The sequence below is a fragment of the Euprymna scolopes genome, chromosome 21 (genome assembly GCF_053919585.1).
Source record: "Euprymna scolopes isolate OS-2025 chromosome 21, ASM5391958v1, whole genome shotgun sequence".
NCBI lineage: Eukaryota > Metazoa > Mollusca > Cephalopoda > Sepiida > Sepiolidae > Euprymna > Euprymna scolopes.
This window is the reverse complement of record NC_136502.1, coordinates 93,708,941-93,781,029: the sequence shown is the minus strand read 5'-3', so window position 1 is coordinate 93,781,029 and position 72,089 is coordinate 93,708,941. Positions and strand designations below refer to the sequence as shown.

The following is a 72,089-nucleotide window of genomic DNA, read 5'->3' as shown; positions in this document are numbered from 1 at the left end:
TCCTGAACCTTGGCCTCTTATAGGGTTAACACATATTTTTTTTCATTTTCTTTTTCTAAGGCCGTTCTTTCAGTTCATTGTCCGGCACAAAACACACATGCAATTCATTTATCTAAGGGCGAGTATCCGCCTTTTCTTTCTTTTTATTATCTTTTTTACATTTTAATTAATTACCATCGGTTTGTGGTTAATCTCTTGAGTCAAAGTTCACACAGAACAGTCCCGCGCTTATAAAATAAATCATAAAAAATATCAAAGTCAATGTTATTGCTTCATTGATTCTTGGTAATCAGGGCGCTTTTTGCACCTGCGTGGCATCAGTGTTTGCATCCGCTCTGGCTGGGGTCATATCGGTTTCAGGTGAATTTTAACGAGAGTCACCCTCACCGTCGGAACAGGTAACCTTGAAGCGTTTCTTATTCTCAAACCTTCTGCTTTCTCACACATTGCTCCACTGCCGCCCACATCGCAATCAAACCCGTTATCATGCTTCTTCAATTACCGCCAATACCATCATATGAAAGCTGACCTATGACCCATTAATATCTTTACTTTCTAAGTAAAAAGTCTGCAGTTTTTCTCCCCGGACTCACAGGCAGTGTTAAACGGCCAGGCGTTATTAGCCGCATCGTCTCTAGTATCTCATGCAATTGCTTGAATCCTATAACACTTGGGACGTAAATGTCTCAATTACAGAGCGTTTTTAACCACACCCTTATGTGTTCACCACACAATTAGGACTGCTCAATCGGCGTTAGCCGGATCAACACATATAACTCACGAGATGTATTTCTGACACAATTCTTCTTCCTTGGATGCCTCCGTCTCTACCTTATCGGAGACTTTTATACATCTTCATCAGGATTTTTAATGGACCAATTATAGTATCAACACTCTCTCGGCTTTTCATAATCTCAAGCCTTGCACTTCCCAGCAACATGATCCCCTACGCTTGAATCAGTTAATATATATATATATATATATATATATATATATATATATATATATATATATATATATATATACTAGCAAAAGTACCCGTCGTTGACTGGGTTCAAAAACAGCCTACAGAAAATGTACTCTGATTTATAAAAGTATGATAGGTTATGAAAAGGAAGGGTTGTAAAGAGATAGCTTCGAATTTCGGGGGTATCAAAACCAAAGCAAAATATGATGAAAGTAAAAATAAAAGACATAAACCCCATAATTTATTATACCATACCTGTTCACACTTAAACACTTATCACAATATTCTGTGGATCTATATTAAAAAACCTTGTTAAACTTTGTGACATATTTCCATTCTATGGAGGTCAGGCGCGAACGAACACCCCATAATTTTATTATATCATATTTCTTCAAACTGAAACATAACTATCAAAGTATACTTACGCTGATAGATATGAAAAGTTTTTATTAAAGTTTGTGCCTATTTCCATTCTATGGAGGCCAGGCACGAACGCAGACCTCACACTCCTCATTAATATGTACATCTATATCAAAAACACTTGTAAACGTTTTTTTTTTTTTTTTCATTTTTAAATTTTTTTATTTCCATACTTTGTTAACCAGGCGCGTACGCAGACCCCACAGTTTTAATGAATCATCATTATGCCAGATCAAACATGCCCATTCCTGTGTCTCGATACATCTTCTATCATTATATGTGATCAGTTTTCTATAATAGTCAACTATATAGGAGCCTATCCGTGATCAGACACACACACAGACGTTCAGCTTTAAAGTATATATATATATATATATATATATATATATATATATATATATATATATATATATATATATATATATTTATTTATATTAGCATTCTATTTTTATTTACTATCCTCTTCCTTGTCTGGGTGGGGGGCAGTTGTCGACCCTCAAATTATAGTTAAGAACCGGAACAACAACGACACGCAAACGACTTCATTTTTTTTCAAAATCAGAATAATTTATTCACAGACCTCACGGTGAGGTAAAAAAATAAAATATGCGATCAGAAATATTCATTTTAACTGCTTACAATCTTGAAATCGGAAATAATTATTTTAAACGCGAACAAATCATCGAACACAATTTCAAAATCAGAAATAATCAATTTAAATGATTACTAGCTATTTTCGAGCACAATTCAAAATAAAAAAAATAATCACTTTAAATGTTTCGAACAAAATTTCAAATAAGAAATAATCAATTTAGAGGCTTACGAATTATTATCGAACACAATCTCAAAATCAAAATAATTAGCCTAAATGCTTAATATATATTGTCAAGCAGAAATTCAAAATCATAAATATTCTCGTTAAGTGACAAGAAGTTATTATCAAACATTATTTACAGCGTTGGCGATTTTCCTGATTCTCATCCCCTGCTCCTTCAATCTCTCGTCCTCCAGCATCAATATCCTCTTCCTTGGACGGGTGCGATCTCGGTTCTTCGAGCCTTGCTATGAGAGATCATGGGGCAGCATGTCATCCCATTTCCTAATTTCCAGTCGGCGACCTGCTGCGTCAGTGTACCACTGTACCACTCAAATTCAATGCAAAACTGACCACATTTCAGACGGATCGCTCTCAGGCTACCAGGCTTTTCTCACAGTTTCCTTCTGGTTCCAACAGAGAGCGTAGTGGGACCCTTTTTTACATAGGCATCACCACATTATCAAGGCCAAGAAGCCACTCAAGGATAAGGGTTAAAGAGTTTACAGTAGAAATTGGACAATATAGTAATCATTAGTAATGAAAATTTGGTAAATTTGGTAACTTATATGGAACGGCTTATCAAGAACTTATTTACGTTAGATTTGAAGACAACCATATTGTAGTCAGCCGGAAAGCAGGAAAACGGAAGACAATTCCACAGGCGTGCAGTTCTAAGAAAGAAGCTTTGTTCATGGAATCTACGGTTAGGTTTAGGCACAGATAAAGAGTGGGGGGAATTATTGATAGTGTTTACAGCTAGACGAGTGTTTCTTGTGAAAGTTTGGCGAGGGGGGACCATAGATTGAAGCTCAGTCGAACACTTTTCATGAAAATAACGATACATCAGAGACAAACTCGCAACATCTTTTCTGTGAGATAGAGGTTGCAAGGAAGAGAAAAGGACATCTCCTACGAGGCTACGAAGTCTATTTTGAACTCTATCAAGGCAGGACAAGTCCTTTCTAGCAGCTTCTGCCCATATGTGGCAACAGTATTCCATCCTTGGACGTACCTGGCTCTTATATAGATAGAAAATAGCATCAGCAGTGAAATATCTACCGGATCGATAGAAAGATCCGACCATTTTTCCAGCGGCCTTGGCAACAGATTTGATGTACGTGTTCCATTTAAGATCAGGAGTAATGGTCAAGCCTAGAAGCTTGTCAAAACTTGATGCCTCCTGAAGACGCGAGCCATTCATTTCAATTGATGCCAGATGTGAATCAGAATGTTGATGATGTAAAGAGAGAAGCTTGGTTTTAGATGCATTAAAAGTAACCAGCCACTCCTTACCCCATTGTACTACGTGCTCAAGATCAGAGGAGGGAGAATTGGAGAGAACTTGGTCATTTACTGTCTTGGATGTGCTACCATAAATGGTAGTGTCGTCAGCATAAATGTCTACAAATGATGTAAGGATGTGATTTGGAAGATCATTAATGTAGATCAGGAAAAGAGTTGGGCCCAGGATGGACCCCTGAGGGACACCGGCATTAATACTGTGAGTTTCTGATTTTTGCCCATCAACTACTACTCTTATGAACCTATCAGAAAGAAATGATTAAATAATTGAGAAGACATTTCCAGCAATACCATAGCTGGAGATCTTATGAAGTAAACCTTTATGCCATACCTTATCAAAGGCCTTAGATATGTCAAGAGCAATTGCCCTAGAAATGTTGCCTCCGTCGAGAGATTTGCTAATCCTATGAGATATAACTGTAAGCACATCTGCTGTAGATCTAGCAGAACGGAAACCATATTGAGTGTCACTAAGATGGTTATTTTTGTTGAGATGGTTGATTACTTCTGTATTTAACACATATTCCAGCAACTTACTCATGACGCACAGGAGACTTATTGGCCTGTACTGAGAGGAGGATGAGCGATCACCTGAATTCTTCAATACAGGGCATACTGATGAAATTTTCCAAGGAGATGGGAAACTATTTTCCTTAAGACAACGTTTAAACAGTTTTGTAAGTATGGCCGCTAGTTCAGGTTGAAGTTTTTTTGAGTGCTATAATTGGAATACCGCCAGGGCCAGTTGCTTTACTGGAATCAAGGTTTTTAATTAGCTTGGCAACATCACGTACAGATATACGTATATCACATAGCGTGTTTTCTGACACAGGAGAAAATATTGGGGGTTGGCGGCCTTGATCGCAAAGGGTAGAATTAGCTGCAAAGTTCTTGACAAAGAGTTTGGCTTTGTCTGATGCTGACGAGATTACCTCAGGTCCATTGATAATAGTTGGGATGGAGCACACGCTTCTGTTCAGGATTCTGTTTGCAATTTGCCAAAACTGTTGGGAACCAAGCCGCTGCTCAGCTACTTTGGACTTAACAGATTGAGCATACAACCATCTTGCATTCTTTATTACTTTCTTACATTTGTTGCTGGCAGTCCTGAAAGCGGCTTTAGTTTCCATACATCTATTACGTTTGAAGCAGTGAAAAAAGTGATTTCTGTGCGCAATGGCCGCAGCACATTCTGGAGAGAACCATGGCTGGCTGTTAGGTTTTTGCTGAAACTTTTTCGAGGGTATGAAACGGTCAATACCTACAATTAACCATTCCGTCAGGTCTAATACTATAGAGGACACATCCTTTTTAAACATGGAATGCAGAGGTAGATCATATATAAATGTACGGAAGCTATCCCAGTCAGCCTTAGTGTATCGATATACTGTACGATGGAGAGGTACGTCTGGGGACTTATTACATTTCATTTTTATCTTAATTGATACAACAGAGTGGTCAGAAGATCCAAGAGGCGACAGAACAGAAACTGAACATAGTTCAGGGCAAGTTGTGAAAAAAAGGTCTAGTAGGCTCGCATACTGGCCGTCATTGTCGGGCACACGGGTGGGTTCCGGAACAATCTGAGTGAGGTCATAGGCAATGGATAAATCATGACAGAACCTCCCCTCATCATCGGTCTTGTTTGAGTGGGTCAACTATTCGACGTTGTGAACATTGAAGTCTCCACATACGTGAATGTTAGCTGAAGGATAAGCAGATAGGACTTGGTCAATTTTCTCAGATATGCTTTGAAAGATAGTAACTCCGCTGTTATGGGGGCGATAGAGAGTAAATATAAATGCCGTAGTGTGAGCTAAAGCAACCCGGAAGCACATATAGGGTAAGTTAGGATCTTCCCTGGAGATGTCCCTACCACATGGAAAGCTATCTTTAATATAGGCACACATTCCATGCCCATGGCGATCTTGGGGGTCAGATTTAGAAGTTAAGTTAGAGTATCCTTTAATTGCGAACTCTTCTAGGGAAATAGCCTGTCCAATGCCAGTTTCACTTAAAAATAAAAGGTCATGTTTAGTCTCCTGTAATTGGGTTTCAACCTCTGGAAGGTTAGAACGTAGACCCCTTATGTTGGAGAAGGAGACATGGTAGTAGGGGTCTACGTTGGAAGTTGGAGAACCGGGTTTAATCGTGTATTTTTTCTTGAAACTTGTCATGATGAAATTTTGGAATTTGTGGACTAGGTCGTCAGACTTACTTAGAGCAGGACAGAGAGGGGAAACTAAGAGAGAAAAAGAAACGAAGATATTTTTTTTTATTTGTAGCTAATGATAAGGTAAAGCCGTAACAATTACCCACTAGTATGGCATCGAGAGGCCCCACCAGAAGCTACTGCATGGTCCAGAATCCATTCACCAAATGGCAATACAGCAGCCCCAGTACTTTGCACCTGCTGATAGGACAGCCTCCTTAGTGGTTAATCCAAGGTTCGGGTCCCTGACTATCAGGCGGATAACGTCAGCCCAGACAAAACGTTTACCTCCAGCACCCTTACTAGTGACATGGCTACAAGGATAGACATAGAAACAGAAAATTTCCGCCATCACTGCCAACTGTTCGCTCAAAATACTGCCAACCTAGAAAACAGCTTTTTCTTTTCCCTTTATCAGAAAAATCACTCATTAAAAAATGAGGACTGAGGGACAAATAAGAAGAAGCGAGAATAACAGGAGCTGCCGATAACGCATCCACAATGCGTTTTCTACTCTCCATTAAAAAAAATATTAGGTATTCTACTTAATAAAAGTCCGACAGACGTGTTTAAGGGAAAGTATAGTGATAGATTCCCCTCTCGCGAACTAAGAATGAGTACAATTTCGTAATCTATTTTTGCAATCAACTTCGTAGATAAATAAACATTTATGGACGAGAAAAAAGCTAGCATTTAATAAAACAGAAATACATAAATTAAATACTGAAATAAAATGGAGTTATTAATATTTGAATCTAAAAATAAAAAGTATGATTAAAATTTAAATCACTTATCTCAACAAAAACACGTCCGTCTCCAAAATGTAAACTGAAGTGAGGAATTTAAGTTAACAGCGTTCAAAAGATTTTTTTTTAAATTAACCGTTAAAAGGAAAGCGTGATTTTATTCTGAACTTTTGCTAGTCACGTTTTAAGAAACTTACGATATAAAAGAAAAGCGGATGTGGGGGGGGGTTCTTCCGAAAGTTACTGACCATCCTCGGTCAGGATTTTTTTTTACACGTTGGCGATCTTTCACAATATTTTCTGGAGCCAAGTCAAACTTCTGAGCCTCCTGCAGTTTCAGCCTTTTAGCGACCTTTGCTCTAATTTTTCCGTTCACCGGTGCCTTTCTAACGTCAGAAGAGGCCGTCACTGCTAAAATCGAAATTCTAGCTGCGAGTTCGGCCATCTTCTCTCCAACCCGCTGCCTAAGTCTGCATACCCCCTCACGGTGTCCAAATTGGTCCTTTCACTAGGAAATACTTTTATTAGTGACAAACACAGTTGCTCTCAGAACAACCGAGGATTCTCTTTAGGTTCCCACTTTATAAACCCTCACCCTAACACTAACCCTAACACTAATCCGTCCACCATCGAGTGTGCAGCCAAAGGAATCCGTCCTTCACTGAACTCTTGCAACTTTACATCCGATTTTCTCGGACTGCTGTTCACGAACGCCGTTCCTGCTTCAGCACTCATTCCTAAATCATTCAATTACCATTTAACAAATGTTACACTCCCTAAATTACACCCCCTTAAACTCTTATTTCTCTGCTTATCTCTCCATACTTAATTCCAACAAAACACAACAGCGAAAAGAGTAAAAAAAATCACTTATGACTTCAAATGATCTGAAATAACACTAAAATCCATTATATTATTTAAAATTTCTTTATATTATTCTTTTTCATATTATTAGCAGATACATATTAATCATAAATATTTCTTATATGTTATATCTCCCGTCTTTCGTTTTCATACATAAAGTTACTTTCACAATGTATAAAGATTATTTAATAGTGGAAATATTCATAATCGTACCCCAATTCTGAAGAGGGAAGATATTTTAACTTACCAGCAATATGTTAAGCAAACTACTTTCCCCTTATATTATGCCCCCCACACACATGTATATATATGTATATATATATATATATATATATATATATATATATATTGTCATTAAAATTTTCATTTTAAATATAATCTATATAATTATAAAACTTAAATGATCTTTTAACGGGTGTTGTAACCCAACATCCGGTTTACAACTTCGGATTGCGCATGCGTACATAAACAAATAATTAACGCGACAATAAAACGTATTGTTTTAGTGAATAGGTTTTCAGCGTCCCAATTGTTTTTTTTTTCGCGTTTAAATTATCCAAATAAATGATTGTTAATACTTTCTGCATTTTTTTTTTTACATTTCTGTATTACGTTTAAGTTATTTTAACGCAATTTTCTTACAAATAAATCTACTTTAACCTGTTGATAAATATAAAAGCATTTTACAACGACGATTTATTCACCGCTTCATTTTTTTTAATTTACTCTCTATTTCTTAATACACCTTTCTTAAAAAACATTCATACATTTTCTTCTACACTACCAACATAAATAAATAATCCCGAAAATACGTTTTTTTTTAATTTGCCTTACAAATAAATAATCAACGCGACAGTAAAACGTATTGCTTTACTGTGTACGTTTTCAGTGTCCCAACTGTTTTTTTTTCGTGTTTAAATAAAAAGATATATCAAAATTTTAATTAAATTTTAAGTATTATGGTATCTGTTCAGTGCACATTTACCTATAAGTATGGCAAACCACTTATAATTCGATGACTGTAAATTTTTTTCAAAAATAATCAATTATAATAAACAGAACGACTCATAGAAATCTATCTATATTCTTTTCCATTTTAATATACTTTCATAGAAATGTTTCGATTATGTCACAAAAACTATTTTCTTTACGTCACAAGTGTCAGGCTTATACATTAATTCCATAGCTAATATAACATACTGACCCAACGGGTCACGGGTAGTCTAGTAATATATATATATATATATATATATATTGTGTTAAAAGAATTTCCACTTGAAATATATATATATATATATATGCACACATATATATACATATATACACACACATATATATATACATATATACATATATACACACACACATATATATACATATATACACACACACATATATATACATATATATGCATGTACACCCCCCACACACACACACATATATATATATATATATATATATATATATATATATATATATATATATATTTCACTCCGTGTATATAGAGGGTGTCCCAAAAAGAAGCTGATGGTTAAAAAAATTCATAACTGTCTTAATTTGTTATATTTTTCTTTTAACTTTTTCAGACCATCAAAAGTAATCCTTCCAAGGTCATCATGACTCGTTACACTACCGAGGAGCGGATATTTATCGTAGAGTCGTATTTTCGGTTGAATGAGTCAATATTAGAAACTCAAAGAGAATTTCGACGAAACTTCAACACAAGAAATTCCCCTACTCCCAATGCTATAAAAGCAATGGTGGCTCGATTCTATGAGCAAGGGTCTGTATGTGACCTCCCTAAATCTGGTAGACCCCGTACGGCAAGAAGTGATGAGAATCATCAGAGATTAGCAGAGGGTGTGGCCGATTATCCATCCACATCAATAAGAAGGAGATCAAGACAAATTGAGGTCTGTCGATCATCTCTTCACAGAATGCTTCATGAAGAGGGCAAATTTCCATATAAAATTCAATTGGTGCAAGAGCTTCAGCCAATGACAATGGACTATGCTCTGCAGAGAGCACAAGAGTGTGAAAATGAAAATGGTGGACATTTGAGTAGCATCATTTTTCATAACTAAGACCATTTGAAAATATACCCTAGATTAAGTTGTGTAAATAAAATTAGAATAAGTAGACTATGATATCGTACTATATCTTAAAAATCACAGAGAGGCTCATTTATCTACATATGAAAATTGGTAAGCATAACTTAAATATTGAGGAAGTTAATCAAATTTAAAATCCGCCAGCTTCTTTTGGGACACCCTGTACATCCATACATCCATACAAGTAAAAGCATCTGTGTGTGTGTACATTTCCTTACCAAACTACTCTGTCAATTTTTAGTCAACAGACTCAACACAAGGAGTATTGAAATTTGAGAAAATTTTTGTAATCGGTTTTCGGCCAAAAATTTGGATTTCAAAGGGTCAAAATTCAACGATTTGACCTTTGAAAACTCTACCAAACTCCTCCGCCAATTTTAGGTCTAAACACTTGAAATTAAAGATGTAGGTTAATTGAACACGGATCAAACATTTAATTAATTTGAGCTCAAAACAATAAATATTAAGGGGTCGAAATTGGGGTCAAAGTTTAAAAAATTGCGGTGTCTACTAAATTACTCAGCTAATTATTGGTCTACACATTTGAGTATATATTGAGTAAGGGTACTCAGATATAATGCAAATTTTTTAATCGGTTTTTGGCCGAAAACTTGGCTGCCAAGAGGTTAAAATTCAAAAGATTTGGCCATTGCTGACTACAGAAAACCATTCAGCCAATTTTGGCTCTAACCATTCGAACGTTAAAATAAATCGTATTCAGACCTGCAGCAAGTTTTAATCAGTTTTTGGGCGATAATTCCGCTGCCAAGAGATCAAAGTTGACCTTTGCAGATTCTACCAATACCATGATAGGATAATTCTGTCCACAGAGATATTTTATTTCATACTATACTATAGTATACTTCATATTTTCATACTATATATAGCATTCTTCAAACCACAGTTACATTGGTTGATGTACGGTCATTAGCATATCACATTAAATTAAATCTATTTAAATAATTAGCTCGATGATATTACTTATTCGACATAATAGTTTTGTGTTAACTGTACTAATTAATTTTTTTAATTATTTAGTTTATTTAAATTTCAATTTATATTTGATTTAATTAATTTTATCTGATATCTGAAATAATTTAATTTTCAAACAAGAAAACAAAAGGGGAAGTAACTGTGATTGTTTAATTGAAAAATTGTTTTAAACGGAGCACGTTATTAAATATTTTCTGTAATAGACTTGTTTTCATTTCCAAATATTCGTCTAAGCTGAATTATTATTTTTATTTTTAATTCGGAGGAACTTTTTTTTCGCTTATTCTTAATTTTTAATTAACCTTTTTTTATATGTTAGAGAAAAAGGTAAATATGAAGAATCTCTCCACCCTTGAAAATTCCTTTAAAATTATCACTTTTATAGGTGTTCGGGGGCGCTAAAAACGAAAATAACGTTTAAAATTACGGCAAACGAGTAGTTTCCAACGTATGAAAAAAAAATGGTATTTTAAAAAAGTGAGGGGTCACTTTTCTATAATAATTTTACGTAAAATGAGCACCCACTTTGTAGCCACCATTTTTTTTTGGGGGGGGGGTTCTTTCCACCCTCGGAAAATCTTTTAAAATTAACACTCACGTTAAAAATTCCAGGAGACAAGTAGTTTATAGGATATGAAGAAATGCACCCACTTTATGGCCACCGTCTGTGAAAGAAAGAATCAATTTTAATATATAACTATTTTTCAGATTGTTTATATGCAATAGTCAAAACGATGGCGAATCGAATTTTTCTTTTCTCAACAAAAAGTTATAATTGCGATTGGCGAACAATGAAAACAGAAGAAAAAATACAATAATTTCATGATAATACAGTATTTACATGTACCGTTTTACACGTAACTGTTAAAAATTAAATAAAAAAACATTATCCATAAGCACTCATAATTATAAAAAATGAATATAAAACGATTTATTTAGGAATTTACGGTGCAGGATGATTTTCACAAATAAATTTTACGTAAAATAAGCGTATTTTTCCGAAACATTCAAGTGTGTTAGGGCAGTTAACAATTTTTTTTTCATTGGAGATAAATTATGTGCGTTTATATGGGGAATGTCTACTTTTGAAAGCGATTACGCATGGTTTTACGACATTGTCAATCGAACTTACGTTAGTGTTAAACTATTCAGTTAACATCCATAAAGAATTAAAATGGCCCAGAAATGATTATTTTACGCCAAATTTATATTCTAAACTGAGCTCCCACTCTAAATACTAAAATGATTGCTTTCTTTCCGCCAAGTTTTTTAAGGGTTTCACACGTAAACATCTATAGAAATCACATTTCATTTTTGAATAGGGATTCAGCTGAGAGTGTTAATCTGCAATTTATTATTATTGGCTCACAAGGAGCTTTCATACAGGTCATTAAAATCTTTCCATGAAAACAGCCTGTGGTGTTCCCTGGAAGCTGAGTCACAACAAGTCTCCTCAGATTTCCAGTACTCTCCACCTCTTTCGATTACATTTGCAAATAAATTTGCATTATCGCAACAGCTGCTTGCCATTGATTTCTCGTTGGCAGTGAACATTGGTCTTCACTGGAATTTGAGTAGCAATAAGCCTCCCCAAAGTCCCAGTTCTCTTCGCACTTATCCAGTGGAGGTCTGGTCAGTGCTCACTCCTCGGTTTTTCCTTCCTCCTTGACTCCTTGACTATTCGGTCTCACTTTTTTGAGGGGGGGCAGTTATGGGGAGATGCGGTGGGTTAGAGACAATATAGATATGCAGCTTCAATGTTTTGGTTCCATGTAGCGCTTCATATTTTGCCTCTGCAGCAGTTTGTCTGGCCTGCGTTTAAGGTTCATGAGTGTTAGTCTCCACATTCAAGGGTTTTCCTTAATATTTCAGCTGTTTTCATTATTGTTGTTCGTTGTATTTTTTAAGTAATTCTTCTGATTCCAATTTATTTATTAATTTATTATTATTATTATTATTATTATTATTATTATTATGATTATTATTATTATTTTATTATTATTATTATTATTATTATTATTATTATTATTATTATTATTTTTCATCTCGATTTTTTTTTTTACAGCAAAGCAAATTAATTTAATAACCCACCATTTTTTTTTATAATTAAAATAAAATTTTAACTTCATTCATAGAGAGAAGGCACTGAATAATTAACAAACCCACACCCTCTCAATGTTAAAAATGTTTTTTTTAAATAATAACATCATTATTTAGAAATTCGTTCGCAAAAATGGAAGGGGACGTTGTTAAATATTTTGTTCTAACATCGTTTTCTAAGTTTGCCTTCCAATCGTCGACTATTTTCAACTGTTTATGAAAACTTTCAAGTAGCATGAAGCATGTTGTACACTAACGACGAATTGATACAATCAATCTGGCTTTGTTTTAAATCAAAAGAACTCGTTTATTGCCTTACAATTGTCAATCAATTGCAAGGAAAACATTTAAATATATATATATATATATATATATATATATATATATATATATATAAAATACTCGAATTTTTAATCGCTTTATATTTTAACTTATCGCCGTTTATTGTATATTTTAGTTTTCTCTTTTCTCATTTTCGCCCCTTTAGACTTTTACTACCACACCTGATGATGATTTGTGGATGAATCGAAAGCGTTCGTGACAACAACACCTATGGAACTTTTATTCATATTTTTGATTTTTATACAAAAAATATTATACAGAAAATTGAAAAATTAAAAAGAAAAAAGAATCATAAAGCAAAGTGTCTCCGTTGCATTTAATGCTTGAATGAAAAAATGCTGCCTAAATATATCAATTTCCCATATATATTTTTATATTTCTTTCTTTCATCCTTATATAAATGAATTCTCTTTTGTCATTATTAACTTTTTAGAAGTCGGATTATGTAGGTGCTAAGTCTGCGATAGGTTTAAGTTAATATTTTTTTCCTTCTGGGAATTCAAACTGCATTCTTTATTTTCATTTTTGCATTTTTCATTCAAATCTTCTTTAGACTAATATGTTGGGTTTTAGATATGTATGGCTAGGTTTCCTTCCTCTTTTCTATTTGCCTTTCTGGTACCAAAGGTACTTAAGCTTTTATGTATTTTTATTCTCATAGCATTTATATGCTAGTTAACATGTCACAGAATGGATCTTGTAATCCTTAACTTACTTATTAATAGTTTTTCTTTTTCGATTTTATTTATCTATTTTCTTTTCATATATTAGTGAAAATAGTAACCGTATTATTTTACATTTTTTTTATTGGGGAAGTGGTATTATCCACTGGAGAGCCATGTATTTAACAGCTGTACTGTTTTTAAATATCCGAAACAGCTACATGGTAAGCAGCTGATGATCCCCTTTTTCTATTTAAAAAAAATAGTTATGGTTTTCTCTTTTCATCCTCATGTAGTTAAATTCTGTTTTAAAATTGAAGACTTTTGCGAAATCGGCTTAAGCAAGTGCTAAGTCTATTCCTATTTAACAATTTTAGTTAAGGCTTTTTCTTTTCTTTGTTTCATCCTTATATAAATTATTTCTCGTTTGTCATTATAAACTTTTTAGAAGTCGGATTATGTATCTAAGTCTTCGGTAGGTTAAAGTTAATATTTTTTCCTTCCGAGAATTTAAATTGCATTCTTTGGTTTTATTTTTTTTTATTCAAAGCGTCTTTAGACTATATATATATATATATATATATATATATATATATATATATATATATATATATATATATATATGTGTGTGTGTGTATAAATATATATATATGTATGTGTGTGTATAAATATGTATATATATGTATGTGTATATATGTTTGTATACATGTATGTATACATGTGTACGTGTGTATATGCATATGCACGTACATGCGTATATGTGTGCCTCTATGTATGTATGTTTGCGTGCATATAAATGTATGCATGTATGTATGTATGCTTGCATGTGTTTTTTTTGCATGCGTATGTGGGGTGCAGATGGCTTCTGTAAGCAGTGGTGAAGACAACCCCTCTAGGAGAAGCAAATCTCTGATTTAAAAAACCATAAGGCGGAAGACCAGTACCCGCATTAAGCTGGTCTGCAGTTTGACTTGTTGCTGGCTATCTTGCTCTTGCTTGTTGCTGGATCTCAACATTTGGAACCATGAGAGACTTAGTTGTGGTTTAAGGATAAAACTTTGTAATTACATAGGTGGGTTATTAAATTGATTTGCTTTGCTGTAAAAAAAAAATGAAATTGAGATGAAAAACAAATAAAATAAAAAAAAACGCCGCCGACGATGATGACGACAACAACAACAACAACAACAACAACAATAATAATAATAATAATAATAATAATAATAATAATAATAATAATGATAATAATAATAATAATAATAATAATAATAATAATAATAATAATAAGAAGAAGAAGAAGAAGAAGAAGAATCGTAGATTAACACTCTCGGCGAAATCTCCTTTCCAAAATGAAATGTTAATTTTATAGGTGATCACGTATGAAACCCTTAAAAAAAACTTGACGGAAAGAAAAGTAATCCTTGGAATATTTAGAATGGAAACTCGGTTTAGAAATTTAACGTAAAATAATCATTATTTCTGGGCCATTCTAATTCTCTATGGATATTAACCAAATTCTTTAACACTAACTTAAATTCGATTGACAATGTCGTAAAACCATGCGTAAACGCTTAAAAACGTAGACATCCCCTCAAATAAACCCACATAATTTATCCGATGCCCGGAAAACTCGTCCCCTGAAAATTCGCTCCCGGAAAACTCGTCCATTTTTGCTAGGGAGGAAAATTCGTCCATTATTGAATAAATATCGATTGAAAACACATTTTATGACCGTTCCTGAAGGAGATATTGTTTTTAAAGGCGAGTACACACCCCATAATATTTTGAAAAATTACTTTTACTTGTTTACTCTTGTTAAAAAACTAAAAATAAACTTGACCCTGGAGTCACAGAGTCAAGACACGAAAAACGAAAGTATATATTTATTTAAAAAATGCGTTAGTTTTAACACTTTTGGTATTATTACAGAAAAAAAGACAGAAAATATTTATTTATTATCAAAGAAAGCAAATATTTTATTCAGAAGAATTAATTTAGTTTAAACAATTCTTGTGTTATTACGAAACAAAAAAAGAAAACACGGTACTTATGTATTTTTGGTACCGCGCTGAAAAAATAATGCTATTATTTCGAAAGCCATTCTTGACGTTGTAAGGGGAGGGTGTTTTATAACTATTCTGTGCTTCCACCTTACAATTTAATAAAAAAGATATCGTGAGACTTGAATTTAACCTGAAAAAAAACTATTTAAATATAGTGCGGTACCAAAAATACATAAGCACCGAAAACACTTCTTATTTTTAATATCATTTGATAATATAAGATTTTTTTTGTTGTTTAAAAGTCATTTGGGAACACTTCTGCAGTATACAGTCGGCGGCTATTGTTAAGGGGTGGTAACTCCAATTTCTTCTTGGTCAAATAACGCGGCAAGTAAGTAACAAACAATATTTTTTTCGGAACAGAAAAATATTTGAAAACCAAAACATTCATTGTATCAAAATGTATCAATTGTAAAAATATTTATTTAAAAGTTTTCGTAAGAAAATATAATTTTAATAAAACAATTTCGTAATGAAAACAACATTTGATTTTTGAAAGTAAAGTAGCTTTTTTTGTTCGAACAAATAAATAATTTAAATGAAACATTTTTTTTAAATTAAAATAATTTGGAAGGGTCAGCAAATTAATAATTTAAATGGGTTTTGATCGAAAAGCAAAAAAAAAAAAAATAGCCGCCGTCCGCATACTGCACAAGTGCCTTTTGCTGTTTCGTGAACGCAAAATGTGTTAAAAAACTAAATTAATTTTTGTTTAAATAATATGTTTGTTTTATTATTTAATAATCCAAGAAGTGTTTTCCATTTTTTTTTTGTTTCGTAATAGCACAAGAAGTGGTAAAAACTAAAGTATTTTTTTTTTTAATATATGGTTTCGTTTTTTTGTGTCTTCCGTTCGGTTTCGTTACATAATCAACCGTATCCACTTTCAGTAGCTTGATTTTTTTCCTAGCAGTGATCTGGGACATTACTTAAAAATATTCAAATTTACTTTCTTTTGGAGGGTGGAGGGGGGGCCGTTGTAAAACTATATCTACCACGGTATTTTCTTTAATTTTCTATTTTTGAGCGATTATCGAAACTCCTAGGAGGTGATTTTCTCATGTCGGAATTCTTTTGTTCAAAAGTAACACGACATTACTTTTTCTTTAACTAAATAAACTCTTTAAAATAAGTTGAACCACTAAAAACTTACAAAGCTAGGTAGAAAACGAACACTTAGAAAAATCTATATTGTTTTTGTTTTTTTTTAATATTATGGGCTGTGTATTCTCTTTTAAAAACAATATCTCCTTCAATAACGGTCATAAAATGTGCTTTCAATCGATATGTATTCAATAATGAAGTAGTTTTCCTACCTAGCAAAAATGAACTAGTTTTCCGGGTATGAGTTTTCCGTGTACGAGTTTTCCTAAATTATATTTATCTTTAATAGGAAAAAAAGTTGTTCTTAGTTACGCTTATTTTACGTTAAATTTATGTGTGAGACTGATCATGCACCTAAAATTCCTAAATAAATCGTTTTATATTCATTTTTTGTTTATAATTATGAGCGTTTATGGATAATGTTTTATTTTTTATTTAATTTTTAACAGTTACGTGTAAAACGATACATGTAAATACTGTATCCTAATGAAATTATGGTTGTTTTTTCTTCCGTTTTCATTGTTAGCCAATCGCAATTATAACTTTTTGTTGCGAATGCAAACAATCTGAAAAATAGTTTCGCATATAAATTGAATGTAAAATGATCACCTCTTTCGAGCCAGACAGCGTTTTAAGACCAGATAACGGATTTTGTTTGTTTTTAATTTTGGCCATGTTCATGCTCCTGATCAAACTGTAGTATAAAATATTTCATTGTCAAAAGTCATAAAAGACACGACCTCTTCCTACTACTAACCCTAAGTCAGGGTGATAATACGAAAAATAAAGCGATTACTTGTGGTTTTATGATTTTGCCGATTAGGCTTTGGGTCTGTGATAAAAAATTTAGTTAACTTCTTTAAAACAATTAGAAAAGCCAGGAAACGAGTGATCATTTTACGTTAAATTTATGAATTAAGGAAAATTGGGCTACGGAAAATATGCAATACGGCCATCTAACTAGATTGTAACCAAGGGCAATTATTGAATAAATATCGATTAAAAATAAATTTTAGAACAGTTCTTGCGGTAAATATTGTTTTAAGAAGAAACCACTCTCCCTTTACTCCAATTAAAAAATATTAATATACTAATTGTTCTGTTTTGTCTTCTAAAATTCTATTGAACTCTAGAATATGCACAGAATTTCAGTCGGGGGCTACATTGCTACACTTCACCTATTCTCTCCTCGTCCAACGAAGTAGAAATCCTTCTAGTCTGAGGCAATTTTTATTTGTCGAAAATTTATCCTTTTTCAGGTCAATTCGACGCAAAAGTAACTAGCCTGAAAAAAAAAGATAACATCATGAAATAAAAAAGGGGGTTAAAGAATAATATAAGGTTCTTGTTTCAAAACGGAGAAGAGATTTTATTTACAATAAAGTTAGTTGCAAATTTTCCCCTTTGCGGGCATTAAATTAAAAAACAAAGAACGCCAAGGTAACAATATATAATGAAAAAAATAACGCTGGTTCTTATAATGAAGATGTCGTATCCATGAACGAATACAATATAATTCAAAAAGTAGTTCCTAATCTCTCTCTCATAAGCAATAAATTTCAGGAACGTACTCACAAATTGATGACCGTCAGGCTTGTGCCTTTTTCTCTTTTTAAAGTCCTTTAAAGATTTCTCTCCTTCCATTTACGCGCAAACCGTAGCCACGTAAAATAAAGTCTTTTTAAAAAATTACACTCCTTCCAAATACGTGCGAACCGTGGCCACGTAAAATAAAGTCTTCAAAAGTTCGCTTTCAGCGCGTCCGGGCATTCTTGCCGGGTTAATACTTCTTTGGAGGAGGCTCGTCAAATTTTCTTGTCTGCGCCGGGCAATGAATCCACGTCCAATATCCTCGTCGCCGGAATTTCAAAAGAGGCCGAATTTCGCGCTGGGCTCGTGACGTCATCAAGGAGCTAGCATTTCCCTTTTCTTCAAATTAAAGCGAGTTTCGTACATACCCAAAATATACGAAACTAAGAATCATAAAAGGATACGAAACACAGAAAATCAAATATAAGAACCAGAATATAAATAATAAATGCAAACAGGGGGGGGGCACTATTATTGGTACAAAAAAATTCAACATTCTTCCCCAATAGGAAATGGCAGTCAACCTACAGTTGGATGACACCTGTAAAATTTACAATACATATTTTTGTTCCGACCCAGAGTGCCTTTTTGTTTTGAAGCTGGATATTCCCCACATTAAAAAAAAACGACCTTGTCTAATTTTACCCTTAAGGGGAGGCAAGTAAATATGAATGCTCAACATTGAAACAGTAGTATGAAGCGTGTTCATAACTTATAAAAAATCGATTTCATTTAGTTTTAAAGAACCCTGAACATTTTAAGATATTTTTTAAAATATAATTTTTCTGGAAGGGTAGCCGCATTTTTAAAAAGACTCTTGGGCAACGAGTTATTTTCAATGGATATTCATTCAATAATTGCCCGAAATTTATATGCGCTACTAACTGTCCATCTTAAATTCTGAAATAATTTTCTTTTTAGTCAGTTCACAAATATCCCCCCCAAGTAGATTATCATTGGGGGTACATTCAAATGTAGATATAATTTATTTTTTAATTTAATTTTTGTTTTCCCTTTGTTTTTTGCTTCTTTTTATAAATTTATTGTGAGATATGCATGTATATTTTTTAATTTTTTTAGAGAAAGATACACTAAAACATTAACAATTTGGCAAGACAAAGTGACTCCAAGAAAATAAAACTTGCCCATTCGTTTGAACTGTCAATTCTGAGCAGTATCATCTAGACATTTGGCAAGTAGATGCGAAAAAATACTTGAACATTTGATGGGCCTCAGATGGCATGGCGCCTTTGAATCCCTAATTCTAAGCATAACTAAATGATAACGGCAGAATCCAAGAAAATTTGATGCTAAACGTTTTCCACATCTAGCAAAAAGAGGCGAGTTTTCCGGGTACGAGTTTTCCTAAATTCATAGGTGCCCGGAAAACTCGTCTCCGGAAAACCCGTACCCGGAAAACTCGTACCGGAAAACTCGTACCGGAAAACTCGTGCCCGGAAAAATCCCCCCTTTTTGCTGGTCCCTTATTGAATAAATATCGATTGAAAACACATTTTATTACCGTCATTGAAGGAGATATTGCTTTTAGAAGAGACTATGCACCCCCATAATAGTTTTTAAAATTATTTTTAACTCTTGCTTAAAAAAATAAACTTGACCACGGAGTCAAGATACGAAAAACGAACCAAATATTTATTTAAAAAATACTCTAGTTTTAACACTTTTTGCGTCATTACGAAACAAAAATAAAGAAAGAAAAACAGGTGTTATCAAAGAAAGCAATTATTTTATTTAGAAAAATTAATTTAGTTTAAATAATTCTGTGTTATTACAAAACAACAAAAAAGAAAACACGGTCTTATGTAATTTTGGTACCGCGCTGAAATAATAACGTTATTATTTCGAAAGCCATTCTAAACATGAAGAGGAGAGGGTATCGTTTAAAAGGCATTTCGAGGGCACATCAGAAACTTGTTCACGTTGGACTTGAAGACAACCATATTATAGACGGCTGGAAAGCAGGAAAACGGAAGACAATTCCACAGGCGTGCAGTTCTAAGAAAGAAGCTTTGATCATGAAATCTATGTCTAGGTTTAGGCACAGAAAAAGAGTGGGGGAATTATTGATAGTGTTTTCAGCTAGACAAGTGTTTCTTGTGAAAGTTTGGCGAGGGGGGGACCATAGATTGAAGCTCAGTCGAACACTTCCCATGAAAATAACGATAAAGCCGAGACAAACTCGCAACATATCTTCTGTGAGATAGAGGTTGCAGCGAAGAGAAAAGGACATCTCCCACCAGGCCACGAAGTCTATTTTGAGCCCTATCAAGGCAGGGCAAGTCTTTTCTAACAGCTCCTGCCCATATGTGGCAACAGTATTCCATTCTTGGACGTATCTGACTCTTATAGAGATAGAGAATTGCATCAGCAGTGAGATATCTACTGGATCGATAGAAGGATCCCACCATTTTCCAGCGGCCTTGGCAACAGATTTGATGTACGTATTCCATTTAAGATCAGGACTAAAGGTTAAGCCCAGAAGCCTGTCAAAACTTGAGGCCTCCCCAAGACGAGAGCCATTCATTTTAAATGATGCCAGATGTGGATCAGAACGTTGATGATGAAAAGATAGAAGCTTGGTTTTAGATGCATTAAAAGTAACCAGCCACTCCTTTCCCCATTGTACAACGTGATCAAGATCAGAGGAGAGAGAATCGGAGAGAACTTGGTCGTTTGCTGTCTTAGATGTGCTACTATAGATGGTAGTGTCCTCAGCAAAAATGTCTATGAATGATGTAAGGATGTGATTTGGAAGATCATTAATATAGATCAGGAAAAGAGTTGGGCCCAGGATGGACCCCTGAGGGATCCCAGCATTAATACTGTGAGCTTCTGAGTTTTGTCCATCAACTACTACTCTTATGAAATAATCTGAGAGAAATGATTTAATAATTGAGAAGACATTTCCAGCTATACCATAGCTGCAGATCTTGTGAAGTAAACCTTTATGTCATACCCTATCAAAGGCCTTGATATGTCAAGAGCAATTGCCCTAGAAAGGTTGCCTCTGTCGAGAGATTTGCTAATCGTATAAGATATAACTGTGAGCACATCTTCTGTAGATCTAGCAGAACGGAAACCATATTGTGTGTCACTAACAAGGTTATTTTTGCTGAGATGGTTGATTACTTCTGTATTTAACACAGATTCCAGCAACTTACTCATGACGCACAGGAGACTTATTGGCATGTACTGTGAGAGAGATGAGCGATTACCTGAATTCTTAAATAAAGGGCATACTGAGGAGATTTTCCGGACTGACGGGAAGCAATTCTCCTTAAGACAACGTGAAACAGTTTTTTTTTAAGTATGGGCGCTAGTTCTGGTTTAAGTCTTTTATCCTCATTTTAAATAAGGGAATAATATGCGTGTGCATGTGCATAAATAAATATATATATTTACACACACACACACACACACACACACACACACACACACACACACACACACACACATATATATATATATTTATAACTTACTCAGGACGCACAGGGAACTTATTGGCCTGTACTGGGAGAGGGATGAACGATCACCTGAATTCTTAAATACAGGGCATACTGATGAGATTTTCCAGGGTGATGGGAAGCTATTCTCCATAAGACAACGTTTAAACAGTTTTGTAAGTATGGGCGCTAGTTCTGGTTTAAGTTTATATATATATATATATATATATATATATATATATATATATATATATATATATATATATATAAAGCTGAATGTCTGTGTGTGCGTGTGTGCGTGTGTGTGGTCACGAATAGGCTCCTATATGGTTGACTATTTTAAAAAACTGATTACATATAATGATAGAAGATGTATCGAGACACAGGAATGGGTATGTTTGATCTGGCAGAACGGTGGCTCATTAAAATTGTGGGGTCTGCGTTCGCGCCTGGTTCACAAAGTATGGAAATAAACAATCATGGCATAATAAAATTATAAGGTGTTCGTTCGCACCTGACCTCCATAGAATGGAAATATGTCACAAAGTTTAACAAGTTTTTTTTTTAATATAGATCCATAGAATATTGTGATAAGTGTTTCAGTGTGAACAGGTATGGTATAATAAATTATGGGGTTTATCTATTTTATTTTTTACTTTCATCATATTTTGCTTTGGTTTTGATACCCCCAAATTCGAAGCAATCTTTTTACAACCCTTCGGATTCATAACCTATCATACTTTCATAAATCAGAGTCAATTTTCTGTAGGCTGTTTTTGAACCCAGTCAACGACGGGTACTTTTGCTAGTAATATATATATATATATATATATATATATATATATATATATATATATATATATATATAGTGTGTGTGTGTGTGTGTGTGTGTGTGTGTGTGTCTGGTCACGAATAGACTTCTATATGGTTGACTATTTTAAAAAACTGATTGCATATAATGATAGAAGATATATCGAGACACAGGAATAGGTATATTTGATCTGGCAGTACGGTGGCTCGTTAAAATTGTGGGGTCTGCGTTTGCGCCTGGTCCACAAACTCGTCTCCGGAAACCCGTACCCAGAAAACTCGTACCTGGACCCCCACCCCTTTTTGCCAGGTAGGAAAACTGGTCCATTGGTGAATAAATATCGATCAAAAACATATTTTATTGCCGTTCTTGAAGGAGATATTGTTTTTAAAAGAGACTATGCACCCCCATAATATTTTAAAGATTATTTTTAACTCTTGCTTAAAAAAATAAACTTCATCACGGAGTCAAGATAAGAAAAACGAAACAATATTTATTTTAAAAAATCGCTAGTTTTAACACTTTTTGTGTCATTATGATACAAAAATAAACACAAAGAAAACACGTATTATCAAAGAAAGCAATTATTTTATTTAGAAGAATTCATTGTTTAAATAATTCTTGTGTTATTACAAAACAACAAAAAAGAAAACACGGTCTTATGTAATTTTGGAATCGTGCTGAAATAATAACCTTATTATTTCGAAAACCATTCTTAACATGGGGAGGCTATCGTTTAAAAGTAATTTCGGGTGCTCTTGAGCAGTACTTAATAATATACAGATTTATTTTTTGGGGAGGGGGTCGTTTTAAAACTATATCTACCTTAATATTTTCTTTAATTTTCTATTTTTGAGCAATTATCCACCTAAAACCTAATCTTCTTATGTCGGACATTTTTTGTTCATAAGTAATACTCGACATTACGTTTTTTTTTTTTAACTAAATAAACTCTTTAAAATTAGTTGAAAGACCAAAAACTTTCAAAGCTACATAGAAAAAGAAAACTTAGAAAAATTAATTAATTTTTTTTAAACAACAGTAAAAAAGTAAAAATATTAAAAAAAAAATATTTGGGATGTGTATTCTCTTTTAAAGACAATATCTTCTTCAAGAACGGTCATAAAATGTGTTTTCAATCGATATGTATTCCTACCTAGCAAAGGGTACGAGTTTCCCGGGTACGAGTTTTCTAGGATCGAGTTTTCCTATATATATATATATATATATATATATATATATATATATATATATATATATATATATATATATATATATATATACTGGCTGTACCCTGCCACGCGTTGCTGTGGCTAAATTTGGTGTAATGGAAAATTCTAATAAAAAGAGAAAATGCATGTTTCTGATATTCTTAGTACAGCAATCCACTCTAAAAAAAAAAGAAAAAAATGAAACTCTTGCAGAATTGGATCCTGATCCTCAGGATTACCTCAATCATTGCTTGGGATCGACCAACAATCAGTGAATAAAGCTAACGTTGAAACGCTAAATGTTTATTTTTCTGTATACAAAAATGTGAGTTAGTAATTAATATTTGAGTGATGGGGTGGGGGTTACTATACACAGATTCGAAAAAGTTGTCCAAAAACAAATGAAAGCAAAGGTAAGGTAAGTTACATTTCTACCTAACTGGATAATTGTTTAGTGTTTTTATGTAAGGTAAAATGTTTAATCGGCTGGAAAAACAGAAATGGTTGCAGACTGTTGAATACGTTAAGTTTGGGAAATGAAGTTGAAAACTAAAAACTATACAAGACAGTATTTTGTATAGTTTTTTAGTTTTAACTCACTTTCTCAAACTTAACATAGTCAACAGTGTCCGCCACCATTTGTATCTTTCAAATACACCGATAAACACTGTTTTTCGAACTGACTAAACGTTACATGAAATGAAAAGGGTTTGTATTAACAGATACAAAGAAGTTGTCAAAAAATGAATATATAACAAATAAATGTTATCAAAAGGCAAGAAAAGTAAATGTTCTACCTAACTGTATAAGATTGTAGTGTTTTTATGTAATGTATAATGTTTAATCAGTTCAAAAACATGCAGTGTTTATCGGTATATTTGAAAAATACAAATGGCGTCAGACTGTATTGAACACGTTAAGTTTGGGGAAATTTTGGGAAAATGAGTTTAAACTAAAAAACTATACAAAATACTGTTAGGAACTCACTCAATATATGTTACTGTGATGTAGGCTGACATATAATCAGTGGTTTTAAATTTAGATCGATACAGGTAACGACTTTTAAGAGTCCCTTTTAGTGATTACCTGGTTTGAGGATATTATACAACTAAATGGCAAATCTGCCCCCAAAATCCGGTATTATTTTACTTTAAGGCCCGTCTCATGTTCGTATATAACGAAATATTTTATTGTAGATTTCAGTGTACTAAAAACGAATCTGCAAACCGTTTCCGTCGCAAAAAGAAATTTTTCATGATATGAAGAAATTATTTTTTCGAAAAGTGGGTGATCACTTTTCAATTTAAATTTAACTTAGAATGAGCACCCACTTTATGGTCACCTGAGAAAGGGGCATTTTTCTGTGTGTGTGTGGGGGGGGGGGTTGGCGGCCGACCCCCCGCCCCTCCAACCAATTTAAGCAGGTAATTTTAAAGGATTTTCCAAGGGTAGAAAGGAAGCCCCCACCCCAAAAATCATGGCCACAAAGTGGGTGATCATTTTACGTTAAATTATTATGGAAAAGTGATCCTTCACTTTTTAAAACTAACATTTCTTCATATCTTGGAAACTACTCGTTTGCCTTAATTATAAAGGTTATTTTCGTTTTCAGCTACCCCGAAAACCTATAGGAGTGGTAATTTTAAAGGAATTTTCGAGGGTGGAGTAATTCCTCATATTTACCTTTTTTTTTTTCCAATAACATAAGAAATTAAGAATTAGACAAATTTATGGTGCTAATGCACTTACCGATCCGTACTCTTTTTTAAATCGTATTTCCAAGTTTAATTAAAGTTTGTTTGTTTTTTATTCAATTGTATTCTAAATAATGTTAATGCTTCTGTACTGTTCCTTGTCTGCTTAAGTTTAATTTTTGTTTATTAAATTGTTAGGTGAAAGTCCAGAATAGTTACAAAACACCCTCTTCTCCCCATGTTAAGAATGGCTTTTTAAATAATAACGTTATTATTTCAGCACGGATCAATAAGTGCACGAGTACCCAATTTCTTTAATAAAGAAATATCATTCATATTTTAGAATAGATGCAAAACTCCCTTCCCATGTTAAGAATAGTTTTCTAAATAACGGTATTATTTCAGCACGGTACCTTCTCTGCATAAGTACTATCTTTTGTTTATTAAATTGTTAGGTGAAAATATAAAATAGTTACAGAACACTCTCCCTTTCTCATGTTAAGAATGGCTTTCTTAATAGCGTTATTTCAGCACGGTATCTTCTCTGCATAAGTACCATCTTTTGTTTATTAAATTGTTAGGTGAAAGTATAGAATAATAACAAAACGTCCTCCCCATGTTAAGAATGGTTTTCTAAATAACGTTATTATTCTATTATTATGGTACTTTCTCTGCATAAGTACCATGTTTTGTTTATTAAATTGTTAGGTGAAAGTAGAGTACTCATGCAGAGAGTGATCCGTGTTGTAATAATAACGTTAATATTTAAAAAGCCATTCTTAACATGGGGAGGGGAGGGTGTATTTTAACCTTACAATTGAATAAAAAAAAACATAATAAAACTGTAATTAAACCTGGAAATACGATTTAAAAAATAGCGCGGACAAAAAAAAAAAACTGTACTTTACCAACCAATCTTATATCGAAAAACAAAAACAAAAAAAACTAAAAAAGCAAGCGACAAACTTTTTTTTGGCCTTATATAATAAAGAAAAAATGTGTAAATTAAAAAATTTGGAAGATAAACAAATGAATTATGTTTTTTTCTTAATAGCGTTATTTCAGCACGATATCTTCTCTGCATAAGTACCATCTTTTGTTTATTAAATTGTTAGGTGAAAGTATAGAATAGTAACAAAACGTCCTCCCCATGTTAAGAATATATATGGTCAGTATGTGGCCAAATAGTCCAGTCGTGAAAGAAAAATGTTTCATTTGTTTCTGCTACATTATCTTCGCATGAAAATATTTGTGTAATGATTAAGAGTCAATAAAAAAAGTAAAAAAAAATAAGAAAATCATATGATAAGTATAGACCACAGAGAGTTAAAGGTCTAGATAACAAAGTCGTCGATATGCAATCTTTATTCAGATTCATGAATCAGGATATTAGGTTAATATCATGTTAGAATATAATACCTTCTCTGCTGTTTGTTGGATGAGACTAATACTGACATTTTATTGATGAAACAAGCGGATAGGTTTTGAAATTAGTAGTTCACATATAATTTACATTCAATATATTTTTTTCGTTTGCACTCGAAAAGAAGTTAGAATGTTAAAATTTTAAACAGCGGTATTTGTACTAACTTAAAAAAAAATACTGTTTTTGTGTGTATGTTTCGGGAAGCGTTTTTTTTTTTTCGACCTGCAACGTAATTAATATAAATTCTTCCTCTTCTTCTTCTTCTTCTTCTTCTTCTTCTTCTTCTTCTTCCTTTTATTTCTTTCTCTTATTTCTTTTTCTTCTTCTTTTCTTTCCTCCTCTTCTTCTCTATCTTCTTCTGTATCTTTCTTCTTCTTCTATATCTTCTGTATCTTCTTCTTCTTCTTCTTCACGATGCAAACAACAGTAAGAATAACACTGTGAATATCATATCCCAGTTCCTACCTATTAGGACATATATTTGTCGATCACATGACAGAGAACAAGGGTAGATGTGTGTGTATCACTTAACAGCAAATTCTTGTGACAAATGTATGATGTAATTTGAGCGAACTATGTCGTGCTCTTTAGATAAAATATAAATTCTAATCGATTGCAGAGAATTACGTATTCTATCCTACTCGATAATTCTAATAATAAACATTTGAATATATTAACTGTTAAAATAATTATCTTTGGATCGTTTTATATCTAATACGCCATTCTACAAGAAAATTAGTCTAACGAAATGAAACCACCAAAATGTTCTATGCACAAAAATAATTGGTTTCTGTTGAACATATTTACTCAGAATTTCATCTTTTAGTGCTTCTTTATAATCACGTCTTATTAAGAGTAGTGTCGCTATTTTACAAACCTCTTTACTAAATTAAAGTAGCGCAGGACGCTCAGATATTTTGCGTTTGTGTAAACAAAACACCGAAAAGATTGTTCACAGAGAACGTATCATGGGCAATATATTATGTAAATGGAATTTAACTAAGAATCTATCATGCAATACATCAATTAGAGAAACAGATTTTCAGGATAAATAAATTGGCATCGTCAATATTTAACAATGTTTGTGTTCTTCCGTTCACACCGAAGTCAGACTGACGGGCACGACAATCGACATCCAAGATGGTGATGTGATCACACGTGGAGTCCGAACCATGCTATAATCTTTTTACGTAAATATTCCGAAAGTATTAATAATGTAGAATATCTGCACGAATATAATTACACATAATACTTAACTAAAGATGATTATCCATTAAGAAAAACCGAAAAAACTAATAGGGAACCATAAAAATATCTAACTGATCTAAACCGTTTCGTTATACAGGTAATATAATAAAAGAAACTTACCTGCCAAAAGGCTATATGAAATTATGTAGATCCAAATGTCATGAGCAAGGAAACAAATGATAAAGCCGATGACTTCCAATGATGCACCAACAAGAACTGTCGTCCGACAACCATATTTATACACAATGAAGTTGGCAATGGGTCCTGGAATAAATAAGTATTTTCCTTTGACAACCAAAAGAGCAAACAAATTTCTTCAACAAAACTGAGCTTATATATATATATATATATATATATATATATATATATATATATATATATATATATATATATATATATATACAATGTGTCCCAAAAGAAGCTGACGGATAAAAATATTCCTTACTGCCTTAATTTTTAACATTTTTCTTTTTTTTTTTTCAGAGCATCTAAAGTAACCTTACTATAGTCATCATGAGTTGTTATACCACCGGGGAGAAATATTTATCGTAGAGTGTCACTCCGGTTGAATGAGTTAATATCAGAAATTCAAAGAAAATTTCGATGCTATTTTAACGCATAAAACTCTCCTAGTCCCAATGCAATTAAATCTATGGTGGCTCGATATCATCAGCAAGGATCTGCATGTGACCTCCTTAAATCTTGTCGCCCCCGCACAGCAAGAAGTGATTAAAATCGTCAACGATTTGCAGAAAGTGTGGATGAAGATCCACCCAAATCAGTAAGAAGATCAAGTGAAACTGGGGTCTCTCGATCATCTTTTCATCGAATGCTTCACGAAGAGGGCAAGTGCTCCTACAAAATTCAGTTGATGCAAGAGCTTCAATCAAGATATTATGAAAAACGTTGGATTACTCCATGCAATTCCAAGATTTGGCCAATGGGAATCCAAATTCCTCAAAAGAAGTCATTATGTCAAATGAGGCCCATTTCCATTTGAATGTGTACATAAGTAAAGAAAATTGCAGGATTTGGGGGTCAAAAAATTATGAAGTCACTATACAACGGCAATTACACCCTAAAAAATGGTGGGAAGTAATGGCAGATGAAGTAATCGGAGAATTAATTCTTCGAAGCTGAAGAAAGAGAATACGTAAGAGTGAGAGGAGCCCGGTACCATCAGGCGTTTGAAAATTTTGTTACAAAAAAAAAAAATAAATAAATAAAAAAATAAAAAAAAAATAAGAGGAAGAAGAAGAAGAAGAAGAAGAAGAAGAAGAAGAAGAAATGTTTGGGTACAAAACAAACCACCAATTTGGTTCCAGCAGGACGGCACAACACTACATAGGACGCGAGAAGCAGGAAAACTGCTCCAGGACATATTCGGCAATAAAGTAAGTTCTCGTAGTTGTGAAATAAATTGGCCCTTCCGCTCGCCAGATCTCAGCTGTGCAGATTTCTTCTTTGGAGTTACCTCAAAGAGTTGGTATACGCAAACAAACTGGACACAATAAAAGCCCTCAAAATCAATATCTATTGGAATCGGGAAACATTTTGGAATCGTCACATTACTAATATATATATATAGATAGAATGTGAGAGAGAATATATAATTATTTCCACAGCCAAACAACGCCGCAGCACACAAGAACCATGAAAGCCAACAAACCGGTAGTCCAAGACTCGAGTTTCGAATCCTGAGTTCGGATGTGTCAAACTGATGAGCCCAAATGCGAGCGAAACTCGAGTCTCTTGCATGCCAGGCAAGCACGCTACCAACTGAGTAAACGCGCCGCACACAAGAAAGTCTTATTAATTATCACAGATCAAGTAAACCGCAATGAAATCCGACAGTGGAATGAACCTACTTTCGTCTTGAACAAGGGATGTGATCATCGCGACCAGCTTAAACCGAAATCGATGCCTCACTAGTAGGAATTTTATACTCGTTAATGATGTTATTACGACAAGCTTACCTAACGAGCAATAAGTATATACACACACACACACACACACACACACGCACACATATATATATATATATATATATATATATATATATACTCCATATGAATTTCTTTTTGTGTATTGATATTCATATTAAAAACACTTTTTCTATTTATTTAAAAAGAAAACAGAGCTTTGTTATATATATATTATACTAGCAGGCATTATCAAAATGTCATATTTAAGCGTATCGTTTATTTACATAACGGTATTTAAGATTGTAAAATACGCTTAAATATAATATTTTTTATTAATGCAGATTTCGTATTTATTATCATATTATATTGGATCCACTATATAGTGATGATTTAAAAAGTTAAAAAAAATGACTCGTGGGCTACCACCGAGAATCGAAACCAAAACGTTTAGCTTCCGATTTAATTTTTCCTTTGACATTAATGCCCGAGCTATGAAGACCTGTTTGCTGCAAGGCTAAAAATTAAAACACAAACCGATAGCTATTACGTTACGCATCCGTATTCATAATGCCGTCGTTCGACCTTCATATGGCAAATTTCATTTTTTTTTATTTTCCCCCTTTTTCACAAACATTCGCATATATTCGAATACAATATATATTAAGTTTCATGCCGGTACACCAAAAACTGACCGAGGAGCTTGGCAGGCAATTTTTTAAACAAATATATATACGCACACATAAATATATATAGAAAAAGATTTGCGTTTACTATAAGCTTTTTACGCAAATATTACGCACGAAACGTGTAGAATATCTGCATGAATATAATTACACGTAATGGTTAACTAAAGATGATCATCTCTTAAGAAAACCGAAAAAAACTAATAGGGAATTAATAAAAATGAATGTTGAAAAAATATTAAAATTAGCTAAATCTTCTGCAGATGAATGCAATTCCACGACCCATATATAAGGAAATTGTATTTTTTTAATAAATAGAAATATGGGTGTCTAATATGAATATCAATACACAAAAACCAAATTCGTAGAGTTATATATATATATATATATATATATATATATATATATATATATATATATATATATATATATATAGTCGTCCACATACAGTACTATTTCATTGTATCACAACTCACAAATGCAGCTAGACTATCGCATTTCCCCGCACTATATATATATATATATATATATATATATATAAAGAATAATAAAAATAAAGTATCTTTATTTCATTATCAATTCAATAAGAGTTTTCAAAAATAAATGAGAGAAACCTCTTAGACCATAGCATTTCAAAACTAAATGCCTCTCGTCAGAAGAGAAGACAAAGTCAGTATTATATAAAAGTAACGGTAAAAACTAAACAATGCCGACTTTAAAATATTCAAATTGGAGATAGAAAATGTTTGAGATTTGAATTGGAAAAAAGTATAGGAGACGTGATACGGTGGAGATAAAATAGAGAAACTGCATAAAAAATAAACGTTAAAATGTACAAAACAATGCATAAGAAAATGAAATACTAAGAATGTTTTAATATAAACAAATTTCCAAAACTTTAAAAAATTATTTTAAAACCTCAAAAAATTAAAAAATTAAAACATTTTCAAAAATTAAAAATATTTACAATAAAGTTCTAATAAAAAAATTAATTATAAAATATAAATAAAGCAGTTCAATAATAAATGAAATATGAATAAAGTAGTTAAATAATAAATAAAGTAAAGCTAGGAAGATGTAAGAGAAGGTAATAAAAAAAATTAATGAAAGTTAAAATGTAAATCAACTTGGAGGATAAGCCATCAGGAATTAGGTGTACTTCAGGATAAAATGAAACGTGAGTTAATATCCAGTAGATTCGCATGCAGAATACTCCAGAAGAAAGATGCCAACGTCTGTGATGAGTCTGAAAAGAAACTGAATCTAAATGAAAGCCTAATTTCATTTTTAAACTGTTCAATTTAAACTCATAGACAAAAACTCACAGTATGAATTAATAATATAAGGTAAAATTCAAGAAATAATTAAGGTTTCGTATGGACCAGAAAGATATGAGAGAGTAACTGACAGTCTCAAATAATAAAGGCAAAATGAAATGAGAGAAAACCTTTATTAAAACTTAAAGTTTAAAATTTAGTTACTAATATATATATATATATATATATATATATATATATATATATATATATATATAAGATCAAATAGTTAATAAAACATGTTAAAAACACTTTGAAATGAGTTAAAAACATATTTAATCTGAAAAGGAAACACTTAATAAGTGGATAGTACTTAATCCGCGGAGTTTCAAAGAAATACTTTCCTTCTAATCAGAGGGTAGGAATTAGCAAAATGCGGGATCGGATTTTGCATACAAAAGTATTTGATGAAACTGCAAGTAAGTCAAAGATCTTACTTGATAACGAAAAGTGAAGCAGAGGGAATATGGTGAAGAAAAACGTGATTTCACGTGAATGGATAGTCTGGTGAAAGGTAAAGTATCCAATGACGGTAAAATCCAAAAATGTAAATCCAAGAAAGCTAATTAAATTTCCATTCGCACAAGTAAAATCCAAGGAAATCGTGTAATTGGAAGATGGTCCAAAATAATCAAAAAGGCCGAAATCCGTGGAATAATTCACAAATATGTACAAGGAAAAGGGGAAAAAAATTCCAATATTAATAAAAGAAAATTAAGATATGCGTTTAACACGGCTGCCGAGACAAAGTGTAATTAAGAAAAATCAGTGAAGAAGAAAAGAGAAAAAAATTAAATGATGATAGAATTAAGTATAAAATAGAAAAGCAAATGTCAAAATGACCCAGACAAAATGACGTTAAAAGGCGCGAAATATATATATATATATATATATATATATATATATGTGTGTGTGTGTGTGTGTGTGTGTGTGTGTGTGTGTGTGTGTGTGCCTCCATACGTATGCGTATGATTGTGAGTGTGTATGTGCATACATGTATGTATACATATGTGTGTGTATGTATGTATATATATATGTGTGTGTGCATGTATATGTATGTGTGTGATTATATGTGTGTGTGAGTGTGTGTGTGTATATATCACCTCCTAATTTGTGTGTGTGCGTGTACTTAAGTTTGAATGATTAAGTACATGTATGCATGTGTGTTTTAATTGGGAAAGGCAAAAATAAAATTTAACCAATATGTGTGTGATATGTTAGTGGGTGGATGTGTGTGAGTACGTGTGTGAGTGTATAGGTGGGTATGTATATATGTATGCTCCTACATATATTTCTGTGTATATGCGTGTGTATATGTGTATATACCTGCGTGCGTATGCGTGTGTCAATGTATATGTGCATGTATGTATGTGTATGTGTGTGTGATTGTGTGTGAGTATGTGCTATACATAAAAAAGTCATAAAAAAAATAAAAACCGTCACCAAATGGACCAAAATGAACTTAACTCTGACTGGACACTACCAACACTTACTGTTGGGGACAGAATGTCTGAGACCACATTACTCTGAAAAACACTTTTAGTATCATTTAGATGTAAAAATAACATTTCAATCTCTCATTTAAAAAAAACAACCTTTTTACGAAAATATCCGAAGAGAGCGAAACAAAGCTTGAAACACGTTATAAAAATATTTTAAAATAAAAATATGATAAAAGGCTGAAAACCCCACAATTGTTGATGGCTGCACTCTTTTAAATATATATATATATATATATATATATATATATATATATATATATATATATATATATACTAGCAAATGTACCCGTCGTTGATTTGTTTCAAAAACAGCCTACAGGAAATGGACTCTGATTTATGAAAGTATGATAGGTTATGAAAAGAAAGGGTTGTAAAGAGATAGCTTCGATTTTGGGAGTATCAAAACCAAAGCAAAATATGATGAAAGTAAAAATAAAATAGATAAACCCCATAATTCATTATACTATACCTGTTCACACTGAAACACTTATCACAATATTCTGTGGATCTATATTAAAAAACCTTGTTAAACTTTGTGACATATTCCCATCCTATGGAGGCCAAGCGCGAACGCAGACACCACAATTTTACTATACCATTCCTATTTAAGTTGAAACATACTTATCAAAGTATTCTTATGTACATCGATATCAAAAACCCTTGTAAACGTTTTTTTTTTTTTAATTTTTAAATTATTTATTTCCATACTTTGTGGACCAGGCGCGAACGCACACCCCACAATTTTAATGAACCACCGTCTACCAGATCAAACATACCCATTCCTGTGTTTCAATACATCTTCTATCATTATATGTAATCAGTTTTTTTTAAAGTAGTCAACAATATAGAAGCCTATTCGTGACCAGACACACACACACACACACACACACACGCAGACATTTAGCTTTATATTATATTATATATATATATATATATATATATATATACATATATATGATTGTTTATTTTTTTTTATAAACGATTCTTATTTTTTTAACTCCCTGGGTGCTTTAAAGTGACACATTATCTGCTCTTTCTTTATATTCTTGTCGCTCCCACATTTTTGGGACGTATTATTTGTAATAATTTTATTATTTAAATATTTATCTAAATATTTAAATAATGAATTAATTATATATATACACATATATATATATACATTACACATATATACACACGCACATTCATACATTCAGACATATTTATGCATACACACAAAAATATACACATCCATATAGGTATAGAGATAAATATAAAAAGATAAAAGAATTGAAATAGGAAACACTAAAAAACTTTCTAAAGACTCAACTTTATAAAAGTTAAGTTTTTCGTTATTAAACCGTACATTTTCTGTATCAAAAATATAAAAACGAACTTCTTAATATACTCAGTCATAGATATGCGAGCGACTAAATAAAGATTAACTAATTTGCACATATTTTGAAAATCGAACGTTCATTGATTAATTATTTATGTTTTATGATCTCTTATTGAAATAAATAATAAATAAACTATTCAATTGTTAGAAAGAATGTGGATAATAAAATATGAGTTAAATGAATTCGATATGCAGGTTGAATTCCTTTGTGAAAACAACAAAAGAAAAAATAGGTTATTGGGAAATCAGAATGTCGGAAACGTGCAAGTCGCACATGTTGGGGGAACGTGAGTTTTGCTCACGTGGCCGGACATGCATGGATTTCTCAATATAGGAAGTGAGAGTTAGTTAGTTAGTTAGTTAGTTAGTGAAAAACTCAGAGGGAGTTTGAGATCGACAGACATGGGTTTCAATCGTCTAGAAGCGAGACGATCACATTTTGAAACTTAATATGTGAAGCTTTGAATTCTTGGACGCAAAGTCCCCAACCGGTCAGGGAAGAATAAATGTTCAATGTGGTTTTATAACTCCGTGTCCTCTGTCATTACATCATTACATGAAAAAGGTATTGTCTATTTATGTGTACAATCTATTTGAAATTCATCATCTAAAAAATATATGTGTTAGAAAGTATAGGTGTCTATTTATGTTATACAAACACTCCCGTTCATACGAACTGTCAAAGCATAAATGCCAACCTGTCAATCCATCGACATAAATGCAAACTTCTCAATTATCGGTCTGTCTATCTAGATATGAAAACACTTTCTCAAAATATATTTATATGCAATCTCGCTCAATTATAAACTCTCTCCCTATTTATATATATTTCACTAATGCGTTAATGTCTCCATATTTCACAACATGATAACACACATGAACCTTCGAAGATCTCTTACTTCCAGGAACAGTCTTAAGACGCTTGTCTTTACAAACAAGAACACTAAATAAGAACATTTAATAATAATAATAATAATAATAATAATAATAATAATAATAATAATAATAATAATAATAATAATAACTATATAACAATAGGTTATGAAAAGGAAGGGTTGTAAAGAGATAGCTTCGAATTCGGGGGTATCAAAACCAAAGCAAAATATGATGAAAGTAAAAATAAAATAGATAAACTCCATAATTTATTATACCATACCTGTTCACACTGAAACACTTATCACAATATTCTGTGGATCTATATTAAAATAACCTTGTTAAACTTTGTGACATATTTCCATTCTATGGAGGTCAGGCGCGAACGAACACCATAATTGTATTATACCATTTTTCTTCAAACCGAAACATAATTATCAAAGTATACTTATGCAGATAGATATGAAAAGTCTTTATTAAAGTTTGTGCCTATTTCCATTCTATAGAGGCCAGGCGCGAACGCAGACACCACAATTTTATTATATCATCCCTATTTAAGTTAAAACATACTTATCAAAGAATTATTATGTACATCTATATCAAAAACACTTGTAAACGTTTTTTTTTTAATTTTTAAATTTTTTATTTCCATACTTTGTGGATCAGGTGCGAACGCAGACCCCACAATTTTAATGAACCACCGTTCTGCCAGATCAAACATACCCATTCCTGTGTCTCGACACATCTTCCATCATTATATGTGATCAGTTTTCTATAATAGTCAACCATATAGGAGCCTATTCGTGACCACACACACACACACACACACACACACACACACATACACACACACACACACACACACATTTATAGAAGATATAAGTGACATTATGTGTGTGCGAAACGGTCTCTACGAAACTTCTATATGACAAGTTTTGGTCTACAGACTTGAAATTTTACATGTAAGAATTGGACACGTGGAATGAATTCGATTTGGTTTGTAGTGGTAAATATAGCCGCTAAGGGATCAAAATAAGAAAAAAATAACTTTGATAGAAGTAAGTCGACTAAACTTGTTACTTCTGCGCATGCGCAAACATACAGTTATTGATTAAAGTCGCTTAATTTTTATCGTTTCCTATCCATCTGTCAATAGAGTAAACGATAATGCGTTAGGCTAGAACGCTAAATGTCTTGGTTTTAATTCTAGCTGAGCGTACGCAAGTCATTTTTTTTTAATTTTTGTTTGTAGTTTTTAATGTTATCCAGATTTTTACAACTGAAATGGCATCCGTTTTTCTCTTTTTTTCAGGTTTGTGCTAAGTTTGTTTGAAAAAAAAAAGTTTTGTGACAAAATCGATTACATTTTTGTGACATTATCAGCTGATGTTTGGCAACACGTATCATCCTGAATATGTTTTTAAAAGAAAAATGTTTTGCCAACAACATATCAATATATGGATTACATGATTGACCCATCGATTACTGTAAACTGATTGGTAGGCATTGATGAAGGTAAGTGCGCGTAAATTGGATGTTGCTTCACCATTGTTCAAATTTCAGCATTTGAACTTCCGTTTCTTCGAACTCCGGAATTCTCAGCAGCAGATCTATCTATCTATATCTCTCTCTCTCTTTCTCTCTTTCTCTCTTTCTCTCTCTCTCTCTCTCCAGATTCCAACAATAGTCAGCCATCATAATTGCATCCCAGCAACCCTGATACCTACTCTCTATTTTCTTCAGGTTCTGATAGAATCTCTTTCTTTACATGCTCGTCACTCATTGAACTCAGGTTCTCAGAAAAACGGTTCATATGTGAAAATAGGTAGTGCCTCTTAACACTCAAGTTGCAGTCCAGGTTTCTGAAAGCAGTCAGTATGTTGTCGATACGTTCTGCGTAGTTTCTGACCATATTGTTGCCAATACGGTTCTTTATTACCAGAACAAATGCCCCCATGCTTCTAGTTCCACTCATTCATCGAGTTTTTGAACTGGATCTCTGATGAGCTGCCGAATCTAAAGATCATCAAAGATACCAGTTTTCAACTTCTCCATGGTCAATCTTGGAAAAGCCTGGCACAAGTAAGTGAAGCAGTCACCATGCTTGTCTAGAGTTTTTGTGAATTGTTTGATTAAGCCGAGCTTGATGTGCAATGGTGGAGAAAATATTCTTTCTCTGTCCACGGGATTATCGTTGGCGACATTCCTTTCTTTGCAAATCATCATTCCTTCCCCCCCCCCACACACACACTCAGGCAAGTCCTTTTTCGTGTATGCTGAGCACCAATTCTTGTAAGATTTCGAGGTTTAATGACTTCAAACTGATCCCTTTTCGACATAATCACCCAGAAGAATCGGACCTGAATACTTGTCATTAAAATCATCATTTCCAATGAAAACAATTATTCGACATGGCGTTTTTACTCCCCCTCCCCACCTCAATCACTAACTTCTTCTAAAATTCTCCACACGTGCATACATGTAAACAGAAACGTAAAAAACATGTGGTCATAACTAAAAAAAAAAAAATGGTCTGATTGGGCAAAACCAATGTGATTTTTGGATTCATCGAATCAAATTCGTCTTAAATCATGTGGAAAAACGCAGACAAATTTGTTGTTGACCAGTGCAATCAAAAGAGAATTAGCTCTTTAATAATAAATACAAACTGTACATAAATTAAAATATCATATTTAAGCGTATTTTACGACCGAGAAAGGAAGGCGGCCTACTAGTATATATATATATATATATATATATATATATATATATATATATATATATATATATAAGTGAAAGTGTCTGTGTGTCTGTGTACATTTCCCTACGCAAGAACTCTGTCAATTGTCAATTTTAAGCCTACATATTCGAAATTTGATATACAGGGTACTGAGATTTGGGAAACCGATGTGATTGGTTTTCGGACAGAAATTTGGCGATTAAGGGGTAAAAGTTCAACGATTTGACCTTTGAGAACTCTACCAAACTCCTCCGACATTTGAAGATAATGTTTGTTTTTTTTGTGTGTGTGTGTGTGTTCAACATTAAATAGTGATGTTGAGGAATATGCTTATGGAACTTGCAAATTTAAAATTACACAACGCTTACACAATAAATAGTGCTGAATCTATTGTGGGGGCGCTTATTGGAACTTACCTGCTAAATTCATCACACCGGCATACGTCGAAGTAATCCATGTAATATAACGCTTTTCATTTTCGTCGGCGTTTTGCAGGAGAACGACGCGTATGAATCCAGCTGAGTTCTGCAAACCTCCGCAAGCAATATGAGTTCCGAAAGCTGCCAACATGGTCACCCAAGCCCAGCCTTTATCCATTGTTATATCACCGACAAATCTGAAAGAATAACTTTCGAATAAATGGTTGATTTCTGAAACTGACGTTCAGTTGTTATTGTATTTTATACATTTATATGATTACATGTATGAAAAAAATGTAATTTTTTAAGATGGAGTTCATCTATGTATATATAAAAGCGAAAATGTTTGTGTGTGTGTGTGTGTGTGTGTGTGTGTGTGTGTGTGTGTGTGTGTGTGTGTGTGTATTACATATGTGTGCTGATGATAGCTCGTATGTTCTAGGGATTTACCAGCACCCACATGTAATAAAATTAAAACAAAAGAAAAAGATTTAATGAAAAAGAAATTTATTAAAAAATAAATTAACAAGAAAAAAAAGAAAAAGATTATTATTTTTTTGAAGGGCGACAACTCGCTAATAAAATTGTCTCCCTTAGATTATAAAGAAAGTATTTCTTTATGTATTGTGTTTTGAAATGGTTTGCTCTATACGTATGTGCTTTTCGGTCAACAAACTCAAAGAATAAATAAAAACTTTACCAGAATCCAAACAGCAGTTCTTCCTTCAGTGAGATTTTTGTTTTTTACGGCCTTTATGAGGAAGCCGGAATTCGGACGTTGGTTGCCTATGTGTACACCCCAAAAATATGTCACGAACTGACTTTACCCACCAATAGCGTTTCTTTTATATGAGTTTTTTAAGAATTTCCTGGAACCTTCTAGAGACTCCATAAAAGAACAAAAAGGCGTTCTACGCCTTTTTATATTTATAGACGCCGATTATTATTTATTTTTATGAATAACGACATTCTAGAAACGTCTTTATGTTTTAATTAATATATCAATAAACATATTTATATTATGAGAAATATTTATATATTTCTTAATCCAATCATAGGAGAAAATATGTTCTCCTATGACAGTGTGTGCGTTTTCGTGCATGTCCGAGAAAGGCTTTTTTCCGAGAAGTGATCGGTCGCCTCACACCTTCTTAAAACTTTTTATATCGCGCCTAAATGATAATATCTACGAGTTAACAACCAGTGTCACCTATCTATTTAATTTGCCCGACTTTAAAAAGATAAATATTCAACAATTTTCGATCGCCGCATGTGCATTAAGCTTTTTCGTATTAAAAAAAAAAAAAAAAAAAAAAAAAAAAAAAGGCGAACAAACTCGCGGTAAATTAAACACTGGGATTATCCTTTTTCTGTTGTTCTCGGCCTTCGGGCTGGAATCAAAGTGTAGTGTCTGTTCCGGCAGATACTGCAAGCAAAGACCATATGTGGGGCAACCCCACATATAAGACCATTTGTCACTATCCAGCTCCCCTACTCCCCGGGGAGTTGGTCCTCATTTCCACTTCACTACTCACATTAAAAATCGGCCTTGTGCCGAATTTGCTCGGTCGGGGAGCAAATAAACACCCTGTTGTTCTTGGCCTTCGGGCCGGGATCAAAGTGTAGTATCTGTTCTGCAGATGCTGCACTTAAAATAATTTGTACCAGTCAAAGCAAGGGAACCCCTCTATACTGGGACAATTATTATTTTTGGATACCAAGATGCCTCTTTTTGTCTACTTTTAGGGGAGCTGGTTTTTACCCCACATTAAAAACGGCCTTGTGCCTAATTTGCTTTGGTGGAGAAGCAAATAAATACAGTAAATAAAACACTGTCCCGCATTCAAAGTTGACGTCATTAACTCTTCAAAAATGGGCACCTGCCAAGTCGCACTTTTTTTTTTTCACACGTTATTATTTTCCAACTGCGCGTCAAGGCTTCGGTTTTATTTTAAACAAATACCCGGCCAACGATTTACCCCAAAACACACACCTACAAAAACCCAGGCAACGCCGGGTACCCACCGCTAGTATAAATATAATTTGACCCAGTAAACGCTTTTTTTTCTAGAAGAAATGAAATCAAATTACAAGCAAAACCTTTCGAATATATGGTTGGTTTCTCGAACTGGCTTTCAGGTGTTACCGTATTTTATGCATTTATGTAGTTACGTATACTGAACGCAATGAAAAAAATATCATTTTTTTAAAGATGGCGTTTGTATAAAAATAATTTCGACCCAGCCAAGGTTTTTGTTATAGAAGAAATTAAATAAATTACATTTTAGTTTCCCCAAGGGATAATTAAAAGAACCAGCATCAAATATTGGTTAGGTAGAAAGAATGCTATCGATGAAGAAAAATCGATAAAACGACTGACTTTATTGTATATATTATATGGCATGAAAATATAAAAAGCATAAACTAGTTGCATAAACTATATTTGGTAGGTAAGTATCAATGTGGGAGCAAGGATGCGAAGAAGCCTAATATAAACTGCTAATCTAATATATAAACGGCTATATGTTTGTCTGTCTGCCTCCATATTTTCAAACTCTATCTCTTTCAAAACTAAACGTCGCAGAGCGGCGCTAGGGGCTTCAAATGATTGGATTTTTTATGGACTGTTCGTTTATGGGTCTTTAACTGCTTAAAATTGTTTCGAAAGCATCAAAATTGAAAAACTCGTTATATATTTTGTACATTCATTTTAGCTCATTTTTAAGTTTTAATCAGTTCATATGCGTGTCACATTGGTACAGTGGTAACGTCACCAGCTTTGAATGCTACAGTTTTGCTTTCGGGTTTCGATTCTAGCTGATGCCACCCAAATACTTTTCTTTTTATTTTTTAAATCTATAATAATATACAGTAGAACCGACCTCGGGATACGGTGGCCCTAGGATACGTTTTTTTTTCAGGTTACGATGTGGAATATGATGTTTTCTGGTCCCTAGTTACGTTATTTGCCCCGCCTTACGGTGTTATATATATATATATATATATATATATATATATATATATATATATATATATATTATTAGATTATATACATGTGTGTTATATACTGTATTATATTTTGTTACTAATTTTTAATGCCGTATCCCGGGGTTCCCCTGTATACAAAATCTGTACAAATTAAAATATCATATTTAAGCGTATTTTACGATTGGGCTAGCGATTTAAAAAAATTCTAGCGTACGAAAATAATGAAAGGGCGAGACTAAAATCGTGTTTACATTATCGACGCCTTAAAAACAAGGTTCAAATGTAGTGGGCATTTTTAACGCACAGACATACATGCGTTTTATTAAATCGACAGTAATCAACTAATGGTAATATTTTCACGACAGTTTTGATACTTCACTTTTGAATTGATTTATATTTAAAATGCAGTTTTCATATGAGGGGAAAACGTTTTTTGTATGTGATGCTCAAATACTTAATTTGATAAAATCTGACCAAAATCTGTAGCAATCCATCGGCATTTTAATATTATATACAGTTAAAAAGTTTAAATAAGCATATTTATTTATTTATCTCTTTGTTTATTTATTTATTTATTTATTTGTTTATTTATTTATTTTTTTTATTTGTTTATTTATTTGTTTAATATTATATACAGTTAAAAGTTTAAATAAGCATATTTATTTATTTATCTATTTGTTTATTTATTTATTTTATTTATTTATTTGTTTGTTTATTTATTTATTTGTTTATTTATTTATTTATTTGTTTATTTATTTATTTGTTTATTTGTTTATTTATTTATTTGTTTATTTGTTTATTTATTTATTTGTTTATTTGTTTATTTATTTATTTATTTATATTCACTCCGTATTATTTGTACTCATCGGACTACTTTTCTCGCCATTTTCACAACGTTTCTTCAGATGTATCCTGTCAAATTAGGGAAGAATTTCGAACGGACCCCTTTATTTATATTACGAGGGTAGTATGTCCTTGTTCTATCAGTCATGCATAAATATGGATCAATTATTTAACAGGATAGTAAGTAATTCGCAATTGTATTTTTCGGTCGTTCACACTGAGAATTGAAGCACTTTTATAATTGATTTTCGAAGCAATCCACCCACTGAACCACGGGCCCTTGTGAACAGTTGTAGTACTAATTTTGGGAGCCTTAAACCTATTTTATTTCTAGTTGTAAATAGCACTATTTATTACTAATTAATATTACTATATATATAAATCATCCAAACACGGTAGTGTTTGAATATATAGTTAAGTGTTAGTTTTATTCATTTAAAACTGCTTTAAAGCTTAACCGCTCAATCATTTCGCGATTTCAAACGATTTTTACAGTTACAGATCACATTCTCAGCTATATTTTGAGAGAAAAAAAATCAATTTTCGTTCAGTAAATCAGAATTACCGTGTTAAAAAATTATCTGAAAAAAAAAAGAAATTTAATCTGTAAGCAACGGAAACGTTTTCTTTTTATTATTGGTTGTTGTCTGATAGTGTCTACTTCCAGAATTCCCAAATATTTGCTAAGATCATCTTCACCAAAAACCTTCATCTCCTCTTGATTGGGCAGTTTCATACCCTCAGATGGCTCTGGTTTTCCCCTTTTTATTCCTAGTATTGCACACTTTCCATTCCAAATTCCATTCCAATGTCTTCGTTAAATATTCTAGTTGTATTTATAAGTTTTGTTTTTCTAGTTCTGTTTACTTTTTGTAAATAGCTTCAGGTTATCCATATACATAAGGTGGCTTATTATTGATTCTGTGTCTGTAAACTTGTATCCGGCATCACATTTCCTGTATGAACACTAGTGGTGATTGTGAGTCTCCTTGGAAGATGCCTCTTTGCATTCTTATCTTAGTCAGATGTTGTCCTCCAACTGTCACTTTCAGGCTGCATGTTTCTATTGCTTTCTTAATAATATTAATAATCTCGTTTGATATTTTGTACATTCTTAAACATTCAGCAATTCATGCTTAAGAGGGCTTTCTTATAGTCAATCCATGCCATGGTTATGTTTTTTCCTGCTTTTTTTCATCTGCTTTAGAAAACTATGTTACGGCGGAAACCAAAATAAATAAGTAAAAAAAACAACAACATAAGAGGCTATGTAGCTATTATAGTTGTAATCAGTTAGACTTGTAGCGCAAGTTTTGGACAAGTAAAAGTGTACGGCGCTCTTCCTTCCCCTCCTCCTTCCTCTCCTCTTCCCACACACTCTTAACTATGTATTAAGTAAAGAATGCAAATTTCTCATGTTAACTCGACCCAGCAACAGGTGAAATAACTCTGAAGCATTCAACCCCCCACACACACACACATCAAACTAGCAATACATTTAAACAGAGATACACAGGTCACAAAAGCTCTTTCCTAAACCCAAATTACAGAGATAAAACAACATTGGCTGCATACTACAATGATCTAACGAGTAAAAATTTAATTGTTGCCAGTCACTAAATTCACCTTCTTTGCTTAAAATGAAAAACTTAAATTTAAGGATATGAATAAACTCTTAAATAAGAAACAGGAAACCTCAATAAACTGCAGACATTACAAATCGCATCTGCTTTCTCACTTGTTAATTACTCCCCAATAATCCCAATTTAATTCAACTCCAACACGACCCAAATGCAATATCCGACAGTTAAACACCTACATATCCAAATCTCCTCAAGTTCAACATTCACTAAATCCAACTCCACACTCTTGATGGGAAAAACCACACATAAAAGACACCTAACACTTGCAAGCAAATTTTCAACAATACTATAAATATTTAGAGCCCAACTCAATCCACCAATGAACTACAGAATTTATAGTTGGCATATGCATGTCTGATAATCCTTTTCCCCTCAAATCTTGTTAAAATATTCATCTTAATAGTATAAGTGCTGCTCTGCTCGCTGCCGATCTGTTAACTTTGATACTAAAAAAAATGGGATAACATCTGGAACAGCCTGAACATATATGAAAAATAAATAAATAATAAAAAATAAAAAATAAAGAACACAATTATCTAGCAACTGAAAACATACACTGCAACCTAACCCTTTGTCTCCCTAAAACCAATGGTTATATTTCCACTAAAGTGAAACGCTAAAAGAAACTCTTTAAAAGTTATGGTATAGCTGGAAATGTCTTCTCAATTATTAAATCATTTCTTTCTGATAGGTTCATAAGAGTAGTAGTTGAGGGGCAAAAATCAGAAGCTCACAGTATTAATGCCGGTGTCCCTCAGGGGTCCATCCTGGGCCCAACTCTTTTCCTGATCTACATTAATGATCTTCCAAATCACATCCTTACATCATTTGTAGACATTTATGCTGACGACACTACCATTTATGGTTGCACATCTAAGACAGTAAACAACCAAGTTCTCTCCAATTCTCTCTCCTCTGATCTTGAGCACGTAGTACAATGGGGAAAGGAGTGGCTGGTTACTTTTAATGCATCTAAAACCAAGCTTCTCTCTTTACATCATCAACATTCTAATCCACATTTGGCATCAATTGAAATGAATGACTCTCGTCTTCAGGAGGCCTCAAGTTTTGACAAGCTTCTGGGCTTAACCTATCTCAACCTATCTTAAATATCTCACTGCTGATGCTATTCTCTATCTATATAAGAGCCAGATACGTCCAAAGATGGAATACTGTTGCCACATCTAGGCAGGAGCTGCTAGAAAGGACTTGTCCTGCCTTGATAGAGTTCAAAATAGACTTCGTAGCCTCGTAGGAGATATCCTTTTCTCTTCGCTGCAACCTCTATCTCACAGAAGAGATGTTGCGAGTTTGTCTCTGATGTATCGTTATTTTCATGGAAAGTGTTCTACTGAGCTTCAATCTATGGTCCCCCCTCGCCAAACTTTCACAAGAAACACTCGTCTAGCTGTAAACACTATCAATAATTTCCCCCACTCTTTATCTGTGCCTAAACCTAAACGTAGATTCCATAAACAAAGCTTCTTTCTTAGAACTGCACGCCTGTGGAATTGTCTTCCGTTTTCCTGCTTTAATAATATATATATATATATATATATATATATATATATATATATATATATATATATATATATATATATTGTACATACATACATACATTTAAACAGACAGGTGAAATTTATATTAGAAACTAGCCTAGGGACCCCGGCGTTTGCCGGGTGTTTGGAGGTGTGTGTTAAACAAAAAATAAAAAATAAAAAAAACGTGGTAGTAGGCAGGCTCGAACCCATACCATGAAGGAGGAAAAGAATGTTAAAAAAAACAAAAAACGTGACATCTTTGCTGTTTCGTCCATCGTCAAACTGGAAGCGACGAATGTTTAAATTAATGCTAGTCAATCGAAATGAGGGGATGACTTTGGAAAATATCGGCGAAAAAAAGCGACCCCTCCCTGTAGAAAAGTGACTAGTTGAGGGTGAAGGGACCAATTTTTCGATATTTGCCGCCCGAAGGGTAGAGCTTCAGAATGATCCCGATCTCGTGAAAATCCGTCACCTTTGTCGAAAGTTTTAGTCAGATATGCAAACATACATACATAAGTACATTCATACATACATTTAAATAGACAGGTGAGATTTATATTAACGAAAAATTACCTCTTGTAGCAATTAATCTAGTTACAACAAAGAAACAGTTTTCTTTTCTTTTCTTTTTGTAATTGAAGATAAATGTTGGAATTTGATTTTGTACAGGCCTTAATTCCCTATTATTTCTACTTATTTATAAAAGACACTTTTTTTGTGTACGTGTGTGTTGTGTGTGTTAGTGTAAATATGTGTATGGTGTGCGTGTGCATGTCTGTGAGTTCATATCGGCTGGGCCGATTTTTTTTTTATTTCTCTCAAATGTAATTTATATGCCTGGGAGTGTTCTTAGATAGGTTTTGTATTCAAATGCCCCGTATCGAAATATCTAAAATCAATAATCGAAAGAATCATATTAAAGAAACAGTCCGATTTTTACCAAAGTTAAAACTTTTATACAGCTTTTATACAGCTTTTATACAGCTTAACACCACAAAAGCATTTGAGAAGTAGAAAGACCAAACGTATAAAATCAACAGTAAGTTCCTTAATCAGACAGGGGTGTGTCCGAAGTGAATGTTTCTGTTTAGAGCACTAGTTATTCACAAATATATATATATGTGTGTGTGTGTGTGTAATTGTGAATTACTTATGATTTCTATCAAGTCATGGCTGACGGAACAAGAGCACACAACCCCGGTGAAGTAAATAAAGGGTTCTGCTCGAAATTCTGTCCAAATTCCTGAGTTTAACATTCTCGAGTTCAGCAAGATACACCTGAAGAAGGTCGGAGGTTACATCGACCACAACGTTGTAAAAATAACACTCAAGATAGGAACAGTAGTCTGATGAATGCAAATAACATAATAAATAAATAATCTCTATTATATAAAAGCAACTTTGTTTGTGTGTATGCATGTATGTGTGTGTATGTGTGTATGTGCGTGTATGTGTGTATGCATGTATGTGTGTGTATGTGTGTATGTATGTGTGTGTATGTATGTATGTGTGTGTATGTGTATGTATGTATGTGTGAGTTCCTTTCTTATGGACTCGAAAACCACTGAGCTGATTTTTATGAAATTTCACACTGTGTCTGGCAGTGTTTTTCGATAGGTTTTATATCGGAATGTCTTCGAATATCGAATATCGAAAATCGAAATAATCCGACGAAAAAGGAATAGCCGATTTTTGATAAAAAAATTAAAATATTACATAGCCTAACATCACAAGTGCATTTGAGAAGTTTTATTGCTACACAAGCAGAAAGGACTGGTATATAAAATAAACAGTACATTCTTTGATATGACAGGAGTGCGTTCGAAATCAATGTTTCCGTTTAGAGCCCAATTGAACAATGAGACTTGACTTTTGCATTTTAAACTTTAATTCAAACCATTATATATAAAACCTGTTTTTTATAAAATCAACAATAAGTTCTCTACAGTGCAATGCCGACTACAATGTGTGTCGGACTAAGTCATTGCAGGGAGGCATGTGAAGCTACCTCTAGGTGCACCGTGATGGGTCCCCAACTAGAGCAAGCAATTAATCGATTTGATTGAGAAATAGTCGATTTCACCGATTTTGATGACAATGAAAATGAGAGTGTATGAAACATTCGTTGTTTATCATTCAATCCCGGGCAACGTCTGGTTTCCCTGCTAGTTGTACATAGAAATGATTAAAAAAAAAGATCCGTAAAACGTTTTTAAGTATTTTAGATTTCAACGGGGAGATCCATCATGCAAAAATTAAAAGGTAAAGAGAATGTTTCAAATGAAGAAGCAGGAATTTTAGTTAAAAAGTTTCTCGAAGATTTCTAAAAAAAACCAAAAACAAGTGAAGCAGGCATGGTTCCTCGTGAGTGCCCAGTGGACGAGGCATTAAGGAAAAAATGACTAAGTTCAGCATTTACCCCTCCCCCTATTTAGCCTCAAAAGTCCTCAGGGAACGTCAAATTCTGGTGAAAATTAATAAACGGTGCAGTTTTAGGCCTTAGCATATTTAAATTTGAGTTCTGCGCCATGTAAAACTACTAAATAGACATACACAGAAAATTTTAGACAAATACGGTAAAATAGTCCCAAAAATGGAGTGTTTTTATTAGCCCTAAAAGAGCCCCTGGGGCACACCCAAGAGTTATCGCAAAGAATAGACAAACAAAATTATACAGAAATCAGTTAGTTGCAACTTTTCAGAAAGACTCGTCTAGCTGTAAACACTATCAATAATTTCCCCCACTCTTTATCTGTGCCTAAACCTAAACGTAGATTCCATGAACAAAGCTTCTTTCTTAGAACTGCACGCCTGTGGAATTGTCTTCCGTTTTCCTGCTTTCCGGCTGACTACAATATGGTTGTGTTCAAGTCTAAAGTAAATAAGTTCTTGATGAGCCGTTCCATATAAGTTATTAAATTTACCAAATTTTCATTACTAATGATTACTATATTGACCAATTTCTACTGTACACTCTTTAACCCTTATCCTTGAGTGGCCTCTGGGCCTTGATAATGTGGTGATGCCTTTGTAAAAAAAAAAAAAAAAAAAAGTTTTATAAAAATCCAAAGCATCAATTTTTTTTAATAAGCACAAAAGTGTCAATTTTAGCTATTTTAACCTGAAAGGCGCCCCTAGGGGGTCAACCGGAGCTTTCCCGGAAAATCCGTTCTGTTACTTTTTTTACTCATATCATGCTTACTGTTTGTGCAAAATTTCAAAAAATTTCAGGGTGTAGTTATTGACAAACGCGCGAACAGACGAACGGTGGGACAGACAAGGGGGAATTTACAGCCCTACCCCCCTTTTGTCGGGGAGGGGGGGCCAAAAAGATTAAATAAAACTTGTCAATAAAATTATTACAAGAAATATATTCCAAAACTACTTACATAGCAATGAAATCAACATATATTTCTCTCAATATTCGAATTCAACTGTTTCAATCACAGATTATAAAATGCATGCAAAAAAAAGGAAGAAAAATTTTAAAATGTCAAGTGAAAAAAATGTCAAAGAAAAAAAAAGAAAAGAAAAGAGTTAAGTAAAATGATATGTGGACAGTCGACTAATCACTATTTTCTGGGGTTTTTTCTTTTTGTTTTCTACCTTTAAGGCAGTTTACACATATTTGCCTAAAACAGTAGAATCCTATTTTTATGTTTCTGCTTTCACAGCGGTTTGCCTCCAACCCCATCTTTGGTCACTCAAACTACTGCCTCCCACATTTCCATTTTACAGATAGATGCAATCCCTACAGCCATCTACCCTGAAAATGCTGCTGTGAAACCTGACATAGTTATATGGAATGAGTCAGAAAGAGTGACAACCTTGGTTGAAGTGAATGTCCCTAATGATGGAGGTCTGAACAGAGCTGAAAGAGAGAAACACACCAAATATCAAGGTCTCGCGTATAATATGAAAAGTAACTGGAATCTTAGGGAGATATCAATCATACCAGTTATTATAGGTGCCACAAGGCTTATAAAGAAGAACCTGAAGTCCTTCCTAACTAATATTTCTGGCGAACCAAGTGCAAAAGAGATCCAGACCATTAAGGGAACAGCGAGGATACTAAAAAGAGCTCTCGGTTGGTTTCAATAAGAATTTTGGCAGCTGTTTTTCCTTCCCCATACACAGCGTAACTATCTTAAAAAAAAGGACATATTCGTAGATGTAAAAATCATCCCTTCTCATGTGCGTGATATAAAAAAACTAGGCACCTCTAAGATATATGAGCCTAATCTCAATCCGATTAACTTGTCGTAATGGTTGAAATAACATTAAACATTTCACCCCAAACCGAATTCAGATCATTCACATATTCAGTTTTGGTCAATAAAATTCGATCACGTCTCACATTTCCAACTCGTTTTACTATCATCTGAATTGTTAACAACTATTTCAGACATATTTTGTGTCAGTTATAAGAACTACGCCTCTGGAACCTTATCACCCTTTGAGATAAAACTTCTTTTTTTTTCATTTCCAATTTCAGCCACCCCTTTCCAGTTTATACTCATTTGTCATAATGATATAATATATTAATATAAAATGATATAATCTAATATAGTGATATTATAATATAATTAACAGTATATACACATATGTTAATACATTATTAATATGTAGATATTAATATTATTGGTATATACGTATATAATACTAGCAGGAAGACCCGACGTTGCCCGGGATTGAATGATGATCAACAAATATTTATACTGTCATCGAAATCCGTGAAATCGCCCGGAAGGAATCTTCACATGCCCCCATGTAATAACTTAGTCCAAAATGTATGTTATTCTGCATTGCACTCTAGAGAACCTACTGTTTCTTTTATAAAATTATTTTATATTAACTTCTTTCCAGTAAACAAAGAAAAAATTAAGAAATTTACGTGCAGGGTTTGAACATACAGATCACGTTACGCATAAAACATAATAAATAGCAATAAAATTAAAATTTAAAAAATTAATGTAATTTGTAGAAGGCAGTACAAAAAGTAACGGAAAGACACAAACTGAAGCAGATGAAGAATAGTTTAATTAATACAACTACAAATACATATGTATATATTTATATATTTTTATACACACATTTTGTTTATATTTTCATTGCGATTACATACGTCAGACGGTTTGATGGAATATCCGTATTCTATAATATTTCGAGATCTATATGGAGATATCATAGAATACGGATATTCCATCAGACCGTCTGACACAGGTAATCACAATGAACATATAAATAAAATGTATGTATTAACTATCTCTTCGTCAGATATGTGTTGGACTTTAATTCAAACGCACCCACGTAAACATTAACAGCCTTGCAGAAAATAATGACCTGAAATGTATTATTTAAATATTTTATTTTATTCTCTGTCTGTCTGTCTGTCTGTCTCTCTCTCTCTCTCTATATATATATATATATATATATATATCACATAAATTAATATACAAAAGTATAAATTTATGCGTAAACTTTAAGTATTTATTCAACATTACTCAATACGTAGGTAGAGCTAGGTAGTAAGTTATTAAATATATATGGCAATTAAGCTACACAGAATATTCCGCATTTAATCCACGCTAGGATTCATCAGGCTTATGCGAGGATTTAGTGGTTGTCTCGCATTTTTATATACGCACATTCTATTGTGTTTTTTTCAGTTTGCTTTTTTTGCAAATAAAAAAAAAGAAATACACGTAAATTTTCATGTGCTATAAAATGATTTAACGAAAAAAAAATTAAGAAATTTACGCTGTTAATTTACTCACAATAGAAATTTCACGGCCCGTTGTTCTATCATCGTTGCTACGCGACGAAATGTGAAAAATTATTTTCAGTTTTTTGATTGCCTTCAGTTTTTAAAGCAATTATTGGACTTTTTCTTCGGTTTGCCTTCTTAGTTCGTCATAGAATAGCAGCTGAGGCAATTAGCAATCAATCAGAAACTTGTATAACAAAAAGAGACTGATGAATCTGTCGCATTTTATTCTAAATCGTGTCTGACCAGATATAAGACACCCGAGTATCCCAACATACACTGTGATGTATAGTTTTTAAATAAAGTATCACGCATATGTGAATATATATATATATTATATTGCTTAAAAGCTATACATATTCATTAGGGAATATAAACAATAAAAACACTTTTAAATGATCTTTCTAAACACGTTTCATCTTATCTAAAATAATTATTGCTTCCAATGATACTACAATAAATAGAACTAAAAATATTGAAGTATCAAATCCCTAATTTAGACCACAATATAATCGTAAACATGTTAATGAGTGCCAACTCAGTATTTAATCTCTAACATAGTTTTAAATGCAATGTTATAGAGGGAAATAATACGAGAACAGACAAATACAATAAATACATAAATACAAAGGAATAACTTAAGTAACTTTAAATAAAAGTATAGAAATCACATTCTTTTACATAGGCATCACCACTTATCAAGGCCAAGAGTCTACTCGAGGATAAAGGTTAAAGAGTGTACAGTAGAAATTGAACAATATAGTAACCGTTAGTAATGGAGATTCGGTAAATTTGTTAACTTATATGGAACGGCTCATCATTTTAAATAAGGGAATAATATATGTGTGCATTTGCATAAATAAATATATTTATACACCCCCCATATATATATATATATGTGTGTGTGTGTGTGTGTGTGTGTGTGTGTGTGTGTGTGTGTGTGTGTGTGTGTGTGTGCGTATGTATAAATAAATCCACAAATACATGTTGGGTAAAGGTCGGATCTTCATGTATAGAAGGCTCTTTAAAAATGAGTTGCCCGCTTACTAATGTGTAACCTTATATTGTAAACCAAACGCATATATTAAAGTCCATTCTACAAATATATAATCAATATTTGTAAAGAGTCTACAAGGGTTACTTCCCTTTTAGTTTTAGCCAAATCAGCTGTAGAACTGTTACCTATTTTGACCATTTAAACCCCTGACCTGATGTAAAACAATGTGCTCAAACAGCCAAATTACACTGACAAACGATGCCTTAATTTTTTTTTTAATTCGGTACTCTTTAAACCCCTTATTTAGACACGTATGAATTTTAGGAGAAAAATAAAAATTACTGCGAAAAACCCCCATTTGGTCTTGCTTTTGAGTAAATCTTCAGCAAAATCTAAATCGAAAAAGATTCTATGTCCCGAAAAGTGCTAATATTGACCATTTTGACCATTTTTACCCCGTGGAGACGCATCTAGAATTTCCCCAGGGTCAAATATTGCGTTTTCAGATGTATATCAATTTGGTCTTGCTTTTGAGTAAATTTTTAGCAAAATCTAATTGTCGGAAAAGATTCTATGTCCTGAAAAGTGCTATTTTTGGCCATTCTGACTCTCTGGGTACGCAACCAGAATTTTTATAAAAAATCCGAGAATCTTACATTTCCTCCCTTGGGTGATTGTAACTTTATGCAAAATTTCATGACTTGGATTACGTAATTATTAAAAATCGAAATATTTAATTTCGGGCCAACGAGAAATGTATCGTTTTTTGTTATTTTATTTTATATTATCACCGGTTTCAAGAGAGAGAGAGAGAGAGAGAGAGAGAGAGAGAGAAAGTATAGGAAAAAAGAGGGAAAGGCTAAACCTTAAAAGAGAGAGAAAGAGGAAGTGAGTATAGGAAAGAAGGAGAGAGAGGTGAGAAAAGCCTTTTGACACGCAAGCTAGCGAGATGACCGGGTCATTTGCTAGTCAACGAAGAATAAAGGAAAGAAAGGGTCTAAAAAAGATACTGAGAAGAGGGAGAGAGAGAGAGAGTGAGAGAGAGAGAGAGAGACAAAGAAAAAAAAAGAGAAGGCCCTTTTGGGTAAAACAGTCGCCGCTGGCCGTGCTGCCAAACGGATGTGCGAAAGGTCAACCCCAGCGACAGAGGCAGCGATGTCGTCGAGATAGGAAGTATCGACCCCCCCCCGTCAACAGCGAAAGGAGATAACGCCTGGGAGAAACTCCATGCCAACGGCGAAAGGATGTGACGTTGACGGCGATAAACGGTGAACTTTACACACGTGCGTTTTAATCTGGAGGGACGGATATTAAAGACATTTTGACGAACCGCTTGGAAAAAAAGAAAGAAAAGATAAAAAAAAGGAAGAAACTCAGTATGTCATCTCCGTGAATTTTTCTCTCTCGTATATTAAGACATTGAATTCATTTTGCCATCATTTGTTTGCACTAAAGATACATTTTTTGTTTTGATATATTTCTCATTGGCATCTTCGAATAGTAGACAAAAATACCCCTCCCCGTCTTTATAATTTTTTTTTTATTTTCACTTAATTATCATTATTCCTCCCCTACTATAGTTAGTCATTGGTTTATAATAAAATTTAATTTCGAAAATATTACCCCTGTGTGTCGTGTTTTCCGTTATTTTCATACGCTGTTTGTCGTCTACTGTATATTTCTGGTTTTGAAAGAATCTCCCCATATTTTTATTTCAGTGAGGTGTACTGAACCCAGGGCCTACGTGTTTTAATGTTCATTGCATTTCATGAATGTCTTATTATTATTATTATTATTATTTTTTTTTTTTATTATTATTATTTTTATTATTATTGTTATTATTATTATTATTATTATTTCTATTACGAACTCACGAATGTGTTGTTATTATTATCTATTTGCATTAATAATAATGAAATTCGTAATAGTAGTTATTGGGAATTTTGGGGACGGACGGAATTCTAAGGTCCAAATCCGACTAAGTCAGTGGACCAAAAGTTGAGACGTGAGACTTGCTTTCCCTCGCAATCTGCCAAACGGATAAGGAAATTAACGGTTTGATAAATTGACGGTTTTATTATTTGCTTCATGATTAGTCGCCCCCTCTCATCCATATATAATTTTACTTGATTATTTATATCATAAACAAACCATCCGTGAATCTATAGGTTGAGTTCGATTATCGCAAGAATGTTTACAGTCGTATCATTTGCGTAATGACGACTGTTTATCTTTGGCACACACGCTATCATTCGTAAATTAATCAGTTCATATCAAGTATTGCAGAAGGATACACCTTGATTTTATTGTCAAGTAAGTATTTGTTTCATATATTTTGTAATGATTCGATCTATAAGTTTTGTTGTTTAATATTTAAACAAAAAATCTCTTTTAAAATTTTCCACAAATTTGCAACTAGAATTGACGCTTTTTCGTTATTTATCATTACAGCAGTCACAAATAAATGTCATTGTTAGTTAATTTAGCAACACATTGACCAATCAGCTTGACGGGTGCATTGATTTTACTCTGAATTTCCTATTTAGTCAGTAAGTCATTTAATCACCTGTACTCAATGCATCAACTTGCTCTCTCGAATTCACAATAGTCCTAATCTTAATTTAAGGGATCATCAGTTGTTTACCATGAAACACTATTTCGGGGATTTAAAAACAGTATATTAAATTATGGCTCCCCAGCAGTGTTGATCAAACATCACCTCCCTTAATCACAAGAACAAAAAATGTTCCAGATATTTGATCTAGTTACCTACTCCTGATAATCTGGCTAACCTATTCATGTTATAAAAACATGTCTTCTTTGCCTGTGAGATTCGTCTGTTTCAAAATTCGAAGTAGATGTATTTTTTTTATTTGCCCGTGTTGTATTTATAAGATAAGGATTAATCCATTTTACTACTTATCACCCCATACTATTATCAGTACTATATATATATATATATATATATATATATATATATATATATATATATATATATATATATATATATATATATTTACATTCTTGTTTATTTACTATATATATATATGTATATATATATGTATATATATATGTTTATATATATATATATGTTTATATATATATGTATATATATATGTATATATATGTATGTATATATATGTATATATATATATGTATGTATATATATGTATATATATGTATGTATATATATCTGTATATATATATGTATATATATGTATGTATATATATATACATATATATATACATATATATATATACATATATATATACATATACATATATATATACATATATATATACATATACATATATATATATATATATATATATATATATATATATATATATATATATATATATATATGCAGTCCTGGTCAAAATCATAAGACCACTTAAGAAAGTAAGCGTTTACGCATAATATCGAATTTTTAATCAAACAAATGGTTTAAACCATTGCAAAAAGGGAAAATATGATGGAAAAAATGAAATCTGCTCCATTCGAAACCTTAACCCTGATCTAATAATTATATTTAAAAAAAAAAAACATTTTCTCCTGGTCAAAATGATAAGAGCACTGATAATTTATTTAACAAAAGGCAATTATAAATTACTAAAACATTTGCAAATAAATTTGAATTATCACAACAGCTGCTTGCCATTTATTTCTCGTTGGCAGCAACTATTGGTCTTTGCTGGAATTTGAGTGGCAATAAGCCTCCCCAAGGTCCCAGTTCTCTTCGCACTTATTCGGCTGAGGTCTGGCCAGTTCATCAGTTTTTCCTTCCTCCTTGACTACTTGGTTATTTGATCTCGCTCTTTTGGGGGTTGGTAGTAATGTGTCAACGGTGGTAGGGTTGGGTTAGTGAACTTATAGATATGCCGTTTCAATGTTCTTGGTTCCATGTAGTGTTTCATGGTTTGCCTTTGCAGCAGTTTATCTGGCCTGTGCTTGTTGCTCCTGTGTGTTAGTTTCCACATTCAAGATTATTATTATTATTATTATTATTATTATTATTATTAATTATTATTAAGTATTATTATTATTAAATATTATTATTAATTATTAAGTATTACTATTATTATTAATTAGTATTATGATTATTATTATGATTATTTACTATTATAATTATTTATTATTATTAATTATTATTATTATTTACTATTATTATTAATTATTATTAATTATTATAATTAATTATTATTATGATTATTATTAATTATTATTATATTAATTATTATTATTATTATTAATTATTATTATTAATTATTATTATTAATTATTATTATGGCTATTTAATATTATTATTATTAATTATTAATTATTATTAATTATTATTATGGCGATTAAATATTATTAATTATTATTATATTATTATTAATTATTATTAATTATTAGTATTGATGATTATTATTATTATTTACTATTATTATTCAACTTTTATACTTTTATCTTATCATTATCATTTTATTTTTATTATTTTATTACGGCTATAAAATATATTGCAGTCATATATATTTCATTATGTTTATTTGGGTTATTTATTTTTAAACAGTATATCACAGTGGAAATTCAATTTTTTTTTCGATTTTTTAAGTTGCTAATTTATTTAATAAAAATCTACGTGTTGATTGGCCGTTATCGTTGGCCTATATGTGCAACCGAGATAACTTACCGTAAAAGATGTATCATAGTTACTGTCAGACTTAAGCGCAAACTGCCATTTTTCTACTCACACAAATGTTATGTTTGTTTTTTGTCTTTTAGTTCGTTTTGTTTTGTAAAATTTTCAATCTAGTAGTTTTATGATTTTGATATTTTAAGTACATAAAGTAAGTAATTTTTTATTAGTAGTGATTTTATTATTATTTGATTATTTGATGCAGAAATAGCAAAATTAAAAAAAATATCAGCAATAATTATATTTTACATACAAATCATTTATAAATACACACATGCATATATATAAGAAATAAATAATTAAAATAAAATAATTAAATAAACGATTTTAAATTTATAACAGTCCAAAACTAATATATATATATATATATATATATATATATATATATATATATATATATATATATATATATATATATATATATATATACTAGCATGGGTGCCCGGCGTAGCGCGGGTGTTTTGAGGTGTATGTTGAGCAAAAAAAAAACGGTCATTTTTTTTAAACTTTGACCCCTATTATGACCCCTTAAAATTTATTGTTATGACCCCTTAAAATTTATTGTTTAGAGCGCTCACCTAACTTGTAACAAGCTAAGAAAAATGTATATATACGTGAATTTAAAACCAATTTCTACATTTATTTCTACAATATGCCTGAGGATGATAGAAGTACTTCTGCCGAAAGCGCTTGCGATTATGGATCCAACATATACAATTTCGAGAAGAACACAAAAAGGACTACTTGGAGATTGGAGAATAATATTTGTCTAAATAAGAAAATGCTGCCTATATATATATATATATATATATATATATATATATATATATATATATATATATATATATAAATTAAATATTTAAATAATAGATTTCAGGTCATTATTTTCTGCGAGACTGTTAATGTTTACATGGGTGCGTTTGAATTAAAGTCGAACACATATCTGACGAAGAGATATTTGATACATATATTTTATTTATATTTTCATTGTGATTACCTGTGTCAGACGGTCTTATGGAATATTCATATTCTATAATATTTCCAGGTAGATCTCGAAATATTATAGAATACGGATATTCCATCAGACCGTCTGACGCATGTAATCACAATGAAAATATAATCAAAATGTGTGTTTGGATCAAGATTAAAGTGTAGCATCTGTTCTTCAGATGCTACACTTTAATTTCTTGTTCTTTGTTAGTGGAGAAGAAATCCTTCACGACTGAGACAATTTTTATTTTTTTGTTCCTTCTCTCCACATTAAAAAATGACCCTGGTGTCTAACTCTGTCCCGGGGGGAGGCATTGTAAATAGGAACACATGACGTGGTTAGCATGTTCAACTTTCGCACGTAAGTTTCTTAATTTTTTTCGTTAACTGCAAATCATTTTACAGCATATGGCAATTTACGTGTATTTCTTTTTTATTTGCAAAAAAAGCAAACTGAAAAAACACAATAGAATGTGCGTATATAAAAATGCGAGACAACCACTAAATCCTCGCATAAGCCTGATGAATCCTAGCGTGGATTAAATGTGGAATATTCTGTGTAGCTTAATTGCCATATATATTTTATAACTTACTACCTAGCTCTACCTACGTATTGAGTACTGTTGAATAAATACTTAAAGTTTACGCATAAATTTATACTTTTGTATATTAATTTATGTGATATATATATATATATATATATATATATATATATATATATATATATATATATATAATAAAAATTAAAATAAGTTTACCAAGGTAATCAAAATGGTAAACTTAAAATATATTATAAATATTAAAGAGTTAATATTTACAAGTAAAATAAACTCAGCCAGATGTAAAAGCTCAATAAAACCGAAAAGGAAATAGAGCTTATAATATGAAAAAATGATTAATAAAACATGTTAAAAGACATCTTGAAAAAGAGTTAAAAACATATTTAATTTTAAAAAGGAAACACAAGATAAGTGGATAGTCCTTAATCCGCGGAGTTTCGAAGAAATACTCTCCTTCTCATCAGAGGGCAGGAATTAACAAAATGCAGGATCGGATTTTGCATATAAAAGTATTTAATGAAACTACAAGTAAGTCACAGATCTTACTTGGTTAAAAAAAGGGTGAGGTAAGGGGAACAGGAGGCAAAAGAAAAATGATAAAAAGATTTCACATGAATGGATAGTCCGGTGAAGGGTAAAAATCCAAAAATGGTAAAATCCAAAACGGTCGAATTTAAAATTTCAATCCAATGGGTAAATTCCAAATGGTCCAAAATAATCCAAAAGGCAGAGTTCCTTGGAAAAAAAGCGCAAATAGAATGAATTCCAAATCATTAAAAGAAAAGCACTGGAGAGAATATTTAAAAACACGTCTGTCACAAGGCTGGATGAATAAAAAAAAAATTAAGGTTTAAAAAAAAAAAAAAAAAAAAAAAACCCGAAAAGCGGTGAAGGTTTAAATTTGAAAAGCAAGGTCAAACTGACCCAGACAAGAAGGGCGAAAATTAGCGTTATTAATTAGGTCAGCTTAGATATGCACGTGAAAGTCCCAGAATTAAATTAAGAAAACTGATCAGAACAAATAAATGGCTAAGTTTATGAAATGGGGCGTCTTGTGTTTCCTTTTTTAAAATTAAATATGTTTTTAACTCTTTTTCAAGATGTCTTTTAACATGTTTTATTAATCATTTTTTCATATATATATATATATATATATATATATATATATATATATAGAGAGAGAGAGAGAGAGAGAGAGAGAGAGAGAGACACACAGACAGACAGAGACAGAAACAGAGAATAAAATGAAATATTTAATAATACATTATTTTCTGCAAGGCTGTTAATGTTTACATGGGTGCGTTTGAATTAAAGACGAACACATATCTGACCAAGAGATATTTAATACATACAATTTATTTATATGTTCATTGTGATTACCTGTGTCAGACGGTCTTATGGAATATCCATATTCTGTAATATTTCCAGGTAGATCTCGAAATATTATAGAATACGGATATTCCATCAAACCGTCTGACGTATGCAATCGCAATGAAAATATAAACAAAATGTGTGTATAAAAATATATAAATATATACATATGTATTTGTAGTTGTATTAATTGAACTATTCTTCATCTGCTTCAGTTTGTTCTTTCCGTTACTTCTTCATTGTACTGGCTTCTACAAATTACATTTATTTATTTTATTTTTTATTTTATTGTTATTTATTATGTTTTATTTATATCATATTTTATTATAATTTATTCTATTATCATTATTTGTATTATTTGTTTTTTTTTCTTTTATTCCTATCTCTTTCTTCCGTTCGTCTTTTTTCCTTTCTATTTTGATATATACTTTATATTCTTCCCCAGTTTTATTTGTCTTCTTCCTTTTAAAATATATTAAATGCTCTTAGCTCGCTTATTTCTGAATATCGCATGATATGACCTGCTCATTATTTTGCGCCGGAAACTCCTCTAAACTTTTCATTACGTACGGACTCCACTTTTGTATAAGAAATATCGCCTGAAAAGGTTCCTAGTTTCTTATAAGTCACTGACCGAAACATATACATGAATTCGCAGCGACATATAAATGCATATGTAAAATAAAAATATGGGAATAATGGAAAATATTCAACTAGAGTTATATATATATATATATATATATATATATATATATATATATATATATATATATATATATATATATATTATGGCTTATACACTAATTTTATTAATTTTCTTGGAAAAAGATTTCTGCCTCAACAGAAAAATGTTCAACAAAATGCTTAACCAGAAAATTATTTTACCGAAAAATATTTATTAATATTAAACATTCAAAAGGAAGATACTAGAATTTAAATAAGAACTATTTTATTTCTACTCAACTAGAATGCCTCCATTTAAAGTGTGCATAATAGCTGCTTTTAATTTGTAGTCTGTGCCTAATTCTTATTTTTGCACAGAAATTCTTGATTTCAGTATTAATTTGCCAAGGAGTATAATTTTCAAATAAAAATCTATTTGAACACACAAATATTTCATTTCAGTCGGAAAAGTTCTAGCAACTTTTTTCCAAGTACGTAGTATTTTGTTGACATTCGTTATAATGTTTGAGCACAGAAGAGTCAGTTTTGAGCAACCTTTTGAATTGCTGACGACAATCAGTATGGTGGAGTACAGTAGCCATTCTCAGTGAATTTTTATCGATCGGCACAGTTTGGAATCCACAGCCAGCTTTAAAGATGACATTGAATTCACTATCGTGTTGTCTTTGTCAGTGCATTTCGTGTAACATAACGTGTATTTTTTCCGTGAAACATAACATGTATTTTTACATATTTCAGTGTTTTACTTTCTTCAAAATTGAATAATTGTTTGGCACTGTGGGGGCAATTGTTTATCAAACATTCCCAAAATGCAATGGTATCTTGTTGGTCGCCTCGAATCAATTCTCATAGGTCAGTAACACTGTAAAAGATAGCTTTTCCCTGAAAAGCAATCTTTTCAATCGCTGAATTGGCAAATCAATGTTTGGGATGCTTTTAATGGTGCCAGGCACCAAAGGAAAGTGGTAAATTATCTGAACAATGCTGTTTGCAAAACAAGCATTTCTTTCATTCATCAATTTCAGGTCCAAAGTATTTTGAAACAAGAGCGTTGCGAGACTGAATATAAAAACGACATCTAATCTTTTTAGGTTCCGGCGAGTTTCAAATTCGCGACCTCTTGCGTGTTAAGCATTACGTGGCAACCACTACACCACGGAATCTTAACGACTGTCTGATATTGTATATAAAAGTATTGTAACTGAATAATCGACTTGATTCAAATGAGTAATGCCTATATCAAATATTTTTTTTACAAAGGAGTCATCACTTATCAAGGCTCTGAGGCCACTCGAGGATAAGGGTTAATGAGTGTGCGGTGGTCAAAAGGAACATGTAGTCATCATTAGTAGTGGAAATTTGGTATATTGGATTACTCAAGAATTTGTTCACGTTGGACTTGAAGACAACCATATTGTAGTTAGTTGGAAAGCAGAAAAAAGAACAGAGTTCCACATGTGTGCATTTCTAAGAAAGAAGCTTTGTTTATAGAATCTTCGTTTAGGTTTTGGCAGAGATATAGAGTGGGGGAAATTATTGATAGTGGTTTCAGAAAGATGAGTGTTTTTCGTGAAAATCAGCATATTCTAGAACTTAAAGATATTTTTTGTATTTTATTGCGATTATTTCATGTATGTATATAAAAACGAGCGTTTGGAAACTGAACAGAAAACAAAATTTAATCTTCCTAGACCCCGATGAATTTCGAACACGCGATTCTTTGTGTGTTAAGCAGACGTGATAACCAGTACACAACAAGACCTTATCGTTTGCCTGGTATTGTATATATAATTATTACTTTTATTGTATTTTGACGTCGCTATCTTTAACGTGCGCGGAAAAATCGCAGGAACAAAAATTGCAAAAAGTATTTTTTCTAAAAGATTGATAGTTAAATCAAAATATATAAATAATATCTCAAATGAATCAGAAAAAAAAACACGAAGAGTAGTAATATGACTGTTCCAAAAGAATTCATTAAATATTTAGTGAGTAAATGTATAATCTGTTTTTATATAGTATACTTGAAGCTTCATTAATTACGGAATAGTAGTCATGGCAAGTGAACTTAGCTTCGACACAACATTTTGTTGAGTTTTGTAGTTCCTGTGTAGACTATTAATCTTTACTAGTGGAACCCGTGGAAATTCCACGGTAGTTAAAAAAATTTTAAAACACATTATAAATAAAATGAATAAAAAATAAAATAAAACAAATAACTACGAATTTAAAACAATTTTTTAGTAAATTCTTTTTAACTTTTACGGAATAAAAATTAATGAAATAATTTAAAATTAAAATTAATGAATTAAAATTAATGAATTAAAATTAAGATTAATTAAAATTAATGAATTAAAATTAATGAATTAAAATTAAGATTAATTAAGATTAAGGAATTAAAATTAATGAATTAATTTTAAAAAATTAGATTTTTTTTCAATGAAAATTCAACACACAACACATTGGGGAATTTTTTCTGAATAATTTTTAATATAAATTATAAAGAAACAGATGTCAATTTATATTTTGTTTTCATGTCTGTAGACCAAAAACTATCAGAGGAGTTTGATAAACGAATTTTTTAAGCAAATATATATGCGCATACATTAATATATGTTGAAAGAATTTCGTTTTTACAATAAATATTTTAGGAAAATATTACGCAAGTATACATCATATAGAATAACTAAATGAATATATAACAGTATACGTAATAGTATACGAAAGTTGATCATCCCATAAGAAAATTTAAAAAAACTAATAATGGGATTAATTAAAAAAAAACTAATAATGGAATTAATTAAATAAAAAAACTTACAGTCTCTTCTCAACATGACTTTTCAAAAATTATTTTTTTAAAAACAGCCAATTTGAAACCATAAACGGACATTCATGTTCTTTTTCTGTTTTGAAAATGTTTGGAGATGAAATCTAATGGTTTTTAACTGATAAAGAGCAACTATAAAGGGAGGTATTCGTTTCTCATTAATTAATGTTTGTGATGACGATGGTTTTCTTTTTATGACACTGGACGTCTGACAACTAAATTAATATTTAAATATTTACAAAAAAAAAAACTTGAACAGCAAGTTATATTAAGTTTCATTGCACATATGAAACGCCGAAATAAAACTCGACTGAAAAAGGCTAGCTGAGGAAGGAAGAAAACTCAAGTTATAAACTCTTTTGAATAGAAAACAAACTCTTTTTCAGCTTGTTTTTCAGTAAGGCAACTATGTTTTCCAGTCTAGATTTATTTCGACGTTTATGTCTACAATAACATTCGCAATAACATAGTGTTTTTCCAAGGGAGTCACCACTTATCAAGGTCTAAAGGCAACTCGAGTATAAAGTTTAATGACTATAAAGAGATAACAGCGTGGTGGTCGTTAGTGGTGAAGATTAGGTAGAATTTTGTTGAGGTTGAACAAATACTGGTTTACATTGGTTTTGAAGACGACTGTGTTGTAATCAGCTGGAAAGCAGGCCAGCGGAACAGAATTCCACAGGCGCGCAGTTCTAGGAAAGTAACTTTGTTCATGAAATTTGCGCTTAGATTTAGGCACAGATAAGGAATGCGGGAAATTGTTGATAATAATTGTAGCTAGATCAGTGTTTTTTTTTTAATGTTCGCAAGAGACCATAGATTGAAGCTCAAACGAGCACTTCCTATCAAAATAACGACAGACCAGAGACAGGCTCGCAACGTCTCTTCTGTGGGAAAGGAGTTGCAGAGAGTGGGAAAATGCATCATCTACTAGGTTACGAAGCCATGTTTGATCTCTGTCAAGATTCGAGCAGCTCCTACCCAGATGTGGCAACAGTATTCCATCTTAGGATCTGGTTCTTATACAGATAGAGGACTGCATCGAGAGTAGAATACCCCTTGGAGCGGTAGAATGACTCAACCATTTTTCCAGCGACCTTGGCGACAGATTTGATGTAAGACTTCCATTTCAGGTCAGGAAGCATGGCGCTTCTTTGAGACGAAAGCAATTCATATCACTTGAGGTCAAGTAGAGACCAGAGCGTTTATGGTGAAAAGATAGAAGTTTGGTTTTTGATGCGTTAAAATTAATCAGCCACTTTTTGTCCAATTTCACCACGTGCTCAAGGTCGGAAGAGAGATTCGGAGAGATCTAAGTCATTGCCGGTCTCGAAATGTTGCCATCGATGGTAATGTCGTCTGCGTATATGTCGACGAATGAACTTAAAATGTGATTTCAGAGATCATTGACGAAGGTAAGGAAAAAAATTGAGCTCAGGATGGATCCTTGAGACACGCCAGTTTATAACAAAATTGTATAGAAATCACTTAGTAAAAACTTTTCAGAAAGTTTTTAAAAATTCAGTTTTTTTAATTAGTACAAAAGCGTCAATTTTAGCTATTTAAACCCGAAAGGGGGCAACTAGAGTTTTCCCGGTAAATCCGTTCTGTTACTTTTTTTTTACTCATATCATGTTTAATGTTTATGCAAATTTTCAAAAAATTCCAAGGCGTAGTTATTGAGAAAAGTGTGACAGACGAACGGACGAACGGACAAGGGTGAATTTGCAGGCAAGAGTTTCAACACCTTAAGAGTATACAGATAGGCAGATAATTAAATATTATTGCGTTTGTTTTAAGTCAATTTTAAACGATTTTTCTACTGTTAACTATACTGCACTTTTACCGACCGAGTAAAGATTATATGTATTGTAAAATATTGCGGTGGGGGCTTAAACATAATTTAAAACTAAAACTGTGAAAACCTAGCTCGCTAAACTAAGAAAAACATTATTTTACTTCCTTGAAAACAATGGAATAACTCCTTAAAACATATTGCAAAAGATTGGAGAGGCTTAACATCTATTTAATCCTAAGATGAGAGAATCTAGCCCACAAAACAACATAATAACTGTTATACCGGCCTTTCTATGCATAAGGAAAATTAAACCTGTTCTTACTATATATATAGTGCCAGTAATGTCTACACCGGTGTGAAGGAGCGACAGTACTTCACTGCTTAGCTGAGCGCTAGTCAGTTATACCCGTATTCGTACCTTTGTACATGTGATGTTAATACATAATAACTTTTTGAATACATATTGTAAAATATATAAGGTGACTAATATCGCAACTTTCGTAATTTTTACCTGTATAGGGCCCATAAGCTGTCATCATTGAGATCCTTATAAGCAAGATCTGTCGAACAATTAGACTGACGATAATGAATCAAAACTGTTTACAAAAAACATTGGAAAACTTACATATTGAATTCAATAAAGAGAAAAATAAGGAACACGATAATTTAAATGAAACTTATTCAATATTAATTTTAAAAAATTAAAAACGGAAAAGTATGTTTATGCGTTAAAAGTAATTAAACCTAACCCTAACCCTAACCCAAACCTTTTGTTTTTTTTTCATGAATTTTAAAGACTAAAATGTGCTCATTATTTACTTATAAGTTACATTCAAAAACAAAAGAAAAAGGAAGGATTCGATTTATAGTAAAACTGAATTTAATTCAGTATATTTTTTTAAAATGTATGCACGTAAAATCACGTATGTTTGAAGCAGAAGACAAATGTTGCAAAAACATGTAATATGAATTTAGGAACTATAAACAATTGTTAAACAATCAACTTAAAATCAAATGATAAATATTTTTTTAAATTAAAACGAACAAAAAATCATTGTATGTCGTTAGTGTGAAACTGAATTTCACATACATAAAGAAATAATTTAAAAGTAAATCATGAGTTAAACTCTTTAAAAACGGAGAAAAGACTGTAAAATGATAGCTACGATATAATCATAAACCTACGACTGGGCTAAATGGTCCTGGATATGACCTCAAACTATATCCAGTGGTGAGGCCCCAGCTTGCGGGCTTTGGGGAGTGTAAAGCTACCCTTTAATTGTCATTGCTCCAGGTCCACTCTGACCCGGAGTGGTAGTACCTGTTAGGGTCCCAACTATGGGTTAAATAGAAACCGACTTGAAAACAACAAATATATTCTATTAAAAAAATTCCTTCAAAATCTTTGGATTCAGCATTAAATAACCTGAAAAGGGATGATATGCTGTAAAACAAAAACAACCAATGACTGGGCTAAAAGTTCACTAAATTTATTGAAAACACCGGCTGCGCCGTGTTAGCACACACAACGCTGAGTCAAACACAAAATCGAGTGCACTCAACATCAAGTACACCCAACATCGTCTTACCATCATTATTGGTATATAGGTACACGCACATAAATAAATAAACATTTAGAATTTTAATAATAGTGTAGATTAACTAGAATATATACTCGATAACTCAATAAAAATCATATTTGCTATTATAACTAGCTTAGGAAAAATCGCATATAAAATGATTTGTTTATGAGATTAAAAAAAACATTTTCTCCAACTTTCTTCGATCAGAGATACATGTTTTTATACACACTAACAAGCATATATAGTTACAGAGTAAAAACTCTAAAAAATAATTTGGGGAAAAACATGTAACGATTCATTTGATAAATAACTAATACATACGATGGTACTTGAAAAAATATCCTTATGCAATTTTAAAATTTAATAAGTTTAACTCTTTTTCAAAACTAAAAGTAAAAAATTGGGTTCGTTTTAGAATCCACAGAGATTCGAAAAAAAAAAAATGGTCAAAATAACAAATAAATTTTACCAAAAGCAAGATAAGTTACTCTTCCACCTAGCTGGATAAGTTTTAGGTGTTTTTATTTGATGCAAAATGTTTATTTGGTTAAAAAAACAAGTAATGTTGATCATTGCATGAGTACAAGAAAAAATGCCTTTGAAGTCTTGACAGAGTAAAAAATAAAACATAAAATAAATAAAAACAAATAGTGATGAAACCCCACCCCATGAATATCATGGTCACACACACACGCGCGCACACACACACACACACACACACACACACACACATATATATATATATATATATATATATATATATATATATATATATATATATATATATATATACTAGCAGGCCGCCCAGCATTGCCTGGTTGTAAAATACGCTTAAATATGATATTTTGATTAATGCAGATTTCGTATTTACTATTATATTAGATTAGATCTAATATAGAGTAATGATTTATAAAGTAAAAAAAAAAAAATGACTCGTGCGCCACCACCGAGAATCGAAACTAAAACGTTTAGCTTACGATTTACTTTTTCTTTTGACGTTAATGACTACGATGACAACATGTTTATTGCAAAGTTAAAATTTAAACATAAACCTATAGCTATTACGTCACGCAGGCATATATTCGTAATGCCGTCGTTCGACCTTCAGCTGGCAAATTCCATTTTTTTTTAAATTTTCCCAGTTTTGCATCGATTTTTCCCGGTTAAAACCCAAATATCAAGTTTTGCATGGGTTCAATTACCCTATATATGATGGTTCATGTCTGTAGACCGAAAACTGACGTAGGCAAAGTTTTTTAAACAAATGAATATACGCATACATAAATATATATAAAAATAGTGTTGTGCTTACTTTAAGCTTTTTTACGCCAATATTTCGCAAGTATAAATCATGTAGAATATCTGCATGAATATAATTACACGTAATAGTTAACTAAAGATGATAATTCCATAAAAATACTGAAAAAAAAAACTAATAGGGAATTAATTAAAATGAATGTTAAAAAGAATATGCAAATTAAATAGATCTTTTGTAGATGAATGCAATTCAACGATCCATATATAGCAAAATTGTATTTTCCTTTAAAATAAATGGAAAAAGGAGTTTAATATAAATATCAATGCGCGCACACACACACACACACACACACAAAATTATAAGAATATATAGATATAGATAGAAGATATAGATAGATAGATAGATAGATGTGTGTGTATTTTCTCCAACTTTCTTCGTTCAGAGATACGTGCTTTTTTATACACACTAACAAGCATATATAGATACAGACAGTTTTAATATAAATATCAATACACACACACGTATATACCGGTTGTGATAGGAGCAACTGGGTTAATAAAAAAGAATCTTCATAAATACTTAGAAGCAATCCCTGGAAGACCAAGCTGTAACGAAATACAAATAGCAGCCATAAAGGGAATATCATCTATTCTTAAAAGAGCCCTCGGATATAAATTTAAATCATAACAGAATCAAGTGTTAGCTCCAGGAGGGAGCCCCTTGATCTCTTAATACTTACTGAAGTAAAATAAGTGAAAAGCCGTGTATAGATAGATGTGTGATTATAAGAACAATTATATTCTGTAAATTAAAGTTTACAATGATTTATCTTTCGACAAAGAATACAAAGAAATTAAAGACTTTTCGTTATTCCATGGAGTTTCAATGAATGGCTGGTCCCCTAAGAGGAAACATAGTCAGCAGAATAAAATGTATAGGTAGTCTATAAATTTTGCTCGTTAGTACGTAATTTGAATACTAAAATTTTAGAGAAATCATGTATGTATGAAACCTGATAAAATGCCAAACGGATACGTTACAAGGATATTCCAAAAGTGGTCCAGACTCTATAAATAATCCAGAGAAAAAAAATTGATGGTCAAAGGAATATATATATATATATATATATATATATATATATATATATATATATATATATATATATATATATAGCCAACAGAACAGTTTCAAAATAGAATTATACAGCTACTTTGTATAATAATTTTATGAACAGTACTTAATAAAAGAAATATTCTCCACAGTTCATTTCTTGTTTAAATTGTCGGTAAATTCTTACGACGTCACCCACCGTATTATAAACGCCCCAACCTTCCCATATTAAGAACGGCTTTCGGAATAAACACTCCCCCCAACCTCCCGATGTTAAGAACGACTTTCGAGGTTCGAGGGTGTTTATTTCGAAACCCGTTCTTAACATGGAGAGAGGTTGGGGTGTTTATAATACGCTGGGGCACGTCGTAAAAATTTACCAAATTTTTAATATATACGTAATAGTTTGGATCATATTAACGTCATAAGTAATAATACTAGGAGTAATGTTAGTTATTATTATTGGCTCACATGAAGCTTTCACCCAAGTCAACAAACGATCTGATTGGAAACCTGTGGTGTTCTCTGGAGGCTGAGTGACAACAAGTCTCCCCAGACGTCCAGTTCTCTCCACCTCCTTCGATAGCATTTGCAAATCAATTTGAATCATCGCAACAGCCCCTTACCATTGATTTCTCGCCGGCAGTGGCCATTGGTTTATACTGGAATTTGAGTGGCACTAAGCCTCCCCAAAGTCCCAGTTCTCTTTACACTTGTCCAACCGAGGTCTGGCTGGCGCTCTCTCCTCGGTCTTTCCGTCCTTCTTGACCCTTCTCAGCTCTTTGGTGTCACTTTTTTATTGGGAAGAGCGGTAGTGAAACTATGGAGCAATGCATGATGGGGTTGTAGAACTTGTAGATATGCAGCTTCGGTGTTCTTCATTCCCTGTAACGTTTATTCGTTATATTGTCTTCTTGTATTATTCTCCACATTCAAGGGTTTTCCTTAATATTTCAGTCGTTTTCATTATCGTTAGTCGTTGTACTTTTGCAGTTATTCCTCTGATTCCAATTTCTGACATTCTTTTTTCGAGGTTTTTCGGAATTGTTTCTAGTGCTCCTACTATTATCGGTACTATTCTGATTTTCTTCATCATCCAAATCCCTTTTAACTCTCTGGCTAGCTCTGTGTATTTGCTTAGTTTCTCCTTTTCTTTCATACTCGCCCTGTGGTCAACTGGGACAGCAAAGTCTACGATTTGACAGGATTTTTCTTTCTTGTTAATTATTACGACATCTGGTCTTCTTTCTTGGATGGGTTTGTCCGTCTGTATGTCCATGTCCCATAGTATTTTGTGGTTCTCGTTTTCGAGTGCTGTTGCGGGTTTATGCTTGTACCATTTGTCTGTACTCTCAAAATGCAGTCGTTTGCACAATTCCCAGTGCACCGCTCTCCCCACTTGGTCATGCCTGTTTTTGTATTCCTTTTGGGCCAGTTTGCTGCATTCACTTACTATATGGTTTATCGTTTCGTCTCTTTGTCCACAGAGTCTGCATTTGCTGTTTTCTTGTGTTTTATCGATTCTTGCTTTGATATGATTGGTTCTTATCGAGTTATCTTGTGCTGCAGTTATTAGAGATTCAGTTTCTCGGTTTATAAATCCTTTTCGTATCCATGTCCAGGTGTTTTCGTTATTCTCATCTTTTGTCATTCTTATGAATCTTATGTAGAGTTGTTTCTCTTCCCACTTCTCGTTTCTCGTTTTTCATTTGTCTCTCTGTTTTCTGTTTTGTTGTTTTTTTTTTCTGTCTCACTGCCATAATTACCCTTACTGTGTTTTGCATTATGTATTTTTCTAGTACTTTTTTCGTGTCCTTCACACAGTCTTCTATAGAGATCGGTCCTCTCCCGCCGTCTTTCCTTTTCACGTAGAGCCTGTCAATATCGTCCTTTGGATGTTATGCATTATGCATAGAAATGAGTTTCCTGGTTTTCTGATCGAGTTGTCTCAGTTCTTCTTTTGTCCATCCTATAAACGGTCCAGAGTATCTTACTAGTGATACTGCCCATGTATTTATACCTTTTATTAGGTTTCTACTATATAATTTGGTTTCCAGGAGTTTTCTTGTTCTCCTGACGTATTCCTTTCCAATTTTCTCTTTCATTTCTGTTGCTCTGATGGTGTCCACTTCCAGAAATCCCAAGTATTTATAGTTGTCTTGTTCCCCTAGTGCCCTCATTTCTGTTTGGTTGGGTAGTTCCATGCCTTCTGTCGTTTCCAGTTTTCCCTTTCTTATAACTAGTTGTGCGCACTTTTCTATTCCAAATTCCATTTGGATATCTTAGCTGAAGATCCTGGTAGTGTTAATTAGTGTCTCTAGCTCCTTTTCGGTCGTTGCAAAAAGTTTCAGTTCGTCCATGTACATCAGCTGGTTCATTTTTTCCTCTATTAGAGAACTTGGCACTTTCTCAGGATACTGTTCAAGGGCATCATGGCTATGATGAACAGTAGTGGTGATAG

The 72,089-nt window shown here is 32.4% G+C and overlaps 2 protein-coding genes across 2 annotated transcripts in view; one reads left to right on the top strand and one right to left on the bottom strand.

The window, feature by feature from the left end:
- Nucleotides 1-17,225: 17,225 nt before the first annotated feature.
- LOC145242866 (monocarboxylate transporter 14-like) lies at nt 17,226-39,186 on the bottom strand. The gene is made up of 3 exons (XM_080105980.1): nt 38,981-39,186; nt 28,268-28,411; nt 17,226-17,269 (listed from the first exon to the last, which is right to left on the bottom strand). Exons 1-3 carry the CDS (start codon nt 39,159-39,161, stop codon nt 17,226-17,228), a joined length of 369 nt encoding a protein of 122 aa, XP_079962106.1. The 5' UTR covers nt 39,162-39,186.
- Nucleotides 39,187-54,986: 15,800 nt separating this feature from the next.
- Nucleotides 54,987-72,089, top strand: part of LOC145243017 (monocarboxylate transporter 9-like) — a 64,236-nt gene continuing 47,133 nt past the window's right edge. Inside the window, exon 1 of the mRNA XM_080106133.1 lies at nt 54,987-55,078. The gene's annotated coding sequence lies outside the window, so the exon portion shown is untranslated. The remainder of the gene's footprint in view (nt 55,079-72,089) is intronic.

Bases quoted from the DNA above. Each gene is read 5' to 3' on its own strand.
- LOC145242866 (XM_080105980.1), bottom strand. From the start codon at position 39,161: ATGGATAAAGGCTGGGCTTGGGTGACCATGTTGGCAGCTTTCGGAACT. The intron at 28,412-38,980 runs GTAAGTTCCAAT...TATTTATTCCAG, and splicing joins CGGTGTGATGAATTTAGCAG to GACCCATTGCCAACTTCATT. The intron at 17,270-28,267 runs GTAAGTTTCTTT...ACTATTTTTCAG, and splicing joins TTCATATAGCCTTTTGGCAG to ATTGTTTGCATTCGCAACAA.